Genomic DNA, 72,089 nt, shown 5'->3' on the forward strand with positions numbered 1-72,089 from the left:
AACTTGTTGTGCTTCGTTCTTATGTGAGGGTGTTTGTGGGGCAAAGATGGACGGATTAGGGGCAGATATTCACCGGGAAAAACACAACACCAAAACCCGCTTCACTCCACTTTATTTTTACTGAATTAAAATTATTGGTCGTGATCGGTGAATAGCTTAAAGCTGATTATGTTACCTGATTTTGACTATCTGATTGTATTAACTGATTTGACTAACTTATTATATTAGTTGATTGTATAAAAGTGTTTGGTAAATAGTTGATAGCTTAAAGTTCGTTGAGTAGATGAAATGACCAATAAGCTAATTGTGGGTAGATAGCTTTGATAAGATTTAAAATTAAATGGGGGCATAAGTGTCATTTCACCATAAATTAATGAATAAACTAATTGAAAAGCATCTAAAAGGAGCTTTTTTAAAAGGAATAAGCTCTTCTAATAAGCTTCCCACCAAACACCTTGAATTAGCTTATTTAATAGTTAATAAGCTAATATTGGTCAAATAAGCTAATATTGGTCAAATTAGCTAATTTTGCTCAAATAAGTTGTTTACCAAACACAACCATGACCATGTTTGAGGGAAAGCTGAAAGCTGAAGTTGATTAAGTTAGCTGATCTTGACTAGCTGATTTTATTAGCTGAGTTGACCAACTTATTGTATCAGCTGATTGTATAAAAGTGTTTGGTAAGTAGCTGATTACTTAAAAATGTTTGAGTATGCAAAATGACCAATAAGGACGTTAGCATATTTAACTAGGGGTACTTATTTCAAAAATGATATATGTATTTATTGTTAAACAAATTTACATGGTAGGTATAATTAAGCATATAATTTTATCAATGATATTGTGAGATAATTTTTTTACATAATTCTGTTTAGAAGTTTTTTTTTTTTTTTTTTAATGGTAAGAAAAAAGAAAACATTAGGAAACCCTTCTCACGAGGGGAATTCCTAATGCGAATTCTGTTTATGAAGTTGTGAGATCATTTTAATATGAACAATTGGAAGTATAATTTTATACTAAGTATAAAGTTACAATACTTAGGAAAGATAAATGCACAACATCAATAAAATCGAAAAGAATTATTACAAGCTAAACCTTGTAATGTTACAATGCAAACAATCTTTTGATATTGGAAAATTTTATGTCTATAAATTAAAAAACTCCATGCCTAAGAAATATGTCGTCGTCTAGATTGCCTATTTGCCATCAAACTAGTAGTAATTTAATTTAAATTTTTGTTAGATGAAATAATTTTTTGGGAGGAGATAAGGATTGCTAAAATTTGGATTAAAATAGATAATATTTTTAACAAAAAAAAATGACCAATATAATAAAATATACTTAAAAAAACATTAATCAAAATAAAGAAATTAAGAAAAAAAAAAGTTAAAGGAAAAGAAATTGATAAAATTAACCTTGAGAAGTTGAGAACCAAATCTTCTATGGAGTATGTGGATGGCTGAGGTAAGAAGCAAGAATTTGCTTTGCTTGGTTGGGGTTTACAAGGGGGTAAAATTGTAATTTAAATTCACCTAAACAAATAAGCTCTTTGAATATGTTGTTTTGTCCAATGTTTTGTTAAAAAGCTTATTGAGGTTAATAAGCTCTTTCAATAAGCTTACTACCAAACACTTGTATTAGCTTATTTGACTAGTCAATCAGCTAAAGTTAGTCAAATGAGCTAATATACCCCCAATAAGTTGTTCACCAAACAGGGCCCATAATTCTTTTTTATTAGAGAAATGAGTTAGTAGGCTTATTATTGCAAATCAAGTTCCACCAAAGTTTCCTTAAAAAAAAACAGTTCCACCAAAGTTAAAAAAAACATAAGCTAGAGAAGTAATGTCACCAATCTCACCATAAAGAAGCCAAAGAGGAGATACTACTTTTACTGAACAGAAATTATTTTTACTGAATTAAAAATATTTTTGCTAAACTAAAATATTTTTGCTAAATTGAAATTATTTTTACCGAATTATTTTTGCTGAACTTAAATTATATTTATTAAGGGAGCTCAGGTTAATAAAGATTATCATTCAGTTTCTCTCCTCTCACAACTTTATGCATTGATGTTTTTGCCACTTTACTATTTTACTTCTATCATTTAAAAATAAAAGAAAATGATTAAGTTGTGAGAGGAGATATATTCACATATTTATCTCAAAGATAAACTTCAAGCTAAGTCTTGAATTTACCATTTTTATTGAACCGAAATTAATTTTACTGAACTAAAATTACTTTTGCTTAACAGAAATTATTTATACAGATTCGCTTCTTTAGAGTTACTGATTTTTACTGAATTGAAATTATTAATACTGAATGTTATTTCTATTAATGACCTCTTGAATAGATAAGGATTCTCGGACTATGGCTTGCATCCCAGCGTGATACTTATTTACATTTATTTATATTAATAGTTCAATTATAAATTACACTAGCTTATTAGAATATTGTATATGATTTTTACATTGGTGTAAAATTGTAACGGATAACACACCCTTTATAAAAAGAAGACATTATTCATACATTTTTTGTTATCCCCTTCTCAATTTTCACCCCATTTTTTTTTTCTTACTCCTCCATTTTTCCTGCCCACCATGTTCCTTACCGACACCCTCTACACTTCTTTACCTTTGAAAAAGATTTATGAGAAATTAAAAAAATACTTAGTTTTAATTACGGACCTAGTGGTTTATAATGGCAATGATGATTTTCATCATTATACAAGTAAAGCTTGAATTTTTCCGAAAGAGGAAATTAATGCATGTGATCTTCATAATACTTCAATTTTATTTATTATTTTCATCTTCTTGGTAGATTATAAGTACATTTTGTTAAAAAAAAATGTTCCTTTTGTTTTATTATTACTGTATGCTATTAATATTATTATTATTGTTATTATTATTGTCGTTGTTATTGTCGGTGATGTAGCAATAGTAGTAGTTATTGTTCTTATTATCGTTGTTGTTGTTGTTGTTGTTGTTGTTGTATTTGCTTAACGTAATTATTATGATTAATTATATGTAACTCATAATAATTACCCAAGGGGAGAAGCAAAATATGATTAAACGAAAAATTTGCCCCTACTCAGATCAAGTCAAAGCTCCTATTGAACAAGAGAAAGCAAAAGATATAGTTCTCTTGAGGCATCACTTACATATATAACAGTTAGAAACTGAATACATAATGCTTAAAATTTCCAATGAATTGTGGGATAGCATCAAAAGAAAGTATGATTACTATAAAAGGGTACTCCTCCTTCAGCATCCACAGCTTGATTGTGCAAACGTGAGATTTAAATTTAGGATTTTAAATCTGTCAATAATTATTAACCAAAATAATTTCAATTTACGAAGATATAGTAGCCGCCTCCCCTCCTTTTTTTAAATCTCTCTCTCTCTCTCTCTCTCTGAAAAACCCTTAAAACAAAATTTTATTCTAGGTGCTACCACCAACCTTTTGGTTGATGGTATGCACCTACATCTCTTGTTTTCTTCTAGTTTTATTTTATATGCTCATAATAAATCTCCTTTCTCTCTCTATTAAGAGTTTTTCTACCTAATTTCTACTTCCTAATATTTCTAAGTACTCATACAACGGGTTTAATTTCTCTCTTTGTGAGAGTTATGTTTATTCTTTTAACTTTGTAAGAAAAATTGATTTATTGATGAAGATTTGTGCAATGTCGAGATGGAGGTTAATTCTATATCTACAACAAATTGTATCAAATATTGTTCGATTTCATAATTGTCATTTGCAATAGATCTAAAGACCCCCTCATGGAAGGTTGTATCAAACAGCAATGTAAAAAGTTTTTATGTCAAATTAGAGTATTTTTTAAACAACAATTGTAGTTTTGCCCAATTAGAGTATTATTTAATCAAATTTCTATTGTATTTACAATTTTGATTTATATTACAGATATCGTATGACTCATCTATGAATGAATTAATTTACTTTAAAAAAAAACCATGATAACCCTGGAAATTTGGAATGTTTATCAAGTAATTATATACTTTCATCCTAACTTTTGTAAACTTATGCCCATTTTGGAAATTTTTATTTCTCATAGAGGAGAGAGAAAGATAAGGCCAAGGTTCACCATTATTGGATGGAGAAGGTGACAGGCTAAAGTCGTATCACCTAATCAAAAATATTACCTAAGTCCTCTAACTAATGTAGATAGGAAAGTCGGGTCGAATCCACAGGGAAACAAGTCTTTATATTCCTAATTAATTATTATAATCTAAGTTATTAAGTAACAAATTATTATTAGGGAAATTCTCAACGGTAACCCCTAACTTTTGCTACGCGCCAATGGTAACCTCCCCTTTTTTACATTATACAAAATGACCTTAGTTAAAAATTCATCTCACTTACAACCTTATTTCATTAAATATTAACTATGGTTAGATTTATATTTAAAAAAAAAATCAAGAAATAAATTCAACCACCAAAAACCAGCCACCACCTGCACAACCACCACCTCCCTTCCCGACGACAATCCCATATTCTTCCGATCGCCGGCGACGCTACCCAGGCTCCCTGACCGCCGGTGACGCTGCGCCAGGTCCACCTCGACCACCTCCAAGTCAGATTCCCAAACCCCCGCCCACGACCCACCCTCTCTCTCTCCTTCTCACCGTCACCACCACTAGACCACCGAACTCAAAACCACCAATCAGCCGCGCACCACCACACGAAACACCGCACCTCCCTCGATCATAAGCCCACGCACTTACCGCCAGCAGCCCTGCAACAAACCATTATCACCACCAGCCTAGCCACGCAACATCTACCCTTCGCAACCACATTCATCGCCCAACCCACCAATCAGCCACCTTGCTAACCATAGTGCAGCCCGCAACAACCATCTTACACACCATCTTACAATTTGTGGCTAATAAATTCGAACAATGTAGAATGGAATTGGAAGAACCCTAGAAATTGGGAAAAACCTAAGAATTGACAATTGCTTGATTAAAGGTTCGAAAAACACATTGTGATTGAAAATAGAGGGCAATCGAACGAATTAAAACACTCATTGCTCAATTGCGAACTTAATTTGATCGAAAATGGTGGTTGCGGTGGGAAGAGGAAAGAGATGGAGGGTCGACGGGGTTTGGGTTCTGGGTAATGGTGGGGTTGGGGTACGTCGTCGACGGGGTTTGGGTTCTGGGTAATGGTGGGGCTGGGGTAGCGTCGCCGGCGGGGGGGGGGGGGGGGGGGGAACGGGGAACCCTGGACGCTGGCAGGAGGTGGTAAACTGGTGGTGGGGCTAGCTGGGTTGGTGTTTTCCTTTTTATTTTATTTTTTCAAGTTTTTTTTTTTCAAAGCTAACCATAGTTAGTTTTTTTTTAATTAATTAACTCTCATTAATGTCATAAGTGAGATGGAATTTTTAACTAAGGTCATTTTGTATAATTAAAAAAAGGAGAGGTCACCATTGGGGCGTAGCAAAAATTGGGGGTTACCGTTGAGAAATTCCCTTATTATTATGGTAAAAGGAATCTAAACTAAGGAGAGTAGAAGTAGGGAAGATTAAGAGTAGAGAAAATCAATGAATAAAAGACCTAGGGCATAGGTTCACCAATAAATAATATTCCAGGGTAAAACATAATAATCAATCATCAATGCATCAATTAATCGGATCATAAAGTGCTTTCGCTACGTATTACAATCACAGAATTAATCTACCAGTTTAAATCTCATCTCTCGAATCTTGACTTAACCCACTTATAAATTAATCTGCCTATTGAAAATAGGTCTAAATATCAATTCTCATTTCTCTAATCAATATTGCTAAACTCATACATAATAAACCTGCACAAGTCTAGTTGCATAGCATTAAATCAATCAATAGAAAATTAATCAAGCATTGACAATCAACAATAATAAATTAACCCTTCATATTAATTATGGATCCCCACAAACCCTAGAAAGAAATCTACTCACGTATAATTAAATCTAAACTAATCAAAGCAATTAAAAAAGTCATGATGAAATAAAGAAATAAAATTACTGAAATTAATAGAGAAGAAATCGTTACCAAAGTTAACGGAAATAATGAGTTGAATCAAGAACAAGAGTAAAGTGTAAAGAGAAACTAAGAGAGAGAAAATAAACTAAGTAGAGAGAGAAAGTCTAAGAGCAGAGGTAACTAAAACTAAATCACTAAATCTTACTTATACAAAGCCTCTAACAATTCCTAATTAGAAACTAAGTGATCGTCGAAGATGCCTCCTCGGATCACGCGCCCGATTGGGCTCGCCTTTTTCTCGCACCATGCTTCTGGGAAACCGCACCTGATCGAGCTAATGCTTGCCCGATCGAGCCCGGCTATACTTGGAAACTTGGACTTCGATTGGGCTTTATTTCTTAGCCCATTTCGGATTTCCACTTTGGGGCTTTAATCACTCGGTACGGTCCAACGCTCGTATTTCATGTGTCGAGCCTTTAATCACCGGCTTGATGACTCTAACCAGCCTTGGGCTACAAAAAGTGGTCGTGCTCCTCCAATACTCGTATTCACTCCATAAAATCCCGGGAAAATACTCCAAAAGTGCAATTCCCTACAAAACTCAACCAAAACTACGGAAACACTAGAAAACGCTTATTATTAATAAAAGTAGCTCTAAAGAACCAAAAACACTATCAATTATGACCAAGGGACGGGGGTAAAATACTATATAAAATAGACATATCAAACTCCCCCAAGCCGAACCTTTGCTTGTCCCTAAGCAAAGAGTTCATCCATGAATACATAAAACATGCCTCACTCCAAAAGTCAAAATCAAGAACAAACAATTCAAGGAAAATCTAACAAACATGCTTCAACATCAACCAATCTCATTTATCCAATCACTCATCCTCCCCAACAATTGTCAAGTAGAGCAAACGACATGAGCATATAGAACTCAAGACTAGTGCTCACACACTCAACTCTCATTTATGTGGCGAGTAAAAGATGTACTCGATCGCTCTCCATCCCAACCCCTTTATGTGAACAATGCCCTCCCAACTCACACTCTTGCGTGTTTAAAAAGACATACACTCAACCTAGTAATCGACTCGGAATATGTCAAGTCATTCCTTGCATTGATAGGCAACACTTTCACATCTACACAACTCTATGCACAAGGTCGGAAGGTCTTTAAAGCTTGTAACATAAGGCTAGTGTAAAGGGTAGAAAAATATTTTGGAAAATGTGAGAGAAAAACAATGCTTAAAGGGAGCCAAATCCTAATAAATAAAACCAAGGTCAAAAATAAATTATAACCAAACACCTCCAACATACTCATCTCCACCAAAAATTCACCAAATACAACTCCAAACATAATAATTAGGAAAAATTGCCCGGAATAATCCCACCTTTTGGCCGTCCGCCCAAAATAATCCCACCTCTGGATTATTTTTAAATAATCCGACCTTTAATAACAATCTTCTTTAAATGGTCCCAGGTGACTTGTAACCGGTTGAGTAGGTATTTTTTTTTTAGAGTTTAATTTACACTTGTCGTCACTTGATTTGTTTAAAAATAAAAATAAAAAGAGAAAAATTAATTAAAAAAAAAGAAACACCACCACCACCTACCTTAGCCACGCCACATCAGCCACCACCACCAACCAAACCCAAACCCAAAACCTGGAACTACCATCTCAGACAAACCTGAAACCACCACCACCTGACTAGAGCTGGGGTGGGGTTGTTTGATGTCGGCGCTGGGGTGGGTTCTGGTGGCCGGAGCCGCGGAGGTGGGGACTCAGGGGCGGTGTTGGGGTGGGTTTTTTTTTATTTTATTTTTTTCTTTAAAAAATATTAATTTTAATATTAATTTTTTGTTAAAAATTTATTTTATTTTATTTTTATTTTTTAGACCAATCATAGGCCGCCACGTGTCAAGTAACATGTTATAACAAGTTACATGACCGGTTGAGACCATTGGTGGCGAATCGGATATAAAGGTCAGATTATTTAAAAATAATCCAAAGGTGGGATTATTTTGGGCGGACGGCCAAAAGGTGGGATCATTCCGGGCAATTTTTCCTAATAATTAAATCCCAATACTTACAATTTTACTCATAAAATATAACAATGTAACACTTGAGTGAATAAACAAACTTTAAACTTTCGAACTTGAATTTTTTTCTTGTTGAAACTCATTTCTTTTTAATTTGATCAACCTTCACTTTAGAACATCTGAACACTAAACACTTTTTTCTTGTTTTGCTCTTTTTTTTTTTCTTTTTTTTCCTTTTGAAGTTCACTTCTTTTTTGGTTGAACTTCTTTTCTTTTCTTTTTTTTTTTCATTCTCTATCATGCTTTATTTTTTTTTTTAAGGAATTCAACTTTCAAAATCATCAAAAATAAACCACAATCAAGAACAAATACAACTTCTCATAACCACCCAAATTGTGCAAATAATAAACACACCACAAACTCCCTCACCTCACTCACTAATAGCTCCCCCAAGCCAAGTTTGGTACTAGTAACCAATGGGGCTAAATCGGCTTGTAATGTGGCTAATAAACAACAAAAAGTCAAGGCAACAATATGGGTATCAAGAAGGGAACAAATGTATCTAATTTCATCTTAAGGCCACCTAAAAGAACAACGTCTTCGTCCTCCACATGTGCATAATAGTGATCCATGAAACACTACTCATAGTTGCAAACCAATACTCAAATTCATTGACATACCACGAATTAACACACATTCCTAACTGACAGGGTAAAGTCGTATCCCCTAATCAAAAGTAATACCTAAGTCCTCTAACTAAAGTAGATAGGGAAGTAGGGTCGAATCCACAGGGAAACTGGTCTTTCTACTCCTAATTAATTAATTATAATCTAAATTATTAAAGTATCCAATTTGTTGTGTTTAATATGAAAATATATTACGGAGATTAAGTTTAGGGAGAAAATCGATAATAAGAAGGCCTAGGGTCACAGGTTCACCAATAATTAATATTTCGGGATAAAACATAACAATCAATTAATCAGCATTGCACAGATAACATGATTAACAGGCTCTCGCAATTTATTAACCAACATAGATCTAACAGGCTCTCGCAATTTACTAGATCTAAGTCCCTATTGAAAATAGCCCTTAATATTAAATTAACATCTGCTCGATTCATCAATTCAATATTGCTAAACATTCACAATCAAATTACATCTGCTCGATTCATAACCCAATTGCAAAGAATTAAAACAATTCAATAAGAAATTATCATGCAATATCAATAATCAATAATAACAAATTATCCCTTCATATTAATTATGGATCCCCATAAACCCTAGAATTAAACTACTCGGACATAATTAAAATTAAACTAATCAAAGCAATTAAAGGAGACATGATTAAGATTAAAGCAAAGAAAATATGTAAATAAGGAGAAAAGAGATAGTACTAAAAGAAAGAAATATAAAATTGCATAAATCAAAAGTTTAGAGAGAGAAACAAGGGAGAAAGTAATACTAAGAGTTTAATTAAGAGGAGAGAGAGAAAAGTTAGAGAGAGAAAGAGAAAAGAAAACTAACTAAAACTAATTAAAAAAACTAAACTAAACTAAAGCTACCAACCTCCCCCCAACCTACGTACTACTACCCCTTTTATAAATAAAAGTCAAAGGACTTTTATTCCCACTCAAACTCCTCACCAAACAAATTCCTTCAGCAAATGAAGACGTGTTCAGCGAAGTAAGGCCCAAGGATTTGTAGGCCCAATATCTTAAATAGCCTAAGTGAATCGCTGATTATATCTTCCCGATCGGGCCATGCCTCCCCCGATCGGGCCCGGTCAGTTGGGCTGCGAATTGGGCTTCGAAGCTCTACTATCCTTTTGTTCTTGGACTTGGTCTTTTAGAGTTCATTAGCCCAAATTCATTCACTTGTTTGGTCCGTAATAATAACTTGTAAAATCTTGGACCTCTTCACATATCGAGCCCTTAATCATCGAACCAAATTTAATTAGCTCGACCTTGGGCTTAAAATATACAGTCATAAAATACGATCCGACTCTAATATTTTCGTAGTGGCTCAATAAGCTCGGAAATTGTCATAAATCTGAAAATTCCTACAAAATAATACCAACTCTACAAAAACACTAGAAAACGTATATTAGTAATAAAAATAGCTCCGTAGAGCTCAAATAAGCACAAATATGACCATGGGACGGGGAATAAAATATATATAAAATAGACTTATCAAACTCCCCAAGCCAAACCTTTGCTTGTCCCTAAGCAAAGCAATGAATAATTAAATCAATACTTCACCCCAAATACAATTAAAATCAATAAATTTAATTCAAGGTAAATCTGACAAACATGTATCAAAGTCAACCAATTAAATCCATCCAACTACCAATCTTCCCTAACAATTGTCAATTAGAGCAAACCACAAGAGCATATAGAATTCAAGACTAATGCTCACACACTCAACTCTCATTTATGTGGCGAGTAAAAGGTGTACTCGATCGCTCTCCAACCAACCCCTTTATATGTGAACAATGCCCTCCCAACTCACAACACTCGTGTGTTTAAAGAGATAAGCACTCAACCTAGTAGTCGACTCGGAATATGTCAAGTCATAACTTGCATTGATAAACGACACTTTCACATCTACACAACTCTATGCACAAGGTCAAAAGGTCTTTTAAAGCTTGTAATGTAAGGCTAGGGTGAAAGGGTAGGATAAATTTGGGAATATGTGAGAGAAAAGCTATGCTAAAAGGGAGCCATATCCTAATAAACCCATGACCAAATATAATGATCATACACATCTCCAACAAAACTAACTCCAACACGAATCCACCAAATATACTTCAATCATAAAACCAAACCCAATACTTACAAAATTCACTCATATAAATATGATAATATAAGCTAGAGTGAATAAACAAACTTTGAACTCAAACTCAATTATTTACAATGAAACTCAATTTTTTTTCTTTTCTTTTGATAAACCTTCACTTAGACAATTTGAACATCAAACTTTTTTTTTTCTTTTCGCTCTTTTTCTTTTTTCAATTTTTTTTTCATTAGAAGTTCACTTTCTTTTTTTTTTCAACCAATTTCTCACTTTTTTTTCCTTGAACTTCTCTCTTTTTTTTTTTTTTTCATCACACTTTTTTTTTCCAAGAATATACAACTTTTGAACTCATCAAAACAAAAATATGATCAAGAACAAATTACTTCTCTAAACCCACCCAAATTGTGCAAATAATGTGCACACTACAAACTCCCTCACCTCACTCACTAATAGCTCCCCCAAGCCAAGCTTGGGACTAGTAACCAATGGGGCAAACATGGCTTGTAATGTGGCTAAAAACAATAAAAGGGCACAAGCATCAACATGGGTAGCAAGAAGGGAACAAATGTATCTAAATAAATCTGAAGGCTACTTAAAAGAACAAATGCCTTCGTCCTCCACATGTGCATAATAGTGAGTCATGAAACACTACTCATAGTTGCAAACCAATACTCAAATTCATTGGCATACCAGGAACTAACACGCATTCCTAACCAAATCAACTAGTCAAACACTATATCCACAAGTAATTGGACAAAATTGACGCATGTTAAGGTTCCAAGGCAATCAAACATCAAATCATGATCAACTAATCCACAATATTTATCATCAATAACCAAGAATCAAAACAATTTCGAAAAATTTCATCAAGGGGCACAGGGAAGCATGATTCATAATTCATTGGAATAAAACTAACCTAAGAAAGCAATAAAATCTATACTAAGCACACCAAAAGAAAACAAAAATAAATAAATAAATAAAAAGAGAGAGTAAAAGATATACCATGTGAACACGAGAACCTCCCCCCAAGCTAAATTGGACAATGTCCTCATTGTCTTAAAGGGAAGCTAGTAGTCAAGGTGACTACTCATCATCATCACCACATCAATGTCACCAAAGCCTCGAGGATTGCAATGCATCTCTTTGGAACAAATTTGGGCAAGAATGAAACAAAGTGTTAGTGGGAAAAAGTCTAAATTTGAGTCAGGTGCACTATTCTGATCATAACTTTTTATCTATAAATCATAATGCAATGATTCCAATTTCATTGGAAAGTAGACTTGAAGAGCTTTCCAACGATAGGTCACACGCCAAAATCGGATAAGAAACGCAAAAGTTATGGCCTGTTGAAATTGACGAATTTTGCTGACACGTACGCGCGCCCGATCGGGCGAGCTCTGCCCGATCGAGCCCGTGCTGCTGATTTGACGGGCTGATCGCTGTTACTCTCTGCCCAAATATCTTTTGTACTAGTTCGTCTTCTTCTTTTTCGCTCTCTTGATCAAAACCTGCACAAAAAGGTACTCCCACAAGCATAAGATACACTCTCCTTACCTCTCTATAACAAAACAAAAAGAAAACACACAAAAATAAAAGACTAAAAAAAAAAAAAACTAAATAAATAAAAAGCAACAAAATACGGGTTGCCTCCCGCAAAGCGCTAGTTTATCAAGGTCCTGCTCGACCATACTCCTTCTCTCAATCGGAAGAATTCAACGCCTTGAGTAACTTATCAAACACTCCTGCAAACATTTCATTAGGCACTACATAGGGCTTAATAGCAAGCACATTAATCCCTACAAAGAAAAGGTTAGGAGCACATAAAGAGAACTCAAGGTAGAAGTTAAAATCAAAAGAAAGAGATGAAAATACACCACAACCTTCTACTTCCTCCGTTAAAAATTTAGAATTAACAGAACGTACATGGAGGTAGTCATTGTCTTTATCATCTAATAATGATTTGAATATTTTACCCTCACAAATAACCTCATCATCAACAAAGGAATTTTCTACCACCGTTTCTACAACTAATGATTTTTCAATCACTAATTTGTCAACCAGTGAATTTTCAACCACCAAGTCTATAACGGGTTCTTCATCCTCAATAACATTCGTATTATTATAGTGTCCATAGACTTTTTCATCAAGAGCCTTCCAATAACTTTCATTAGAAACTAATCGTTTTCGAATATGATCATATGTTAATGGAAAGACTCTAAATCATCAGGAGCACGCACAAAAAACTCACTATAAGGGCATTCAGGATTTTCATGACAAAGACGTTGACAACAACAGTAGTCAGGTGCTGCATAAAAATCATATAATTCTTGTAGTGTAAGCATGGGCATTTTCAACTCATGAGGAATAAGAAAATAAATAAATAGATAAATAAAAAATAATCTAGACTCTAATAACAACTAGAAATAAAAATAAAACCGTTTCCCCGACAACGACGTCAAATTTTTGACAGGGTAAAGTCGTATCCCCTAATCAAAAGTAATACCTAAGTCCTCTAACTAAAGTAGATAGGGAAGTAGGGTCGAATCCACAGGGAAACTGGTCTTTCTACTCCTAATTAATTAATTATAATCTAAATTATTAAAGTATCCAATTTGTTGTGTTTAATATGAAAATATATTACGGAGATTAAGTTTAGGGAGAAAATCGATAATAAGAAGGCCTAGGGTCACAGGTTCACCAATAATTAATATTCCGGGATAAAACATAACAATCAATTAATCAGCATTGCACAGATAACATGATTAACAGGCTCTCGCAATTTATTAACCAACATAGATCTAACAGGCTCTCGCAATTTACTAGATCTAAGTCCCTATTGAAAATAGCCCTTAATATTAAATTAACATCTGCTCGATTCATCAATTCAATATTGCTAAACATTCACAATCAAATTACATCTGCTCGATTCATAACCCAATTGCAAAGAATTAAAACAATTCAATAAGAAATTATCATGCAATATCAATAATCAATAATAACAAATTATCCCTTCATATTAATTATGGATCCCCATAAACCCTAGAATTAAACTACTCGGACATAATTAAAATTAAACTAATCAAAGCAATTAAAGGAGACATGATTAAGATTAAAGCAAAGAAAATATGTAAATAAGGAGAAAAGAGATAGTACTAAAAGAAAGAAATATAAAATTGCATAAATCAAAAGTTTAGAGAGAGAAACAAGGGAGAAAGTAATACTAAGAGTTTAATTAAGAGGAGAGAGAGAAAAGTTAGAGAGAGAAAGAGAAAAGAAAACTAACTAAAACTAATTAAAAAAACTAAACTAAACTAAAGCTACCAACCTCCCCCCAACCTACGTACTACTACCCCTTTTATAAATAAAAGTCAAAGGACTTTTATTCCCACTCAAACTCCTCACCAAACAAATTCCTTCAGCAAATGAAGACGTGTTCAGCGAAGTAAGGCCCAAGGATTTGTAGGCCCAATATCTTAAATAGCCTAAGTGAATCGCTGATTATATCTTCCCGATCGGGCCATGCCTCCCCCGATCGGGCCCGGTCAGTTGGGCTGCGAATTGGGCTTCGAAGCTCTACTATCCTTTTGTTCTTGGACTTGGTCTTTTAGAGTTCATTAGCCCAAATTCATTCACTTGTTTGGTCCGTAATAATAACTTGTAAAATCTTGGACCTCTTCACATATCGAGCCCTTAATCATCGAACCAAATTTAATTAGCTCGACCTTGGGCTTAAAATATACAGTCATAAAATACGATCCGACTCTAATATTTTCGTAGTGGCTCAATAAGCTCGGAAATTGTCATAAATCTGAAAATTCCTACAAAATAATACCAACTCTACAAAAACACTAGAAAACGTATATTAGTAATAAAAATAGCTCCGTAGAGCTCAAATAAGCACAAATATGACCATGGGACGGGGAATAAAATATATATATAATAGACTTATCACTAACCAAATCAACTAGTCAAACACTATATTCAAAAGCAGTTGGACAAAATTGCTAAAAACTATTCAAGAAGGCAATGCTTAGCTTCAATGAAGGAGTGAAGCTCACATAACATTTGCGATTAACCATGCCCTATATCTCTCTCTTTTTCCTAGATTTGTTGTTTAATTTGGCATCAAAGTCGCCAAAATGATGGTGTCAGCATCGATGTCGGTGTTGGAAATGTTGTTGTTGATGGAGACAGAGAAGATGAAAGTTGGTAGAGATCGAAGGAAGAAGTGACCTCCGACCATACGAAACATTAATGGAAGTGAATTCGAAGCTAGGACTTGGGAGGACAAAAATATATGAGTCAGAGGAAGAAGAAGAACATCTTATTTGATGAAAATGAAGCCTAACAATAGAAGTATTGTTTTAATTCAGCAACATAATTTTCGATGTAAAATATATATACAAAAGTGCGATTCTGAGATTCAAAATTTGTTTCACAATGATTAACTGGATCTTTTTCAGAAGAATTGCCCCTACAAGTACAATTTGACTCAAAATGCACCAACTTAAGAATTTCAAAATTATGAAATTGAAACTAACCATGTTTATCATGTGTCCTTATCATATAAACTTAGGGGTTGTTTGGTTCGCACAAGGTAAACAGAATGGAGTGAACAATGTGAAAGAGAATGGAATGAAAAACCATTCCATTTGCTATGTTGTTTGTTTAAAAAAAAATAAAAAAAAGAATCCAACCACCATTTTAAACACCACACCACCACCCCCACCACCACCACTACAAACACAACACCTTCCCTTTATCACTTTACCAGCCACCCCATAGCCCAGCCACCCCACCACCCCTTTCGCCGCTCCTCCCCCACCCCTCGTCGCCCATCTCTCTCTCCTCCACCGCCTTTCGCCACTACAAAACCCTAACCTCCTCAACATCAACCACCTTAACTCTCTCAAAACCCTCAGCATATCGCTTCTCACGAACTTCTACCTTCTCAACATGCTCTGCAACCTCTCTCCTTTGCAATTCCAACAACTCACACCACTCCTTAATTTGCTTCTCTCTCAGCTCCACATCTTCGATCCTCTATTTCAGCAAATTCTCTTCAATCGCTAGGTTCTTCTGCCAATTATCAACTTCTTTCTTGAAATTTTGAAGCCGGGAGGTGGGGGAGGGGCGGTGAAGGGCGTGGTGGGGTGGCTCAACTATGGGGTTTCTGGAAAAGTGAGAAAGAGAAGGTGTACTGGTTGTGTGGTGGGGGAATATTTTCGAGGGAGAAGGGGTTTATTGGGGGCATCGGTGGGCGGCTGGGTGGTGATGGTAAGTTAGAATGGTGGTGGTTTGTGCAGTGGTGAATTGGTGGGCAGGGAAAGGGAATGCAAAAGGCTAGGCGGGATGGGGAATCAATTTGGAATAAAAATAGGTAAACTCAAAAATAAAAATGGGGACAGGGAATGACAAAAATGCACAAACAAACAAGAACAAAGGGAATGATACTTGTTCATTCCCTTTCCCTTTGATAATTAACCCAACCAAACAGCACCTAAGTGAAACTGTGTTATATTTAAAGTTAATTGGAAAAGTGCCATACACATTCATCAACTTTGTGAGCACCCTTTATTAGTAGTAAGGATCTCAGAAAATAGTACTTGTATTTTTCAATCTTCTTTGTAACAAAGACGCTAAAGTTGGCTTTGTTATAATGGTTATTTTCAATAAAAGGCTATCGTAATGTACAACATTGTGGGCAAATATAGTCGGTGAAATTACTACCCATAAGAGAAAGTTATAATGTCTAACAATTAGATATTAAAAAAATACCTAACAACCTTTAGTACTACTAGGAGTCATAATAATACGACTGAGATTTTTTCAAAGAACTACTAAGAGTAGTGGAAGCATATATAGTACTTCCTCCGTCTCTTGTGTGTTTGGATAAAAAAATTGGAAAGAAAAGAAGGGGAGGGAGGTGAAGGGGAGGGAAGAAAGAGTAGTTTTCCTTCCAAATCTCTCCATTGTTGGAGGGATTAATTTCTTTCAATTTAATCCCTCCATTTCTCTTCCCTCAAATTCTCTTCCTTCTTTATCTGTTATCCAAATGAAAGATACCCCATCCCCCTATTTCCTTTCTCTTCCTTTCCCTCCATTTCCTTTTATCCAAACACACCGGATATTTACTCTATGCCCCCATACTCATATTGTGCTTATTAAGTTTTAGTTGGGTAGAATTAGTAAGGCCCCGTTCTTTAGAGCTGCTTTGCTCTGCTGAAATCTGCTCTGCTCGGCTCTGCTCTGTTTCAATCTGCTCTGCTCTGCTTTGCTCGCTTCAATCTGCTCTGCTCTGCCTTGCTCTGCTTAAAAATAGTACTTAAAAATAGCTGCTTCAATCTGCTCTGCTCTGCTCTGCTTCAATCTGCTTTTGCTCTACTGAAATCTGTTTTGCTCTGCTCTGCTCTGCCCAGAAGCTCAAAAGAACAGGGCCTAAGAGTGAAAAAAATTATAAAACCTGAATCAATTTTGTGAGTAGAAGAAGTACTACTGGGAATGTCTAGTTAACTATTATACCTCTTAGTACTCTCAAATTTGACCTTAAATTGCCAGTGTATGTCTAACACTATGTTTGGATAACAAAAGTGAAGGGAAAGTAAAGGGAAGGAAAAAGAGGGAAGGGAAAGGGAGGTAAGAGGAGGGAGAAGGTGACCTTCCATTTTCTTCCCAAATCTCTCCAACAATGGAGGGATTTGGTTTATTAAGGGAAGGAAAATGGATCCTTCCGATTCCCTCCCCTTCCATCCTTGCATTAGATATCCAAACAAAGGATAATGCATCTCTCCTTTTCTCTTCTCTTCCTTTTCCTCCATTTCTCTCTATCCAAACATAGTGTAACTGTTAGATGTTAGGACAACCTCCTAGTCATAACTCAAGGAGGGGCTCATCAAAAGTCTTATTCAAACAGCTCTGCCAAGTTCAAACACTCAAATACCAAAAACATGAATACACGATGCAGCAATGTACGTTCCAAATCTCCAATAAGCATAACCTATGCTGAGGAGACCTCTTGTTTTACTTGAAATTCCTGTAAACATCTATTACAAAGTGAAAGCAAAATTTTCATACAAGCACAGAGATTACTCTGTCAATGCAGTTGTGTCAATACGTTGGGCTGACTTCATCAAAATTCTGAGCATTGCATATTAAATCATCCAAGGCACTTATGTAAATAGCCTACATACTATGGAAACTTAAAAAGGAGAATAACGACAAATACTACAATCACAGGAGCAACTTGATACAAAAATGGCTAACATCCTGGTATGAACACTCTGGTATGAAATCAGAAAAGGCTCAGAGGTGTTAATGAAGTGCAATCTCAAGCATTTGCAACCAACTGCTCATGATCTGAATGCGAGCTTCCATATCCAGAACCTCCACCATCTGACTCACCATCCTTGGGATCTGATATTGCCTCAGGAGTCGATGACCTACCATACAACCGTCTTCTGAATTCCTTTCGAGCAGTCTTTTCATCTAGTTTCATTTCCTTGAAGCTTTGCTCAAACTTCGCTTCATCTTCCGGGGAGAAGAAAGAAACCTCCTCTTTCCCAAGCTCTTCGTACATCTTCTCAATTTTGGCTTTCCAGAGGAGGCCCATCTCCGTGTCCATTTTATGATATGGCGTCTTCAATAAGTACTCATCAATCCCCCCAGCTTTGTCAATGCAGCGTAGAGCATGTGTGGTCACATGTACACGAATGTGGCGGTCCAAAATGTAGCTGAAGAGTCGTTTTTCTTGCACGTTAGGCTTCCAAGTTCTCCGTGACCTATTATTCCAAAAATAAAACATTAATTATGATCATACAGTCAGAGTGCTCGCACAATGTAAACAAAGAAGAAATACCGTAAACTACAAATATTCTGAACATATCTTGAACATGATTTGTATGTTCCTTTAGCAAAAAAAACATTTAGAAATGAATGTATCTGAAGCAATGAGTAAAGAGAAGCTGGGAAAAGAAAAAAAAAACAATTCTCAATCAAGGCACAAGTATAACATGTCTGTCCTTTACTTATAAAATTCTTGAAAAAAAAAAAAAAAAAAAAAAAAAAAAGTTACCAGTCTATTAAATGAAACTAAACTCATTAACAATAGGTTATCTCAAGCAGATAAACTAACCAATACAATTAGATATTTCCTTAAGGTTCCGATCTGAGGTGGCCAAAATATTATGGCATACTAACAATAGATTATCTCAGGCAGATAAACTACCCCTTCAATTAGATAGTTTCCTAAGGTTCCGATCTGAGGTGGCCAAAATATTATGGCATATTATTTCAACTTTGATGCTTTGAGGTTTGGCATAAACCCAGCATGCTGCCCTTTGTTTTCCTTAATTTCAATATACTGACCTGAATTTTTTCACTTAAGTGCCCTGCAGTTAATTCAATTAAAAGCTCCATTTCAGCAACTCTCTTTCTTGCAGGTTCTTCTTTCAATTGTTAATGTTTCTCCATTTTAAAGCAATATTAAAGTTGTGTTTTTTTACTTTGATCTGTGATGTAATAGTTGAGGTTTTTGCCCTTTCGATATTACGACATAAACAAAGAGAAAATAAATGAGAGAAAACCGACTTTTGAGGTTTTTCCCCTTTTATCATAATAAATGGATCTCCTAACAGGGTTGACAACATGGCACTAAAGTGGAATAGAGAATGCAACATCAGGACAACAAATGGATCTCATGAGAAACACAGGGAACCACTAAAGAGAAAGTCAACACTCAGGGAACCAAAAGTTGAAATTATACTAACATGTATAGAACCCAGTCAAGGATGATATACAACAACTAGTCTTAGTCCCAAAATGATTTGTAGTCGGCTAACATAAATCGTCATAAGGAAACGGCTGAAAAGGAAAGAGCATAACAAGAAAATCGATTGAATAAAAGTTAAGAAAGAAAAAAAAACATGTAAAGTGAGAAACAGAGAACTCTTTTTTATTCTTGGTACTATTTTTTTATTCTTGGTACTCTTCTAAAACTATCTTAAATTTTACTTGGATGTTCTTTCTTTTCTCACTCTATACACCTTTTTTTCAACTAGTCCTTTTTTTTGTTTGTCGAATGGAAGGCTTTGGTGTTGTTGCTGCTGTTGTAAAGTGAGAAACAGAAAGAGTATAAAATTAATTTTTTTTGAGAGTTTTAGAGAGTGGTAAGGGGATAGAAAGTCGGGGGGATAACATTAGAGAAAAAACATAAAGGTTGGAGATAAACACATAAAGGTTTGAGGAAAAAAAAAAAAAAAAAAGCCAAAATACCCAATTACCCACACAAATCCCCTATACAGCCCACCAGACTTTACCCATACCTCAGAACACTCCATTAAGTAAAATTATTCAAATAGACACAAGAATTCTAGCCATTTGATCTCATTGAACTCTGTAATGATAGCTCACTGTAGCAAGACTGATGAGCTTTACAAAGTTTAAATTGGCAAATTTTCTAAGGCAATCTTGCCAAATGCTAGCATGCACATCATCAAAAGAAATTTTATGCATTGTCTTAATAAAATTTCAAAAAAAAAAATAAAAATTTTAAAAATATATATATAATAAAAAGTTAGTCATATGCCTTGAAAACTAGCTTGTATAACACTACTCTACTTGTACACTATAATAAAAGTTAAAACCAAAAATAAAAAAATAAAAAAAAATAATAAAAAAATAAAAAATAACTCAGTACGATTTTTTTCCCCCCCTGGAAAATTAGTCAAGAATAAGCCAAACTTTGCGTGGTTCACTTAAATTAAGTCAACAAATTGATAAACTAAGAATAAGATGATATTTAAGGGGTATTTTCTCTAAAGATGTTTAAATGACCTTCAACCTACCAAACATGTCATTTTTTATAAGTTATGAAAAAAAAAATTATTATTTTTAAAAGAAAAACCCACCCTTACAAACCCACCCTGCTAACCCCTGCAGGCCAGCGCACGGATCACATCCCCCACCCCGATTCCTTTCTTTCTCTACCTCCCACAGTCCCATCGCCAGCCTTCCCCACAGCGTTGACCCCACCGTCCCTTGCTGCTGATCGAGACCAACTCACACTGAAACCCACCTCGAATCCCCACCCTAACAACTGAAAAATCACCATATTTACTCGAAACCCACCTCTAACCATCAAAGCCACCCCTAACCACTGAAAACCCACGCAATACCCGCTGGAAAAAAGTAAAAATAGAATATAAAAGTAAAAACCACCCTACACTTAAATTTGTAATAAAAAAATAGAAAGAGGGGAGTAGAGATGGCAGTGGGAAGGAAGATAGAGAAAGTGATTGGCACTTTGGCAGTGGGTGGGGCTAATCAGCGGTGGCAGGCAAACGAGGGACAAGTGATGTGGTCGGCTGTTCTACTGGGGAGGGGGAATTTTTAGTTAAAAAAAAAAAATTTATATTAAAAAATTATATAGAAAAAATTAATTTTCTCAAAATTTTTAAATTAATTTACCAATAATATTATGACACATGGCATGCTAAAGTTAAACAACCGGTTACCCCCTAAACTAATAGGTCATGACTCATCTTAAGAAAAAATATCCTATAAAGGTTGACTTATTTTGAGCTAGCCACACAAAGGTTGGCTTATTTTTGACAAATATTCTTAATTTCATGGTAACCTTTGCATATGCTCCATTTGATAACCCAAAAAAAAAATAAAAAAATCAAAAATTCCCAATAAAACCAATTAACTTTCAGCTTGATAATATATTTAAAAGTATAAAAGACCTTGATATATAAACAGCCACCACACCATCATCACCAACACACAATTCCCAGCCCACATTCTCCTTGAAGGCTTGCACTTGGACAGGATGCTTCTCCCCTGGCAGCACAACCCCCCCCCCCCCCCCCCCTTTTTTCCTGGCAGGGTCACTTCTTCCTCACAACCCCCTTCCCCAAAACTAATAACTTGCTCTTTCATTCAAGTTCTCTTTTCTAAGTTTTTTTAATATCTGATTCGGCATTAAATACAAGTCTCGTACTCTCGTCTTTTATGGATTTTCATTGTTGAAATGAAGTTTTTTCCCAATCACTTTTCAGTTTATTTTGACTGTTGCCACACCTTTACTATGGCCTATGTGGTGTCATTTGGACTTTTTAGGCATTTCTGGGGGATTTTGGAATAAATTTGAGTATTTTTTACGCTTTTTGGGCTTTTTTTTTAGTAGAGTGGGTCTTAATTTTTTACATCTGAACAAGAGGATTTCATAATTTAATGACACCAATCAATTCCATGAATGAATCAATCACCCATAAAGGGAGCATTGAGTCTTTTGCCTAAATTATCATTAAAGTGCATTAAATCTCTTGCTATGCTGCCGGTTAAGAGGGCTACGGAAAGAAGGTAGTTTGGCCGGCAGGCAAAAGAGTGAAGGAACGGGCAGCAGTAGCAGAGGTAAGAAGGATAAGGGTAAAGATGGGAACGGGCAGTGCCGGCGCGCAGGCGGCACGGGCCCGGCACGTCGGCACACTTGCGGGCCGTGGGCCGTGCCGTGAACAAAAAATTGAAATCCGGCACGGGCACGGCGGGCGGCGCGGTCGTCGACCCACGACCCGTGGCACGGCCCATGCCCAATTATATAAACTTATTTAATTAAGTTTATTTATATAAACTTATTTATATAAGCTTATTTAATTAAATAAACTTATTTAATTAATAAATAAATAAGTTTATTAATATAAACTTATTTAACTAAGTTTATTTATATTAACTTATTTAATTATGTTTATTTATTCACTTATTTAATTAAGTTTATATAAACTTAAACATAAATTATTTATATAAACTTAATAAAATTACAAAAAAAAATTAACATTAACATAAACATAAACATAAATTAATAACATTATTTATATAAACTTAAGTTGTTCATAAAAATATAAATGCACCGATTTTTTTTTTTATACACAATATATTTAATTAAAAATAAATAAATAAATAAAAACTTAAGGGTTGGCCTGCAGCCCGGCGGGCCGTGCCGTGGGCTGGGGTGTGCCAAAATTTGGCACGACACGGCACGACCCGACACAAGCCCCACCCAGGCATGGCACAGCACGGCACGATGCCCACCTTTAGATAAGGGTGTAGAATAACAAGGGGTTATTTGGTACCGTAAAAAGAATATTACACTTTGTCCACCATATAGAAAGTGTAAATTAGAGGATCACGATGTAGAAAAATAAATTAAGTGGTTATTTTTTGACATTATTTCATCATTAGTAATTACCAAGCTCTTACAAAAATATTCCCGTGATAATTGTTTGAACCATCTCCAATCTAAACTAAACTCAATTCAAGTGGGTATAGAATGTGGGTGTAGAATGTGCTACATTCAAATCCTGAATTCACTAGTATAATATATCTCCATTGACATTCCATAATATTAGGTATACATGCACACAAAAGTCAAGTTGTGGCCATAAATCTCTCTCACACATTGACAAAATTTGTATACCATTAGTTTCGCATTGGTAAATACTTCCATGTTTCAAAAATTAAAATTGTTCAGCAATATATTTGTGAAAATTTAATAGCCAAAGCTCAACCTCAAAAGATGTTGATACTTCATATAGCTGAAAAGATATGAAAAGTATTCTTTAAAAATGAGTATCTTTGTGGACCTTTTGCAATGGTGCCTATGACAAGAATATTTGGATAATTAATTTGTTGCCAAATGATTAACTAAGGTTCCCAGTAATAACACAAGTTTTGTCCTGAAACCTGCATCCCAATTTCTTTCAAATCTCCAAAGGAACAAGAGCATTATGCATGTGCCTATTCTATGAACTTCTGTAGCAGTCTCTACATATACTCAGCACAGGTCCACAAATCAGTAAAGATATGCATAAAAAAAATAGACACTATGACTCAACTGTAAACTGTAAAGAAGAAATGATCATATCTAAAATTTCTGAAATTATTCGAACTTATTTTGTCTGAAACTGAAATTAATTTATGTGTGTGCGATTTTGTCCAAAACTATCTTGATGAAGTTATTATGTCTAATCTTATACGTACTTATATTGAATAAACTTGTGATAATTTATTTGCCTGAAATAAATTAACATTAGTTAAAATAAGATGAAACCAACAAATCCTAAGCCATGCAAGATTTTTCAGCTATTAAGGTAATTCGTTTCCTAGTAAAGTTAAATGTCAACCACATGAAATATACACCATCAACCAAACTTTGAGTGATGTAACATGCAAAACCTTAACACCCAATTACTTTTCTTTTACCTCCGGTACCCAAATGGGTACACAGCACTCTAACTTAGGTATAGAAACATTTCAATTTGGACAAAAGCAATGCGATTTTTTGTAAGCTGAAGAGCAACACTACACTTATCTGCATAGTGAGGGCAACATAGCAGACACTAAATAGAGCAACATAACACACAGTAACAAAGAAGTGATAGCTAGGCATTTCCATTGTCCGACATGCAAAAAACACGAAGTCGAATAACAAACCACAATCATAATACGCAAATTTGAAGCAGGGGACAGAAATCATACTTATTGCCTCCATCTTCACTAACTTGGTTGCCATACTGAATATGGCGACCAGCAAAAAGCCCTCGCTTAGCACGACCCATGACCACCTTATTATTCGGTATGTTCTTACTTAGAGCTTCTTTAACACCCCTCGTTATGTTATCTTCACCAACTTTCTTCAGTATCTTTTTCATTGTTTCCTTTGATCGAAACGCCATTTTTCTCTCACAAATCAGTCTGAGGTTCAAGAAAATGACCACAACAAATTATTACATTAAAGGGTTGTGCAATACATTAGCAACCAAATTTGATTAGAAAAATCACATAATTTTAGGGATATTTGATTCAATAATCAAATTTTCTTTTCTTTTGGTTATGATGGTTTCAAAATCATAGAATTTAAAACCAATAGTTCAGAATTTCGAACCCTAAACTTAATTAAATTAGATAAGATCAAAGATAAACCCTAGATTGTGAAATTGATATGATGATAACAAAAACAAACAACTAACCTCAGAAGCTCTGCTTCAATGGACGATGCAAGTATTAGCTTCAATGGAGAACGTTGAGAGAGAGAGAGGTAGGATTGGAGTAGCGCGGCTCAGCCCAGCAATTTGCTGTGGTGAATTTGCCCAGCAAAGGGGTAAAATGGTAGATTCGAATGGCTTGAAACTTTAATTATTTAATTATTACTGTATATATATTATTATATATATATATATTTTTGGTACCCCCTCTGTGTTTTTTTAAGTGTTACAGACCTTACAGTTTAATATATATATATATATATATATATATATATATATATATATATATATATGGTACCCCCTCTGTGTTTTTTTAAGTGTTACAGACCTTACAGTTTAACCGGCACATAGTTTTAGGCAATTTAGTTGACTTAAATAAAATAAGAGGTAAGTGGGGTGGTTGGGGTATTAAAAAAGTTGTAAAAAAAAAGATAGTAGGGTTAATAGTTTATTGAAAAGTAATGAATGTGAGAGGAAAAATATAATATAAAAGTAGTAGTAGGTTTGGATGAGGACCATGAAAGGAGAGTGATATAATATTTTATTGTAGCTTTTTACCAAAAAAGGAAGTGTAACACTTAAAAAAACACGGCCGGAAATGGGAAGTATAACACTTAAAAAACACGGAGGAAGTAAGAATAAGGCCCATCCTAGAGGATGCAAGAGAAATCCCTCCTATAACGTGTTTGGTGAGATTCGACATCTGGCCTCATGCTTAAAAGTAGGAGAACTAGCCAACTACTCTAGATTCAAATGGCTTGAAACTTATGTTGTATGTATTAGAACTGTGCTATAAGTGTATATATATATACAACAATACTAATATAAACCTGGCAATAGTGGCCCCGACCCAAATGACCCGAAATCGACCAAAAAACATTAACCCAAAAACTACCCTACCCAACCCATATCGGACCTGAAATTAAAAGTTAACCTGATCTTGACCCGACCCGAAGTTGACCCAATACCCAAAATGACCCGACCCAAAGTGCTTGATTCGAATAGACTCAATACCCGAAATATTCCGAACTAAAATTACCCTATAAATGAACTAAAAATGTCTAGTGCCAAATATGACTTCATCTCCAACTGTAGTCAAGCTCATAAACCGAATTGATAGTTCTTTTTTATAACAATGACATATAAAATTATTGATTTGAACTTGATCCACAAATGGAACAACCTAAACATGACCTAACCCGAACATAACCCAAACATACTTGACCTGGAAATAGTCTGACTTGAACTCGACCCAATACCCAACTTGAGTCATACTCGAAACTCGAATGGACCCGACCCAAAAATCCAAATTGACCTGACCCATAACCGGCCCGAATGTTAGCTGACCTAATGACCCAACTCGAAATGCGTACCCCACCCGAATGACCCATTTTCCAGGTCTACCAATATGTAACATGTTCTCCCCGTTTTTCTTTTTACATCTCGTTACTCTTTAATTCCCGCTTTTCATATTCTCTTCTCTTTAGCTTCTTCAACACTTGAACTACTCTGGAGACGAACAATCTTGTTTTGCGCATAGATTGTCGGGGAAATAGATAGTTGAGCAAAGATTGTTTGAGCAAAGATCGTTTGTAGTTTAGCAACAAAAATGGAAGGTAGAGATGAGTCTTTGTTAGGTTTCATTGTTAAATATGTGTAATAGTTGTTAGAATTGCATGTGATTTGCTTATTTACTAGTGAAGCTGCATTTTTCAAATTATGAAGTGTTGCATGTGTTTAGATAGTTATCTAGTGGATAATTGTGCACCTGGAACTTAACTTTGTAGTAAATTTTGATTTTTATTTACTTCAAATTGCTTTAATATTAATTTATGCATTTAAAAGTTAGGGTTTTCGACGAATATCAAATTATGAAGTAATATAGGTTTTAATTTCAAATTTTGAAGTAATGTAGGTGCTTTAGGCGAAAAGTGTATGAATTTTTGGATAGTTAGTTTTGTTACGTCAGGTTATTGTATGACCATTTGAATTTATACAGAGTTGTTTGATTGTATTATTATGAATATTAGGGGTAGGGGAATTATTGCATAACATCATATATATTTATTTATATCAATTTCAAATTGATAAAGTTTCATTTTTTGTTATGAAATTTGAAAGTGGTAAATTTTTTTTATAAATGAGTGTATTATTACTGCTGATGTTTCTGGTAAGGGATTGGTGGGAGAGGTGATAGAGATAGGCAAGGTGGGAGAGTTGGTAGAGGTAGAGAGGTGGTGCTATAAAAAGGGAGAGTAGAGTTATAGCTCAGGCAGAGTATTACACTGAATTTGATGATGATACAATGACTGAAAAAACGATACACTTTTTAATTTTAAATTAGAAGTGAAACATGCTTCTAAATCTTATAGTGCCGATGATTTTTTTATACATATGAGTGTCAAGCTCCCTAATTAGTGTAGATTTACCGTTTATTATTCACATGGTATCAAAAACCAGCATGACCAGTGGCGGATCTTGGGCCAAAAAGTTTGGGGGGCAAGGTTTGATCCTCCAACCTTTTACTAAAAAATAACAATACTTAACCACTATGCCATAACTTTTTAATTGTAACTGTTAGACATTATATAAATTTTAACCAATAACTTAGAAAAATTAAGGGGGGCCGGGCCCCAGCCCCCCACAATGAAGGTCCGCCCCTAAGCGTGACATAAAGGTTACGGGTTTAAATCTCATCCACCCCACCTTTCAAAGTGGAATATTAAGTGCAAGGTATGAGAAGGGCTCATACAACCTGCAACCACACATCAAGCCCAATAGTTCTCGTGTAAGGGGCATGATAATGTATAAAACATATTCATGTGCTTCAACCATTAGCTTAATTTATAAGATATGTATACATAGTATGAATTTTTAATTCTCGCATAATATCATACTAGGTGTTTTATGTATATTTTGAAAAGATATGTCAATCTCTAGTTCCCTCTAGGTTTTCTCCTTGGGAGGGTTTTTTGGTTTCCTCCAGGGTTTTCCCTTGGGAGGGTTTTTCTATTCTTCATTGCTAAATTTTTCTGCTTTTTTGAAGGTTTTCCTTCACTCGTTTCCTTTTCTCTTTCTCTTTCTCTTTCATCTTTTTTCTTCTGATCTCAATTGTAAATATTTGTAGGGGCTTCCACTGGTGTTTTTACCGGTGGTAAGCCCCAAAAAACTTTTTAATTGCTTTCAATGAATGGATCCCATCTTTATGATGGTGTTTATTCAATTAGGGTTATTTTCTTTGTTTGTTTGTGTGCTAAAGTTTGAAGATTTAGGGTTTCATCGTTTCCGAAAGTATCTAGAAGGCCATATGTATTGCTTCGGGTGAAGTTTTTTAAAAAGGCGATTGTTGATCGAATCTGTGATGTTAATAGTTCTAAAGTGATTTGTACTTGTGTTGGAATTTTAGATTTTCAAGGAATTGTTTGTAAATGCCGTTGGCTATCTTTCATTAATGAAATCCTTTTTCTTCTCGTCCAAAAAAAAAAAAAAAAAAAAAAAGTGTACTTTGAAAAGTAAAGTAGTATCAAGATAGGAAGATTATGAGAATTAGATTAGAAGAGTTGGAAGGAAAGGGAGAGAAGAGAGAAGAAGGAATCATCATCCCTTATTTAAATACCTTTTGATCAGAAGCAAGGGCAACTTTGCTATCAAAACAAATTATTATTCTTAAATTAGTCGCAGTATTCATTCCAAGTTTAACAAGAGAAGGGGGAAAATTCGGAGGAATGGAAGGGGAGGGAGAAAGTAAGGTTACATTTTCCCTCAAAATATTTCCAGCAATAAATCTTTCCATTTCCCTTCTCTTCCCTCCTATCAAAAGATATCCAAAGGGAGGATGAATCTCTTCTTTCTTCTCTTCCTTTTCCTCCAATTCTCCCAATCCAAAAAATAGTGATTTTTGTCTTTCATACAGATTTTGATTCTCCACAAAAAAAAATCAGATCTAAAATCTTGATGAATTTAGTCAGCATTACCTGTAAAAAGATTTGTATACGAAAACAGGAAACTGAAACAATTAGAGGCAACAGACAATTAAATTGCATGGGTAGCACCCTACCGAAAGTCAATAGCACCTGATCCGGGGGAAACCTTTGAGCACCACAGAGCAGCAATAAGCAATAGGAAAAACTACATCTACACCAAAGATAGGCAGAGCCATTGATTGCTTGAAAACGCACGGAAGCTAGTATTTACATTCCATTAAATGAAACTTCATATCCTTTACAATTACCGCCCAACATAAATAGGAAAGCAAACCCCAAGGTACAAAAAAATAGGGGTAAGCCTGGCCTATCCACATCAAATAGCAACAAATAAAGCATAGGGCCAATATGGGGCGAATTCCTACCAAGCACTATACCCAGGTATAATTGATCATCACGTTACAAGATCGGAGCAGCAGCTGAAAGCCAAAGTCCTCTCAGATGGTCTTTGAGTCTGGACCTCTGTTTCTGCAAACCTAACTCTCCTTCATTCTTGTGTATATTTTCTTTGCATCTGTGCTACAAAACTGTACAAGTTAGCCTAACCTGCTATGTACAAACTACAACCGCCTGCTTGCTCTAACACCGTTGCTTTGTCGGCCACTTTGATTCCTCCGCCCTCCAGTCCAATCTTCATTATCATCTTCATCTTCATCCTCCATACTTATCATTCGGCTTGCTTTACCTCCTCTTTTGGAGGTTGGGCGTTTCCTTTTAATAATGTTTGCTGTGTAGATTGAGTAGTCAACAGTATCTTCCTTCAGTGCATTCTTGAAGTCCTATTAGTAACGAAAGGAAGGAACAAACAAATAGATCAAGGGATCAGTGAATCCACATACAATGTCCCTAAAATCTTAAAATGTTTATGCATACCCTTTGAAGTGAAAGGGTACTGAAAAATACGTAGAGTATTTTTCCATACTGGTTACTCATCTTTGTACAATATATTTTCCCATTTAGAATATTCTGGTTCTCATTATCTTTCCAATCTTATATCTATATACTGTTGGAAAAGGAAGCAAGGAAAGGAAGATATGCAGTTACAAACTTACAACCTACAACTCAAGTATTTGGCCAAGGGGGAAGGGGGGTTGTTGCTGTACATGTAATAGTACCTGATATCTCTGGGTCAACTCTTCAGACGTAGAAGGCATATTAACGTTTATGACACCAATGCTAAAAGGAATATTCTGTCTGGAAAGGGCCTCTCCAGATTTGGGAGGATCAGCAGGTGAAAATGCCTATTAAAAAAATTGCACTCTCAGGTTAAACGACAACTAAATATTGATTTAAGCAGAGCACAAAATAATTTATATTATAGTAGTCTTACTTGGCATCGAACATCATCCAAATTGTACATAATCTTCAAGTGCCTCTTCAACTTTAAGAGAAGCTCAAGTGCTGTAGCTGCAAGACAGACAGCCTGCACAAACACCAATTATCAGGTGTAAGACTACTTTGATCTACCACAGAATTATTGTAAATTGTTTCTTAAATTCAACCTGTATTCTCTGCTGATCATCTTCTGCCAGGACACAAGGTCCAGTAGGTCTTGTGTGCACAGTTTCTTCATTCCCCGTAGAATGAAAATGCCCATCTTCAGGAACCTCAACTTGTCCATTTAACTCAAAAGATACAGAAGATGCAGAGAGAGACCCAACAGGTAACTCTTGCAAAACACTCCCATTTTCTGTCAGGACCTTTTGGGAACTTCGCTGGGAGAATTGGGATTCAGCTTTTAGACTTGCTTCCAGTGTCCCAGATCTAACTTGATTCACTCTGTTTATGGTGTAAATCAAGTAAAGGGGCTCATCAGGGGTTGTGAAAGGGAGCAAAGCAAGGATTTCCGTACAGTACCTAGACAATGTTAGATGCAATATGAGTTAACAAACCACAGAGTAAAATTAAAGCTCACAAAGTATAGCAGGAGGATAGCCTACATCAAGAAAGGGACAACTGTTTCACTCCAGATTGGATTATCAAACTTGCGAATAACCGAAGACATGAACTTATTTCTAGAAACGCGGTTTCCCCGTATAAGCTTGTATATACGAGAAACTCCTATTCTCGCATTTACAAATGATGCATCCTCATGTTTTCCCTTATTTTCAGCAACATTGAATTGGATTTTAGAACTTGAATTAACAGAATTCGCATTCATTGATCGTATAAAATTAAATGACAACTGCAGTCCATCACCAAGGCGGCTCTCAAAGAAAGCTGGATACCTGAAATGATTCATCAGATAGTGAGCAGGAGCAAAGAATAATAAAATTGTAAAATACAAAGTTCCAGAATAGTACTTCTCATTCATATTCATTAGCAGATGGTGTGCCAACTTTGAGTTCACCTCCAAAGGATCTGTTTCCAGAGCAATGAGGTACGGAACACAAGTAATTGGGTGTACAAGACCTTGGCGCAGAGCAACTTCCACAATCTGCACAGAGCAAAATACAAAATCAAGCAATAAATCATGCACTGCAGGCACATTAAAAATAGCAGACTTGCAGTCAGTATTGCCTTTTAACAGTAGGCACATAAAATGTGATTGCGAATCTCATAACCAGAACAAAAACTCAAGCGGCAAATAAACACATTGATGTTTAAATCTAACATCGACCACAAATTGCTTGAAACAAATGGCAGTATAATTTGTTATGTTCAAACCTATCACTATCATTATAATTTTGCTACAGAAATATCATGTAAAAATAGATTAACAACAACATAACAACAAAATCTTAATCCAAAAATGATTTGGGGTCGGCTAATATGAATGATCATAAGGAACCGTCCAAAAATACAATGCCAAAAACAGAAACAAATTTATCTAATGCAAAAAACACTACAACGTTATTTGGTGGAGTCCAGTTAATCATCATATTACAATCCGACAGATGAATAACGAGGGTGTGAAAAATATATAGCCAACATTGCCCCATTGAATGACCAGTTTAACGCAAAAAAACAAAAAAAAAGTTTGGAAAATAAGAGCGATAATATATCAGTCTATCACAAACTATTTATTTACAAATACCAAACATATCTACTCACACGCTTGATTGCTCGAACGAAGGATAACTTTGCAACAGCTACAGCACTACCTTCTTTGAATTTAAACTACCCCTAGTCCAAGGTAAAGTGAAGTCTCTGCTAAGAAGCCATCCGTGAAGAACTAGTGAAGGTAACTTTTTACATATACCAGTTCCACATGTCTAAGAAACAATCCCTCCAGTGCATGAATTGAATTTGTTAAGAAAAATGTAAGAAGGGTTTGTTGCGGAATTGAAAATTATAGAAAAGAGAAAGTGGGTGAACTTTTTATTTAACAGTAAATGATGCAAGGGGAAGAAAAAAAAAATTTTAAAAATGTGGGGAGGGTGGAGATAGACACAATAAAAAAAAAAAAAATAAATAAGTATAGAAGAGTTCCATATTTGGAGCGTTGCTGTGTTACATAAAATAAACAGCATATTAAGTAGAGTTGCTCTTTAAAAAAAAAAAAAGGGGAGTACTAAATGCAGGACAAGTTTTACCTAAATGCAGAATAAGTTATTTTTTAAAAACAGATTATATTCCAATTTTGTCCTAGTTTTAACTTAATCCTTTACACTTTTTGTAAATAATTAAAATTAAATCTTGTACCTTTCTAACCATATAATCCTCCCAACTGTTTAATTTACAACCATATTCTAATGTACTCATTATTGTATCCTATTTAATAATAAATACTATACAAATTAATAGACAATAATAAAGTGTCTAACATCATTTTTTTGAGGTTTGAAAATTAAGTGATGTAATAGATGAACAATCAAACAAAATAAAATTTCCATCTTATATGGCTAAGATTTTTGAAGGTCTCTAGCACCCCCTTATAACGATTTCCGGGGGTCTCAAGTACCCCCCGGCTATGATTTCCGGGGGTCTCAAGTACCCCCCCGGCTAAGATTTCCGGGGGTCTTAAGTACCCCCCGGCTAAGATTTTCGGGGGTCTCTAGTACCCCCCGCCTAAGATTTCCGGGGGTCTCTAGTACCCCTGAAAAATATAGCCGGAAACGAAAAAAAAAACCTAAGACCGGATGGTCTATGAGCAATGAACGACTTCTTCATCTGTAGGGCTCAAATTGAAGAATTTTAAGGGAAATTGTGAAATGATCTGAATTGCAAAAAAAAAAAAAAAAAATAAATAAAAAAAAAAAATAATAATAAAAAAAAAAATTGGTGATTAAAATGAAAAAAATCGGCGAGTAAAATGAATTGCAAAAAAAACGAAAAGCCTGGCGAAATGGCAAATCAATTTTTTCATTTTGGAAAAGGGTATTTAAGTCATTTTATTATTTTCATATCATTTATTAATTTCTGCATTTAGGTTATTTTGTACTGCATTTAGTACTTGCGAAAAAAAAATTAAAAAATAAAAAGTATTTCCATTAAGCATTAACATCCTCTTACTGCATTCTACAATCTACAGCACATGAGATACTAAGATCTAAACTTTGGAATGTTATAATTATATATTTCCATACACTGCATTGCCAAGCAAAGGTGGTAAATGCCAATATTCTTGATATTATGATAGAATACATAAGCAGGCAAATTAACAAGGAAATAAAAAAGCGATACTATATACACACACACATGCACAGTAGTATTCACACTGTCACAGTTCTCTCTTTTTACTCACTATTTGGTTTGCAATTTAGAAATTAATCAAAGTGAAATTGTGATTTTCTATGTCACATTACTGGAGTAAACCATTGCAACAACAATATATTTCCTTCTGCTACCTCTTTCAATATAGTTAATTAGGAAACGATTAAAACTCTTGACAGGAATAGTTACCTTCAGGCCAGATTGGAATTCAAATTCAAATTCAAATCATGACATAGAGTTGGCACAAGTAAAATTGAAACTAGACCATGATTGTGAAAACTTGACAGGAATAGTTACCTTCAGACCAGATTGACGAATTTGTTCATTTGTGTCCAAGCATCTTTCCAATATATGGTTCCAATAAAGTTGCAATATTCCACCACAAATGTTTGTATCACCAGCACCTGCAGCAACAGGCACCACAGAACCACCATCGTGGGAGCAGTCAACCACATTATCTTCAACTGTATCTGAGCCCAACTGACTTTCAGCATCAAGGAGATAATCATACATATTCTGCAGAGCTTGCAGCTGGCGATCATATCATATTAGAAAGGGACGAAGCATAACCTTTAGTCCTTTACCAAAGAGATTAGGAGGAACAGGTAGGCAAAGAAACAAGCCCTTACCTTCAGACGAGCATCACAGCTGGAAGACAGCGTTGCAGCTAAAATTTTTCCAGTATCCTTCTCCAACATGCATTCAGGTCTAGCAATCAAAATAAATCCCAGTGCCTGGAAAGTGCACCCTCTCTATGAGATTATGAACATACTTATTAAAAAATTTCCTATAGTCAATATGAGAAGAAAGACCCTTACCTGCAGAGCTCTGACCTTTATACCAAAATCATCAGCTAGAAGATACTTCTTAAATAAACTGATACTGCTGCCAACATCAACACCTTCAGTAGATTCCCTTAACAGGGTGCTACCATAGCGAATCAGAAGCCCAAGACAAAACAGTGACCTGCCAACCTGCTACATAATTTGAAAAGGTAAATTTGATTCAGAAGCAGTAAGGTTATATATTATATCCTACCATCTAAGAAAAACAAGCAAAAGAAAAGAACATGAAAAACTGAAAATAGACACTGCATGCATCGTAGGAAAAGGTAGAAACTACAAATACGTAGCATAACCAAAGCTGCATAATACATAATATATTTATATTCCAAGTCAATGCATTACATTTAAAACAGTGGATCCAATTATAATATTCCTTTAATATAAAGCTAGCTTGCATTTCTTCATAAGACAATTGTTTCACTTGGCTTTTAAATTTCCTAATTTGACCTTTTAAAGTATGCAAATTTTGCAATATAATACATTACTACCTAATCCCCTTTGCTTCACAATAAATTGCGACGGGGAAATAAAAAGTGAGTAAATGGTGAGAAACCACAAATAACTATGTACTCAACTTAGAAAAACCTTGTAAATTACCAACAATAATGGTTTAAAATGCCACTACAGTCACGAATACGATAACGATTGTGGTATCGGAGATGATGCATAAACTGGATCGCAATTATGTAACATGAAAGTGATTTAAAATTCTTTTTTTGAAATTATAGTAACAAAAATCTAGTATAATCTTGAATATATTAAGAGTTTTTAAGACCATTATTGGAGTAATGACTAATGAGTTCAGAAAAGTTGCATAATTGTCTAAATAGCTAGGCATCACATGTGGTTGGGCCAAATATCAACCACGAACCCACGATTGTTTTAAAGACCAATACGATGTCAAATAAATCCGTGCGGTAGATTTGAAAACTGATACAACTCGGCAAATAATACATTGGGGCCGATTTTTTAGTTTTACACCATGCCCACAATACGAGCATAGAAACGTACCCTTTGTTTGGATCAAAGGAAATGGAGGGAAAGGAAGCGAAGGGAAATGGAGTATCTTTCATTTTGATAACAAATGAAGAAAGAAGGGAATAGGATGGGTAACAGATGGAGGTTTTAAATTGTAAGAAATTAATCTCTTCAACAATTGAGGGATTAGGAGGGAAAACTCATCATTCTTCCATCCCCTCCCTTTCCCTTCCCTCCCCTTCCTCTCCCTCCCCTTCTTTTCATTTCCTTTTCTATACAAACTAGTAACATGCAAACCTTAATCCTACTTCCTTGAAAAGTATAATAACTAAGATAGTGGGGGAAAAAAAAAGGTGAAAGCAATCACAAACAATGTGAATAAAAAATTTGTAATAGGGGTATCTTATGAATTAGCCGTGTAAAAGGGACGTAGAATTTCCTTAAGAGAAAAGATAGCAACAGTACAACATTGGTGACACTTCCTTAAAATAGTTGTTGAATATTTAGATAATAAAAGAAATATATGGAAATTTCATATGAATACAAAAGAAACACATTGGTATTATATATGATAACCATAATAGCTAAAATACCTTAAGATGAATTCATAATAAGGGTATTCAAAACACCACAAATGGACTCGTATGTGAGTACAAATGTGTGGTACACTATGATGAATTTTGGATAGTGAAATTATCGAAATGAAGAAAGATTTTGATCATTAGCTTGAATAATTGTGGATCAAATAACAATACGAATAACTCCCTTTGTCCCTATTTAGTTGACAGTTGTCATAAAGTTTTAGGCATATAATTTGACTTTGGTTTTTTTTTTTTGGGTGAATTGATTTTGGTATTTTTGCATGAAAAGTACTTTATTATGTGAAAGTTAGTAGTGGAGTAACTTGTTAGTGTGTTGTGGGACCATTAGTTTTGTTGGTGGGAGTGAGAGATCATTTTTTACTTATTTTCATAAAAGTTGGGAAAAAAGTGGGACTCATACAAGTGAAAGAAACAATGTAAAATTAATGGGACCATTCCTTTTTAGGAAGGAAATAAAAGTGTGTCAACAATAGGGCAACCCTATAAAGAAAGTGTGTCAAATGAATATAGGCGGAAGGAGTATGTGATATGAATATCTTTTTTCCAATCCAACTACACCTTAAAAAACAAAATAAAAATTGGGTAGCAAATACTTCAAAGATGTTTGCCAAGATTCAATAATTATGCATTCAAACAGATTTAGCACTCAAAAAAATATTATAGCAAATTCAAAAATTAGACACCATTTCCTTAAGAGTTCATTGATTCAATAGAGATATTCAAACATTGTAATTGGGAAACAAAATACTAATCCTTTGTTTAGATTGAAGGAAATGGAGGGAATGTAAAATATCTTTCGTTTAGATAACAAATGAGGAAAGAAGGGAATTGGAAGGAAGAGAAATAAAGGGATTGAAATGTAAGAATTGGTCTCTACAACAATAGAGAGATTCGGAAGGAAGACTCATCATTCTTCCCTCCCTCCCTTTCCATTCCCTCTTCTTTTCATCCTACGTTCTTTATCCAAACACACTATAAGTAATCCTTCTACAATATGCAAGCTAACATTGTGCTGAATATCTAGATGATCCTCACCTATTCCCTCACTAGAAAGGAATATCATAGTTAATTAAGAAGAATATGAAGGAATAAGAAGGAACCAAATCTAGGTGGAGGAGTAAATATGACGGAATTGATAACTATCAAGGTGAGAATCGCAAATTACAAGCTTGCTAACATTCAAGAGGTTGGTGTTCTCCCAATCAATAATTCTACTTCAGCTTTTCTCACTAACCCTCAATATACTACCCACCCACTTTTCTTCCCTCACAAATACCTGACTTGCTCTTTACTCCAACGCTCTAACTAGAATAACTAGATTATTCCTCTTGTTAGTAAATCTGAACAATATTTCCTTTATTGCCATTTACCTTTCTTCTAGTCATAAGGTTGATTCTATATACATTGTCGCCATTTGAACACATTGACCTATTTTAAAGGAATAACATAATAATTGTAGTAGCGGCCATAAGAATTATCTTTAGGAAAAATATAATTTGAAAGATTTTTTAAGGAGAACAAATAGTGGATATAGTTTAAAACATATGATGATAAAAGGTACAATTTTGTGGCCACTTCTATATTATTAAAAATATAAAGGATATTGTAGTAAAAAAAAAAAAATTAAGAAAGCATTTCTATTATAGTCCTGTAGTTCAAAATCTTCTAATAAAGAAAGTGTAACAAAAGATGGATCAAAAGATTTTGGCACATTTAGAAAAGAATAATATTAGGATAAATTTTAAGATTTCTACACAATTTAAATTTTAGAAAATTTTATAGTTAAAAATATCAAGGAGAATAACAGATGATCAATTATGCCGGGAAGAATAAGATTCTAGTCAAATGAACAGAAAACTTCCAAAAAGTAAAAGTTGAAATAAAAAATATAAACAAGAGAGATCTGTTAGTGTAGAGTTATAGATTGCTAACAAACATACCTAATTCTTAGTAGTTGTTTCTTTTATTGTGGTAACAAAGTAGGTAGCATCACTTATGTGTAGTAAAAATAATGAAAGAATAAGAGTTAAGAACTACACTAAAGTAGTTGGAGGGATTTAAAATTGATTTATATTAAGATAATCAATGATCACAGATAACTTACACAATACATGCTCATTCACTAAACAAGTGTAGCCTCAAGGCCAAAGGTGTTTTTTTCTATTAAAGAAGACTTCTAAAGCGATATAGGACTCAAGTTTACCAAAATAAGTATGAACAGATCACCTAACCCAACCCTAATCCCAGGCAGTTAAAAAATGAGCTTAAACCAACTAAAGTGAAAAATAAATAATAGTGATAGCAATGAATATGATTAATTGAACTGCATTGAATTGAAAAAATGAAGAGCTGACAATTAAGTAATAGTAAAAAGTTCAATTAACAACAATAACACTAGTAATAACAATTATGAAGCCGAAAAATAATTACTTGAAAGAAAAACTACAAAATAAGTCCAAATGAACAGGATCCAAGTCCATTCCAGCCCATCCAATTTACACATCACCAAGCAATTGTCATCATTTAGACAAAGATGACATGTATGAGAAACTTTAACATATATGATACAAACATTCCCAGTAATCTGATAGCAATTATAATAAATGCATCTTTTGTTCAGATTTCTAATACTCAAAGCTTGTAATCTTGTTAATACTCAGTTAGCTATAACTTACATCAATTGAAAACAAATGAACAACGAAATTTTGATATTTTACTACTCATTGTGCACACACATAAATTCCAAAACAGACAAACTTTAGACAAGCGTTTTAGGGAAATTAGTTAACTTCTGCTCAATTAAAGTAGCATTAGAGATGGTGAGACAACCCTAACAAAATTGGCAGGAGCAAACCTGTTTGTTATCAACACCAAGGGCATCCAAACGCTTTTCGAACACCTGAATCAGAAACTGAATCAACCTAGCTCCCTTTCCACCAGCAATTTTATTCAAAGAGCAAAGACACCTACAGCAGATGGGGATGTAATTTCATCAAATGGGGTTGTGCAAATAATAAATGCACGAGAAAATAAATGATCCCTGCCCCTCACAAGCAAAGGGATTATTTCATAGCCCATTCTCTGAAGACCCAAACGGTTACAGGTAGTTTTACGGGTCAATAAGATTTTTATCACCTTTAGACTTTACTCTCTAAAGTCAAACTTAGATTATACAACAAACAACAAAAATAAAACAGAAACCATAAAATGCTCCTTCCAAGATAGATTTCACTCTCTATAGTCAAACTAAAATGCATCACAATAGTACAAAATAAACCAACAAACCTTATAGTACTTCAACGAAAATTCGAAATCACCAGACCAGGTATCAGAGAAAGCAAAGTATTTTTAAAAATAACTCCTTTTAATGGGTAATGATGTACCTTAAACTGCCTCATGTATCTCGGACATTTCACTTTTAAATATTTTGAAACACAGAAGCCTGATTATTTATTTATTTTCAGAGATCACCAAAACCTACTACATACTCCCTTGATTCTATATTTTTCTAACCACTCTATTTCATAAAACCTGCCACTTTGTGCTATTACTTGTATGTATAAGATATTAATGCAACAGTATCAGTTTTGAAAGCAACTCCTTAATATATGTGCATATCATTGAAAGACAATTATATGCAAGAAGGAATAAATGACTTGTCAAGTTGTCATAGATTGTCGATATTTGCTATTTTTTCATAATCATCAACTACAAAGACCCAGCAATCACAGTTACAATGGCAACAAAGGATACAAGACTGAATAGCTGAATAATAAACAAGCAGTAAGTATGTTTACTTGATGCAAGCATGTACAACTGTCAAAAAGGAATGACGAACAATCATCTGCTTCAGATCCTGCTCGAGTTCTTCAACAACACTTTGAGGCAACTTCCGCAGTAAAGGAAGAACAGCATCAATTATAAATATAACACTTTCCAAAAGCTGGGCCATAACTCGATTATCAACCTTATACAAGAACCAAAAAAATCATCAGACAAGGAATGATGTAACTTCAGCATCACCCCCCCCCCCAAAAACCTCTCCTCCAAAGGAAAAAGGCTGTGAAACAGCACAGAAAAAAATATGTTAAGCTGAATTAGCTCTACAATTTCTATAAATTATTTTACTTCCTAACACTATGCAATAGAGGACGTTGAAACAAAATACGAAGGTGAGAACTTGACAGTATGACATGCAGAAGGTTGCAAGAGGATATGGGATACAATAATCTGAACTTTCAGTGAAAATTACTTAGATACCAGTATAGTTATATATCACTAAGAAAATGCAGGGAAAAAAAATTTAATACTCACTACATCGCTCTTTACTTCTAATTTTTGACAGGGTAAATAAGTCCACACCCTTTTATCAAGGGAATAGCAAAAACAGCACCTTTCAGTAACAGTGTAACACCTAACCCTGCCTTTTTAGAGCATTAAGGGAGCAATTGGTTCAAGAAAGGGAAAGATATTTAACAAAGAAAAAATTGGGGAAGGAAAGGTTAGATGTCAAGTTTGTCTTGTTGTTTATTTTACATCTAAGGAAGGAAATCACTCAATATTCCACCATTCCCATCCCTTAACTCTTCCACAACAACTCTTGCCCAGGAGAGCATAGATAGTATGATGAGATGAGCAAATGATCTCAAACTCTTCACAACCACTTCTAACATCATGTAGTTTATACCTAAACTGGTTTTCCAAAACAGATCATAATGACTCCCAAGCCGAGTATAGATCTAAGCTACAGGTTAGAGTCTGTCCCACAAGTATATTTTTAAAGACCATTTAAAGGAACAAGCCCTTTATACCCAGCTCTCAGCAACTATTTTATAGCTTAATCATCTGAAATTAGAACCACACAAAATCAAAAAAAAAAAAAAAAAAAAAAAGTTGGGTTCAACACATTCATCAACATTTTCTATCTAAATTATAAATACAAGATATAAAATGAAACAGGTCTTCTAAGTATTCTCATCACAAAAGCGATCTAAAAGAAAAAACACCAAATGAAAGTAAAAAATACACAACAAACACTCAGAGGGATAGAATAGTGATTAGTGAATAGCATATGCAAATTACCTGATTCTTCAGATATGGCTGCAGTGTGACAACAAACTGGGAAGGATTGGAGGCAGGTGCACAGAGTGACGGATCCACGACACAAAAGGCATGCAAAACCGTCACATAAGGAAGTATCCGCAACTCCCCTTCTTCAGAGTTCATTTCCTCTACCTGTTAAAAAATGTTCATATCACACAAATGATACCAAGTTTACTCATAAAATATGCAGCAAGAATACCTGTAAAATTCTTTCAAGTGAAAATTTGCACATCATTTCACAACGCTTGCGCACTGTCGCCAGTAATACAGGATTAACCCCGGTTCCCTTCGACTGAGGCAAGAAATCAAGAGCCAAATTGCGTTTGATAATAGTGACAAGGGGTTGATGATTAGGCATCTTCCTTAACATGTCAACTATCTGTTCGGTTTTTCTAGCCACCTCTAACGGCACAGAACTATCATCTCCAAAGTACTGTCTCCCAGCAGGTTCTTCAAACCAGAATTCATAAAATGTTTTGCACACAAGATCCTGTTATCAAGATAAATGTGTTGCATATTATATACAGCCTAGAAAACAAGATCAGCACAGCAACACGTAGAATTTTCAGAGAACAAATAACGATATTTATGCAAAGTTCTCAAGTCACACATGCAACGGCATTATAACAATCTTCTGATATAGGAGTCTAGATAACTACAAATCCACAGAGACCTATCAAAGTTTGGCAAATGCCTAAGTACAAGGTGCAACATAGAGCAGGCTTAGTGGCTCAAACAACACATGACATCCTATATAGCTCCAACATAAGCTGAAGTAAGCTACATGCCTAATATATTGGAATGCAAGACAAGCTCTTTAGGATCAACCCTTCTGCTTTGCTCAAAGATGACTAGATCCAGCCTGCTTACCTGCCAGTGGTGATTATTCAGTTTAACACCACTCAACTAGGAAAAGATTCACCCTTCCATTTTCTTTTCCATTCATTTGTGTTATCCATGTCAAAGACTTGACATTTCATAATGGCCTATGGGCCAACACAAGCAAAATTGGCATAAAGCAGCTAGGTTTTTCACTTGGACAGAACCTGTTTCAGCACTAATAAACAAGTTTGACTAACGTATTTTTCTTTCCTTCCAAAAACATTCTCTCCTATGCCTCCTGCCAAGTTTAATTTATTGTCTCCTTCTTCCACAATATACCACTTATACGGCTCATTGGATGCTCATCCTATTAAAATCACCCCCACCCTAAAAATTAAATTGTTAACACTAGGGGAAAAAAGAACCAAAGAAAAAGCACAGGAGATGCAGCTGTTGCATGAAAGCTTCAGCCAACTACTGAGAGACAAGCACCCCCCCCCCCCCCCCCTTCGGCTTCCTGCATCCATCCACGGTTATTTCAGATTTTCTTTCTACCACTATTTTCATGTGCCAAATCCCCAGATTCAATTGTTTCAGCCAAGAAATCTCATTTCCTTCTCAATCTCCATTTTTTTCTTTTTCATTTAAAATGTCTACTGTGCAACCCATTATTGCCAAGTAATGCAAGCCCATAAACCAGGTTAAGTCTCAGCACAAGATAAAAATAGGAACACGCAGTGTGAAGCTTTTTAAAAGAGAAAGGTGTGGTGTTTGAATATTAGGCATATGAGCAGATTGAACATTACCTAATCATACAAACCTGTTTTCTTTTTTTTCTTGGGGGGGTGGAGGTGTGTGTGCGTTGGGGTGGAGAAAGACAAGCCTGTTTTCTTTTATTTTGGCATAGTTCCTATCTGCTTTAATTACGTCTAGATATGTACTCACATCCACTGTAATTGTTTCATTGAATCTCCATTTAATACACTTCACTGAGGGGTCTTCTTGAATCTTGGCAGTTTATCCAGTTCCAGATTATGACTAGTGAGTTCAATTACCACAATAATATTTTTATAAAAAAAATTGAAGATTTACATTTAACACGCTTGGATGATGGATAAAAGCTTAAAAATCATAAATCATAGTATAGCCTGTACCTGAATACCTGATTCTTCATCACTTATACGGGAAATGATTTCAATGCAAGCAGGTGCAGATTCCACAAACTCAACATTTGATGTACACATATCTCGGATAATTTTGATCGCTCGTTTCCGAACACTTACCCCAGTATCCTTAATTCTCTCCGCAACCTTTTCAAAATACTATGATACATAACACACAATAAGAAACTGCACCAATACAATCACTCAAACATAAAGGATATGTAGGAGAACTCATACATACTTGCAACCCAACATCTGGATGAGATGCGATATGCCTTCCAACAAGTTCCAAAGCAGCCTCTCTAACAGATATTGCAGAATCACAGAACCTTCCTTCAACGGCAAGTTGAACACGCTTATCACGCAAGACATCAGGATCAGCCTCTACAATTATACTAACCTGTTTAGTTGGCAGCAAAAAAGAGTGGTCAGCTACTCAGTAGATGTCCAAAATCCACCAAAGAAAGAAATCAGGACAAAAATCAATATTAAAGGAGACAGATACAAAATAAGATGGATATCAAATTCACTTACAGCACGCAATGCCTTAGCCCTAATTACAGGTGAATTGTCTCGTAGACTAACCTGAAATGAGTTTCCAAGTTAAAAAGGAATAATTCATTCAACAAAAGATAACTGCAAAATATGATAACACTAACCAAAAGCATGCCAAGAATAGTATCAAATCCTCTAGAAAATGAATTATTCTGTCCAAGACACAAAGTTATCTTTTTAATGGAATCTCTGGTTAACATCGATGACAAGGCCCCTGAATCGCGAATGACTGCTTTGGATTTTAATCTGGCAAGGCGATAGCTGAACTGCTGCTGATTTTTTGGATCATCTTTGTACCAGAGGCAGAGATACAACCTGCAAACATAAAGTTGCTATATAAGGCACAACAGATTTTGCACCACATCATCAAAACATCACTACATTATTTTTTTATAACAAAGACTTATGCACTTATCTACTATTCACAAACAGTGAATATTAAAGCTGCAATAGACAGTTACAACAACAGGGGAAAATCACATTTTAACTAGAAGAAGCAAATCAGCTTGGTTCTTCTGATGATACTATCCAATATACTTGGAGTTGAGTACAGAACCTAAGTACAAAAATGAAAAAAGACTAAATGACAAGTATCATAGGATCAGATTAAGCAGATACATACCAACGGGCATAAAGATGAAGATCATCAGATGAGCCCATGTCCTCAAGGTAATTAAGAAGCATCTGTTGAACAATCTCCATCTTTGAAGCAGACTCGTCAGGCAAATTTTCTGATCTATTATGATTGTTTTTGCTATCATCCTTGATCTGAGATTTGCAGTATGATTGTAACACTATAAGTTGCTTTTTACAGAGACAGCAAGGGCACTGCCAACCACGTGTAGAGATGTCATGTTCTCTGACCCCCACACAATCAGGATGAAATGGTCTCTGACAGCCTTGACATATCACTAGAGCTTTTTCGACTACTCCATCTAAGCAAACAGAGCATGTATCTGTCTGTTCATTCTCATTTACACTTTCCCTACCTAACAGCTCCTGAACTATCCAAAAGTTATCACTATGGCAAAGAACAGACTCATGCTTTAACCGTGCAGCAATTGTACCAAGAATATCAATCGCCAATGAGCGTATAGAAATATCTTTTGATTTTGGACCAGCATTCTGAAGCAACAAGACACAGAGAACCTGCAAGCAACAATCTTTAGATGTGGAAAATTTTAAAAGGCAATAAGCACCAATAGTGGAACTCTTACTTCTAAAATGAGGGAAGCAGCAGGGTACTCTGGGAGATTCAATGTAGTTAGCAGATCAACCACAATATTCTCCATTATCACCTTCACTTCGGATGCCTCTTGACTTTTACTTGTAAGCCGCTCAAGTACATGTGTCCAAAATGAAACGCATGCCTCTGTGGCCGCCTCATTGCATTGAACCAGGTAGTTTGTTTCAATAGTAGTTTCAAAGATGGCACTGGTACTTGATGTTTGCCTCAATGCTTCAGGAAGATTAGCACTATGGAGAACTAGCTGAAGCAGTAAAGCAGTAATCATTTGAATCTGCTTCTGCTCTTCATCAGGTAAATGATATGCTCTGGCAGCTCTTTTTGAGAATGGAAGCTTCCATAGAAGTTGAATAACTTCATCAACAACATAGCTTCTATGCTGAGTGTATGAATAGAATACCTGCAATCCCAATGACAGAAAAAGTTAGATCTGTGGACAGAACCATTGCAAAATTAAGGAAGCTCTAGGTAAATGGAAAGTCAAAATGTATTGTTTCAATACCCCACTGATCAGGCTCATAGCCTTCATTTGCAAGAGTTGAATATTGTCAACCAAAAATGTTGACAAACACGTTTTCACAAGCTGCAAGATACAGCTGTCTGAGAGGCGTTCAACTAGCAAGAGGTCCTTCAGAAGACCAAGGATAGTACAAAGCTTTTGAAACACAGTGTTCACTGCAGCTGGAATCCTAGGAGTCAACAAACACATACAGCATGTCATTGTTTCTTGGAGACAAAGAAGAATATCTAAAGACCAGTACACAATTCAACAGGAAGCTTAAAGCAGAGAGGAAAAATAACAATAATAACAGAATAATAAAAATAAAGTATAAATTAACACTTTACAGCTGCATTGAATTGGGTGTAATCACTTAGAAGAAATCAATGACCATAAAAAGTTGCAGAAACAAACTCACCTGTTAGCCATAGTTCTTTTCACTTTTACACTTTTAGTTATACGCCGTTTTTTGCTTGCAGAACCAAACTCAGCCTCGACATCTGGATCATCTTCCCCTGGAAAGCTAGTCTCTTAGTATGATTATCTAAAAGCACATGCCTAAATTTGAGATATAAAAGTAACACAAATAAATGTGGATCCATAAAAGTGGGTTGTAATTGCCATAATTTTACAAAACAGATGTTGACACCGAAAAACGGAAAAAAAAAAAAAAAAAAAAAGGTCCAGCCCTCATCTTTTCTAAGCCACCTACCTTCAGCAACTCTGTTATCACCAGGTCTATGCAAAGCGCGATATGATGGATCATAAGCTGACATCACGTCCATGACCTGACGTCTGGTGAACTCGAGGATTCTCTCAATAATCTAATAGTAAGAAGATCACCACTTAAATTAGGTAGAAACAGCTATTCTTACAGTAATTGACAAATAACAGATCAGGGTAAAAAGGAAAGCAAGCAATTTACTACACTTTTGAAATGAAATAAAATTGGAAGAAAACATACCTCTTCCTTATATAGTTGCTTCGGCATGTCATTAAAAGCCATTACAGCCAGAGCAGCATGAATAGACTCCAAAGCACAGAGAATCGATGAAACATCAGAATCTGACTGAAAAAAATTTCACAGAAGTAATAGGATGTCAGAAAACACAGGACATAACTCACCAAAAATTCTTATAGCCAAGAGAATATACCCCCTTTACCCCCTTCCCCCTCACAACAAGTGGATGAGAGAAAAGCATTAAATATTAACGTACATTTTCACATTCATCAATTGATAGGCCTTCAGCGCGATGAATCTGATGGTCTAAAACCGTTAATAGTCTCACAAGAAAATCAACAGGAACTCGATGTACCAATTTTTCTTCTCTGATAGACAATATCTCCTTCACGACCATACGAATGTCAGAGGTGGGTAACATTAACCACTCTGATTCATCTCGCTCTTCACCAGGAATCTCAGCCCTACTACAAAAGTCCTCCAAAAAATCACAGAATCGCCCGATCATAGCATCTGACAAGTTTGATCAACATTAGTATTAATATAAAAAGTTTATAGAATGGAACACCAAGATGCCAATTCCAATTATTGGTAAACTATACTAACCTCTTTGTTCACTGAAATCTGGCAAAGCAGATGATGACACTCCCTGGGTTCCTTTCTTCTTAGCTCTTGTTTTTTTAGATGATGAAGGTGCATCCTGAAATTCAGCTTGCAATTAAGACATAAAAGGGTCTTGTACATAATGTTTAAAAATTAAAAGACAAAAAAATGAAAGGATCGCATACATCAACAACATGAGCATGATGGTGCATGTGTCTTTCTTCACGGTCTCCATCAACTTGACAGGATACATGCTCATTCTTCTCATGAATGTTGCGATCAGACTCCATATTAGAGATTCGCTCTTCAAGAGGACCTGAGAAACTTGAACGAGACGATAAACAATAAGGGACAAATCTTCACCACTTTCATCCAAGATCACAGGAGACTAGTCATGGGAGTAAAAGGTAGAAAAATCTATCCAACTGTCTAATCCCTTGGAAGACAACTAAAGTCTAATATGCGATTTTCTTGGCCCATTGGCTAATAAGCCAGCAATTCCATGCAATGTCCTTTTATGAGCTAATAAACCTCCTTACATAATGCGATGAAGGGAGACAGCCCCAAACAACATTATCACCAGGAATGCCTCACACAAAATCCACAGCAGCACACATTGATATTAATAAATTGTTCCAGTTTAAAGGTGTGATGTTCCTCACTAAAATCCTCCTCCAATCACTCAAAATTGGTTTCCCCGCCTTTTTTTTTTAACTCTTTCTACATAGTTTTCTTTTGAGTCATACTATCATACATCATAACCACTTCATTTACCCTGCAGCTAAGGCTGTATGAGGAACAGTGTCCATGATTTCTTACCAACCTAATTTGTTGGGCACTCCATTCTATCCCACCCTCGAATATATCTATCAAGCTAATATAATTCACACTCCACAAGTTCAAATGGCTGCATAGATTGTAAACTCGATTCCTCATTTGACATTTTAAACCAAATAATGAAACATCCAATAAGCCACCAATTCATATGTATATTCTCAAGCCCGTTGATAGAAAAAAGATCACGAAAGTAAACTAGAAGTGAGATACATCAGCACCGGATCCACAATGCCTGAATTAATCTTATCAGTTTTACAAATCAAAATAATAAAATAGATAAATATCAGCAGCCAAGAATTTTGAAAACTGTTGATTCATAATCAGCATTTGTCTCTCATTGGATTTTATCACAGCCAAACATTGACGAATATAATTCAAAAAGTTGTTGATGTATATTCGGCATTTGTCTCTCATTCGGTTTATATTATTCATAAAGCTGAAACGACTCCAGTGAATTGCCATATGAAACTACGCTTACCTGGAAGTGTACACTCGAAGGCGTCACGATTGCATCGTAAAACCTCCTCACAAAGATCCATAGGCGCCATTGTAGAACCAGAACCTGAACTCGCATCATTTTTTAGAATCCTGACGAATAAAACACAATGTAAGACTAACAGCAGCAGCAAATTAATTCAAATTTTCAAATTAAAACTCCAATCACTCGCACAAAAAATCACCTCAATTCAAATCCAAATTCAAAGCCAAACTCAAATTCAACAACAAAAAAACATATAGAGAGAGAAATTAAGCACATACAAGTAGGAAACATCAGTATGAAGCAAGAGATCAGCGATTTTCGGCGCTTGAGCAAGGATTTCACGGCGGTTTAACGGCCGCGAGAGATGATCATCGAATAGCCGAAGCTGCTCATCGGAAGCGCCGCAAAACGGCGGAAGAGACGGCAGAGGTAAGCAAGGCGCAACCTCGGAGTGTAGAGTGTTGGAGAGAGTGACGCCTCTTTGAGTCCAATCGCTGAAATTGGTGCTCATTTTTCAATGAATTATAGCAATTGAAGTGAAATTTGGTTGGAATTTGATCATCAATTGATGAAATTCAATGAAATTGGGGTTTCAATTTCTGGAGAATTAGGGCTTGAGAGGAGAGAGAAAGAGAGAGAGAGGTTGAAGAAATTGGGAAATTTTGAAAGATTAAGCCCTAGAGAGAGAAAGTGAGGTAGAGAGAGAAAGTAATTGAGATTACACAAATTACAAATGGCGGGGAAAATGTGAAAAATAAAATTAAGTGGGTTGATTTTTGTGGGTTTACTGTAAAATTGAGTCCACTATATCACTAATCAGTAACTTAACCGTAGTTTGAATGTTTGATTTGAAGAAGAGGTCAGCTAGTTCAAGAAAAAAGTCTGACTTAACTTGCCTTGTTGCCCATGCGAAGAAGCTTGTATGGTACGATTGGAGATGTGACTTTATTTGGGAAGTAATAGATTGCTTGAGTTAGAGGTACTTTGTATTCCCACAATCCCACCTATGTTTTCCAGCTTATGTCGAATGACCCCTGTCTCTGTGCTTCTTTAACTAGTATTTTTTTCCGTTGAAATTGCAACTTGGCTAGCATATGACATCGAGTCTTAAGGCTAACAAAAGTTTCTCGATAGAAATCCTAAATGAGAATTTGTTTGGTTGGAAAATCAGTCAATCACCCAAAACCAAAAAAATGGAAAATATTTCATAATGGTATTACTTTGGTTTAATGATGGACTAAATTCTCCCCAAATAATCCTTTATGCTCCAAGTATAGGCTGAAACTCAAAGCTACCTATGTCACACATATTATCTCTCCAAAAATATTCGACGATAAAATTTAAACAATTTCCCCGGTTTGGATCAAAACTGAAAATGGACCAAAGAAATGTCAACAAACCTTTCAGGGAGCATTTATTTCACAAAGTGGTATGGAATCGAGATTAAATCTAGGGTGGTATGGAATCGAGATTGGAACTATGTGGTATGGGTTGGAAATTGATTCTTAATACATTGTGTTTGATTGTTGACCTACCTTTAAACCCAATCCAATGGACAAATCCTTGTGCAAACCTTTCACACAAAGCTCAAAGCTACCCATGGCGAACCAAAATCGACTCAAAACACTATGCACCATGCTTGTACCCATCGTGGTACACGTGAAACATCAACGTGGAACTAAATAAACATTTCGACAAGAAAACCAGGCATCGTTGGGAAACTAGCTCACATACACTGGTGCCAGCATGTTGCAATGGTTTCTTGTGGCCCATGGTCTCCTTATGTATTCGCCTATATTTATGACCCTTCTTCCATCTGAGCGGCTGAGCATAAAAATTACTCAATGCCATTTATTACCGTTATTAAACAATAAAACAACGACATTAGCACAAAACCTCCTAAAAACTCCCTATCAAGTATTATTCAAGGCGGTTTGAAATCGATTCAAGCACTAGGCGATCCATTCCATTAATCCTAAGTTGTAATACATGTTATACATTAGTCCCGAGACATTTCAAGGTCAATTCGAGGTTTAACCCTATACATACGGTAATAAAAGGCCAATTATGAGGGTACTCGTAGTTAAATAATTCCATTTTAAAAATAAAATCTTCTTCCTTTTTAATTCTTTAATTCTATTCAACTGCGGAGTATTATTTTTATCGAGTATACTATTGACGATTCTCAATGTAGAGATTCAACTTAATTTTTTATGTATAGTATAATTGTATATAATTAATTGTATGATTGTATTAATTATTATATTGTGTATGTTTATCTAAATTAATTGCTTTGTCTCCATATTTTATGATGTTAATTAAGATCGAAAAATCAAGTAATCACATTAACACAATATAATTATGGACATATTTAGGTACTCTTTTTGTGTGATCACTTCATCACAAAATACCATAATTTTAGAGCTTAATATTGTACGTGCGTGTTGTTCAAAATTCATTTCCACATGTCAATGTAAAACTCGAGTTGAACGGTCACATGTGCCATATTTTGTGTAGATAATTTGACCCCCTCATCTATAAACAGATAATATAAATTTACACCTGTTATGAAATATTTGTGGATGCTCATAATATTTATGTACTATTTGGAATATTCTATATTTCTATGCATCTCTTCTTTCTTAATCTCTCATATATTCTCTCTCTATTTTATAATACGTTATCAGCCCAATATTTTTTTAAAAAAAAAAATTAATGATGTCACATTTTGCTAATGCATGGAAAGGAAGGACAAATATCATAAAAGAGATAAAGAAAAAAGAAATTTTGATGCATGTTGTTAAATTCATCTTAGCGTGCGGTTGCATAATGTCTTTTTTTAAGATAATTTTATCAAACATGTTTCTTATAATTAAAAATGGTGAAGAAGTTGTAAAGGTAAAAGGGTAGATAGCAAGAAATACATTAAGTTTTTTAACACAAAGGAAGCATATATTACTTGGGCAAAGCCCTAATAGTTACAACCTAAACAATCAAAGCAGTGCGTAAAGCAAAATGCACTCTTTGAAACCCAAAGTAACCATTGTCTTAAGAAACCATTATTACAGAAATTGTTCAAAAACTGGGTCAGATTAAAGTAGTAGGCAAAGAGACTAAGGAGCATGTCGATCCTGCAGGCCTTTGAGATCTTCCTCATACGCAGCAACAGCACTAGTAGGAACAGCATAATGAGGGGTATGACCAAGACTCATAGTCATAGCATATCTTGCCAAATAATGAGCTAAAGAATTCAGCTCTCTTGGCACAGTGTTAAAAACTATAACCATTGTGCTATACTTGAGGATTCTTGCAACATCAATAATGACTGCAGCCAGTTCATTATGCATTTGATCTCCTTCCCTGTTAAGTAGGTTTCTGATGTTTTGAGCATCAGTTTCCACTTCCAAGTACTGAAGGGGAATAGCTTGGGCGAAGTTGAGGCCTTCTCTAAGAGCATACAGTTCAGCTCCTAATGCATTAGGGGCATTGTATTTGCTGGAGTAGCCAAAAAACCATTCACCTTTCTCATTTCTGAAGACTCCTCCACCTCCACCTTCATCTTTGGAAACCCATGCACCATCAGTGTTGAGCTTCATCCAACCTTGTCTAGGGGGGCGCCAGCATGGAGTTTTAACAACAAAGGGACCAGCACCATCTGAACCCTTGCCCTTGTAGCCTTTGGTTCCTGTAAAACAAATGAATTGATCTGGTAATCTATAATGAATCTGTTAAAAACAGAATTGCAATTATAACTCTCATCATTGAAGATAATTCCATTTCTCATCTTCCAAATTTGCCACAGGCCCATAATAAAAATTGATTTTCACTTTGGAGTTTGACTGAAATTGTATGAAAGCCAGTCATTCCAAGGGGAATTCATAAAAATTGAGTAATTGAAGGCTGGAGGTGGTTTGAGTTTCTGGAGAATCATCTTCCAGAGTATGCTGGAAGAACAACAATCTCTAAAAAGATGGATAAAAGATTCTTCAGAGGAAGAGCATCTAATGCAAATGGGGTTAAAACCAGGAAATTTTGTAGCTAAAAGAGAAGCAGATGGAAGAATGGAGTGAATGCAATTCCACATGAACATCTTGTACTTAAAAGGGACCTTTATCTTCCAAAAGGATTTCCAGCCAAATGAAAAAGGAAGGGGATATGGAACAGGTTGTTTCTGAGCAAAGTATGCTGTTTTGATAGTGAAAGCACCAGAATCATGGTATTTCCATCTAAGACAATCAGGGGAGAGGGCAGGCTCATTGATAGTGATAGGGGTGCTTAAAATGAGAGTACAAATATGAGCAGGTAAAAGGTGTCTAATGCTATCTATACACCATTTTCCATCCCTAATAATATTATATACTCTCCAGTGGCATTTAGATTGAGGTACATCTCTAGACATAACTTTGTATAGAGGCATCTCCCCAACCCAATGATGAAACCATAAAGATGTATCTTCACCATTGCCAATCCTAATGATAATACCTTTGAACAACAGATCTCTTCCCTTCAAAATGTCCCTCCACATTGAAGATTGGGATGAATTAGGGATACAATCCTAAAGATTAGTTCTTCTGGCATACTTATCTTTTAAAATTTTGACCCATAATTTATCAGGTTTAGTGAGATAAATCCATCCCAACTTAGCCATGAATGAAACATTCCACTCTTTTAAAGATCTCAATCCCAACCCTCCCATAGAAGTAGGAATAGTGATATTGTCCCACTTTGTTCTAGGAGTGTATCTTAGGGAATCTGTTCTATTCCACAAGAATCTCTTACAGTGTTTTTCCATATCATTAAGAATGGAAACAGGTAAGAGACTATGCTGCATAGCATGGATAGGGTAAGAACTCAACACAGATTTAATTAAGGTGCATCTACCGGCCATGTTTAGCAATTTTGCTTGCCACCCCTTAATTTTGTCAAGAGTTTTTGAAACCATATCCCAGTAGTCCCCTTTTTTCAATTTGTTAGGGCTAATGTTGACTCCTAAATATTTCCCAAAAGAGAAGCTGGCTTTGAAATTGGATTGGGTCACAAGAGGAATTCTAACATTGTAATCCATTTTGGAAGGGAAGATAATACTAGACTTGAGATCATTTACTCTAAGTCCTGAACAAATCCCAAATTCTTCCAAGATACCAAGCATGGTTTGCAAATTTTGAGAATTAGCTGCCCCAAATAGGAAAACATCATCAGCATAAAACAGATGGGAAAGACTATGATTCTTAGACATTTTCAAAGGTTTCCACTCTCCTTTTCTAACACTATCTTCAATGAGCAAAGAGAGTCTCTCCATACATAAAACAAAAAGGTAAGAAGAAAGGGGATCCCCTTGTCTTATACCCCTAGAAGGAAAGAAACCAGAAGATATCTCCCCATTCCAAAGCACTGAGATGTGAGGGGTAGAAACACAATGCATGATAAGCTTAATGATTGAAGGAGGGAAGTCAAAACAGGTAAGGGTATCAGCAATAAAAGACCATTCCAAACAATCATAAGCTTTTGCAAGATCAAGCTTTAAGGCCATAATATTCTTCCCTTTCCTAGACTTATGGAAAAGATGAGCTACTTCTTTTATTAGGATAATGTTGTCACCCATGCATCTGTCTTTAATGAAACTTGATTGAAAGGGGTTAATGACTCTGTGTAGAATGTCCCTAAGTCTAGAGGAGATGATTTTGGTGACCAGCTTATAGATTGTGTTACACAAACCAATGGGCCTAAAATCAGACATAGACAAAGGGTGATCTTTCTTTGGGATGAGACAAATATATGAGTGGTTCACATCATCAGGAATATTAGAATCAAAGAAAATCCTAGCAACAAAATCATGAAGAATTGAAGGCCCTAAATCCTCCCAGTATTGTTGATAAAATAGAGGCTGAATCCCATCAGGCCCAGGGCTCTTAATAGGATCCATCCTAAACAGATTTGACTTGATTTCATCTATGAAAGGAATTGCAGCTAGCATTTGTTTCTCACTAGAAGATAAGACTGAAATATTATTGTGAGGTAAAGAAGAGGCAGGATTGGATATAGAGCTTGAGAAAAGGGAAATAAAATGATTTCTAGCCAAATCCTTTAAAGTACTTTAATCAGTAACTAGATTACCAGAAAGATCATGGAGGGCAACAATTTTACCTCTACTTTTTTTAACTTTAGCAAGAATGTGAAAATATTTGGTATTGTAATCCCCAAATTTTCTCCAATTGATACCAGCTTTTTGAGCCCAAATAATTCTCTCTTTTTTATAAATTGCATTCAAGTCATGGATAAGATCATACTCCAAATTAACAAGAAATCTAGAGTATTTCTTTGAGAGGGCTATTTGAATACCATTCAATCTTGCTAAAATTACTTTTTTATGTTTATCTAGACTTCCAAAGACATTAGAATTCCAATTGGAAATATTAGAAAGAAAAGATCTTCTACCCTCAAGAAAAGGTAAAATAATATCCTCCTTTCTCCAGTGGGAAACAAAATTTTTTTTGAATTAAGCATGTTGCATCCACACTTCCTTACATCTAAAAGTAAAAGGGCCCTTAGCAGGAGAATCACATAAACTAATAAAATTGGATTATGATCAGAATATGTACGAACAAGATTTGTAACTTTTACCTGAGGAAAAATCTCCACAAATGCAGCATTAGCAATAGCTCTATCCAAGCGTTCTCTGATTAAACGCCTCCCTTCTCTTGCATTTTCCCAAGTGTAGGGATTACCAGCAGAGCCAAGATCCATAAGACCAGCTTCATTAACAAAATTGTTAAAATCCCTGCACTGGGAAGATCTGAAAGTCCTTCCCCCTTGTTTCTCTCCTTGTGAAGTAACCTCATTCATATCCCCAACCATCAGCCAAGGAGTAGCAGGGGGTGGAAGATGAGCTTGCATGCTATGCAGAGGATGTACTTGGTGCATGTACACCAGTAATCAGAACTTCAGGTTGATGATTATGAAATTTGAAAAGGGAGTGAAACTTGTGCTCATCCTCAGTATAAAATACTAAGTCTAAAGTGCCCTTCCAAAACACACAAATTCCACCCCTTAAACCACGAGCAGGGATAACTCTATGATTTGTAAATCCTAGCTGTTTTCTAAGATCAGAGGCTTTACCAGCATCACATTTAGTTTCAAGAAGAATCAAAATATCAGGTTTATGAGTCTTAATCAAGTCCCATGCATGCGAAAGAAACTCATCATTGTTAACTCCTCTAACATTCCAGACTATCATTTTCATTTTTAAATCAGGAAGTGGTTTAACAGGAGATAAACGAGGAACATCACCTTGCTGATGGTTTGGGTGTAGGAAGTATTCCTCCCAATCCCTCCAATGATCCCAATACCCCAGTCCGTGGACATCCTCCATCTTGATCGGGGATATGTAACTCCTCAGAGCAATCTGGGGACGAGGATCCTGCAAGCACAAAATCTGAGCTTGTATCCCTAGAACTTCCCCTTGGGTTTGATAAATCGCCATACGGCAGAAATACATTAAGCTTGTGTACTAATTATGGAGTAATTGGCAACCGTTTGTTCTTCAAACTATATTGAGAAACACTTTGTGTGCAAGTTGAATCAATGTTGTAAGAAAACAAAAAAAATATTATGAACAAAAGAATTATGACATCTTCAAGGATAGGCAAGGCAACACTGAGAATTGCTTCGAAAATGTAATGTTTGAGATTGCTTCCAGTCATGTTGCATGGATATAATCATTCAAGTCATTCCATGAAGCACAACACTTAATTTTCTTTTGCTGGGGATATTGAAACCTTGGATCTTTTGGAATCGTTGGTTGCTTTGTTGACCTGAAAATCCCGAGATGAGCAACTGTAATTAGATGCTAATCTTTCAAAGTAAAAAGATACTAACAAACTCAATCTGTATTCAAGGTAAATATTACCCCGTACCTCCTGGGGACGAAAGGCCTGTCAAAGTAAGGCATGGGCTGAGCTTTCGGGACAAGTTCCTTTCTTAATCTTCTTATTTCTTCCTCCTCTTCTAACTGTTAGAGCAAAAGAGAAGTTTCTGACTTAATTTACAGTGATCATATTGATACTGATTATGTTCAGTTTATCAGTTATTTTGTAGTGTACCTTCTGTTGCCTCTCTCTATCCAGTTTGTATTGCTCTATCAACGTCAATTTTTCAGAAATCTGGTAATTGAATCACAATCACATTAGCAACATATGTGATGCAAACTATGATCACCAAAAGTACTAAAAAGAAATGAATTCAATAATCACTAAACATACCTGGTGGTCAAACTCTGCCCGTTCCACAGCCCTTACATCACTGTGCAGCTTCAGGTCGATTGGCCTTGTTATATCTTTAATTGGTGGCTTTATCAGACACTACATATGAACGTACACGTCAAGTTAGCATTTGCTGAATTATTCAAGTATAATCATCTATTAGACAGAGCAATTATAAACAGTGTTTAATAGGACTCACTTCTGGTTCATCAGTTGTCCATGGAAGGCCTTGTGCAATAGGTATCCGCTGTTTCTCCTCTTCAATCATCATTTCTTGTAATTTTTTGACAAACTCCTCCTCCTTCAGTTTTCCTCTTTGCTGAAATTATAGGTGGAGGAAGCAGATGTAATATTTACAACACACACACGTAAAGACGGAAAGAAAAGGCATTGGTAAAGGGAAGGGAAGGGTATTAGACATGACTAACCTACATAGAACTAATAATAATATAAAAGTTTTGCAGTACCCAAGTAACTTATTAAAATGAAAAATTACTTAATCATCTGCATTAATATACACTTATAACAGATACATTTCATACATATCCTATATTCCCATGTATATACAAAGGGGGATGAGACTTGCAGGTTGCAGCTAGATACATCTCTTCTGTGATTGGCAAGCAAAAGCAGAAAAACAAATGTGTGTTCTTATAATCTGGCCTTTTGCACACACTTTATCGCCTATACTGAATTAGAGTTTACCACTTGTCACCTAGATAGTACAGCCACCATTTATATTACCTCTCATATGGAACAAAGAGTCAAAAAGGACACAAAAACAATATTGTAATGATAGAACTTGCTAATCACTCACTTTAAATGGATGAATATTGACTTCTACAATGTTCGGAGAAGACATTAAAAGTGGCATGTAATATCAAATATAAGCACTAGATCTCTTCTGAATTAAGAACTTTAGCGATATTAATCAGAGTATAGATATTAGATACTATCTAGGAAAGTTAATCTTTCCAGTTGAAACCAAAGCCCACAGTCACCATGTCAACAATCACAAGAATTTGTCTGGAAAAATACAAATAGCAAAAACTAAAAATTCGTCCTTACAGCTTTATCATTCTCTGAATTTTACTAATAAAATTCCAGCAGAACATATATTATTGTATAGAAAAACTATCTATCTATTCTAAGTTCCAAATCTTCCAATGCTATGGCTAATGGCGGCTTGCACTAACAGAACTATAACAAAGAGAGTTCAATCTAGAAATCCAGCTTAGAATTCACAACTAGGAATTTGCCCCATGTATAATAGAGTAACATTCATTCATATTTCTCAATTACGTGCCCTATAACTCATCATCAGAAGGCAATATTCATAATAGCTTTGTGTCCCTCTTCAAATAATAAAAAATTGGTACTCGGAGAATAAATATGACAGCTTAGAGCAGAACGTGACGACATTTTGACTTATTGTATCCTACTAGCAGGCACGTTGTAAAAAGAATCCACTTTTAGAAATTCTGCATTAAAAAGGGTCAAATATATACTCCATTAATAATGGAGACACATCCTTTGATAAAAAAAAATACTTGTTTGCATCATTGAAAGCTAACATCAAGTCCTTTCCCCCTCGAAATGCCATATCGATAAATGCCACAAAGAGACACTAAATGCCACAAAGAGACACTAAGGATCACCAATTCACCCCAGAATATCAATCCAAAAATGCAAAGCAGACTTTCAATGTTTATCAGTTCTTCTAACATAAAAAAACCTGATGAAATTGTTCCCTACCCAGGGTTGTAAACATAGAAGACTAATCTTTTCGATACTAATACACGAGTATGACCACCCGCAGGAAGGAATTCCTCATCCTAATATAGTTCATGACTAGTTCTTTTCAATCAATGAATAAAAGTTCATGACAAAATCATTCATCATCCTAACACACATCAGTAATTCAATAGCAAAAAAAAAAAACACATAGCAACTATGCAGTGATTATACCTCAGTCCTCAGCCTAAATGGTCTCTGGGATGTGACTCTATGCTGTTGCTTCTTCTTCCACTTGCTTCCACCAACAGTCCCAGAAGAAAATGAGCCCTGAAAAACATAATATTCCAAAATATAAGCCTCAACATACAACAACATACATCCTAAAACATACAAGCATAACACAAAGCCTAAAACACTATGCTTACACTTCTTCTTCTTCGACTTCCAATAGAACTTCTGCTCGAAACACTACAATTAAAACCGAATTAAGACACATCCAAACCTGAAAACAACCACTCAAACACACACAATTGAATAACAATGTACCTTCCCCTGCTACTATCCAATGAAGAAGTAACATGAGCATCCATCCCCAAGCTTTCAGCATTGAAGAACAATTCACCAGGACAAAAAGCAGACGACGATTCCTGTGTTTCGGGTGCTCTAGGAGGCTGCTGCAAACCCGGCAACGCCCATTTAATCCCTTTTTTTGTATCCTCCTCCTCATCCTCTACATTCACATCATCTTTGTTATCCTCCGATTTCTTAGGCAATGTCAAAAGCTTCTCAAATGCCTTCACTAGATGCAAAACCCTCCCTGAACCCGGCTCCGGAACACTAGCCCTTGCCTCCTGCAACAATATATCCCGCCTTCGTTTCGTAGTCGAACTACCCACCCCTTTCGGAGAATCAGCCGCCTCCGGTTCGCAATCACCCACATCATCTAAACCCCCAAATTCTAATTTCTCACTACTGGGTTTATCAAATTCTTCATACTCTTCAACCCCACCATCATTTTCATCCCTACTCTTGAAAAATTCTTCCTGAGAAACCCTCAAATTCTCATAAGCAACACACAAACACTTCCCATTAACCCTATCTTTACACTTACAATTCCGATTCAATTCTTGCTTCTTCACATTATTCTTCTTCGCAACCACAAATTTCCTCTCCCTAATCTTCTTCTTGGGTGATACAAAAGAAGAAATCGGGTTTTTACTCGCAGATTTCTGGGATTTCGCAGATTTAATCGAAGGAGATGATTTCAAATTAGGGTTAGAATTCTCTTGATTCTTTGCGGCATTTGATCGAACACTTTGTGGGTCTTTTGTTGGAGTCGCCATTTTTGCTTCCTTCAACTGAAATTTCTCGAGAAAGTAGGAGAGAGAGAGAGAGAAAAATGGAGAATTTGGAAGCGTTGATTGTGAGAAAAGTGAAGAAGATGGAAAATAAGATGAACGTTGGAGACGGAGGTCCGTAACGGCTAGTTTTTTGGAGCCTGTTGTAGGAGGGAGCGATTAAGATGGGGGGCACAATGGCACATATGATTTGTTAAAAAATTTGAAGTTTTGTTGATTAGTTTTTGCTAGCCGTTAAATGTGGAATATAGTATATTAGTATATCAAGATTGTTAATCACACCCAATTTATAAGGAAACTAATCAACAAAATTGAAAAAATAAATAAACATTATTAAATTTCACAATTTGTTTTTCAAATTAAATGAAAAACTTTAATATAAATTCACTAGGTTTTTTTTTGAAAGAATATTAATTAGCTAGGCTTTGTAATAAAAAATTTCACAATTAGTGGATATTTTTGTAATTTTGACAATTAGGTGTTGTAATTAAAAATTTGACAACTAGTTTAACCAATTTAATTAGTTTTATTTTTATTTTTTTGACAACCAATTTAACTAGTTGATTGTATTAAGTGTTTTGATTATCTTTGTAGGCACGAAAATTTTATTAAGTGTCGTTGCATATTACTCAGGTCAAAGTCAAACAGTTGACTGGTATATATTGACTAAATAATTAATCAGGGTTACTTTAGCCTATGTTGTTTATTTTAATTAGACTCATATAATTAATGATAAAGTTCAACAAATTGGATTTAATTTAATTTAAATGGGTCATTCATAAAATGAGGTGAAAATGGTTATGAGGCCCATTTAGTGGCCATTTTGAAACCCTAGCTTGGAAGAGATCTATAGATAGAGCTCTCATCTCTCATTTCATAGTCATGAAAATATAGAGAAAAATCTCTCTATAGAAAAACCTCTCTAGACCTAAAACCCTCTCTACAAAGTTTCCAGGAAACTTAAAAGCTTCTCTAAAAACCCATCTGCAGCCTAGAATAAGAACAAAAAGCACCGGATCAGGCGTGTCGTTCCATTTTAGAAGACAAATCTTGATCGAGATCAAGCCTCATTGGCCCTTTATCAAGGAATTCGAGCCAGAGTTTCGACAACATCAAAGCGAGGCATCAAAAGACTTCCAATAGTGTGGAGATTGAATTAGCGGATTATATTAAAGATTGTACTCAACATTGTTATATTAATAAAAATTACGTTTTGTTGCATTTATTTTGCAGACTCAAAATTTTTGTTTACTATCTTATTATGTTGAAATTTTGTCAAGAACCTTTTTTAAATTACACATTTTTGTGAAAAAACACATTTTAAAAAAGTAGTAAAATATATATGTGACATCACCTTTGGTTGGATTCAAACGATTGATTATGTTTTTGGGCGTTGACTCATAGCGTGTTAGTCACAAGACTATCGTAAATAATAATACATTTTTTTTAATGAATCTCATTTTAAACATTTAGTTTTAGTCATAGGCCACCATAATTGTTTCTACCAAAAACCATGTGTAGTCGAATGTCCATGTGAGGCTAGAAGTCCTTAGAATAATATCAATAACATGAAACATAATACCTTAGAAAAATTGAGAATTTCGAAATGTGATGCAAAATCGAATCTTTCTGCCATTTTATGAAAAGTTGAAAGCTAAGCTACACTCTTCAAGTTTACTCTGAATAAAAAACTAAGACATTTAGAATGAAATAAACTTAGGTGAAGAATGCGCCATGCAAAGCCGTTGTGCGACTACCACTTGGGTTTGCAGAGTCTCCCTAGTAGAGTCGCCAAACTATAAGATCGACCGGAAAAATTGCAATCTCAACTCCTCGACTCTACCTACAAGGTGTGTGGAGCTTTGAAGAAAACATTGTTCGTATGTTTTTGTAGGGTGTGCATGTGGCATCGTATGTCATGGCTTGTATTTGGAACAATCGTACCCTATTTAAATAGCTAGCCATCCGAGGGTTATAATTAAAATGCCTTCAGAATAGTCATACTTCGGTTCTTAAACTTGCATGGCTCACACTTGAAAGGTGCAACCTTGATTTTTGAGAATCGCCAACAAGTATTTTATTTGAGAAAATCCAAGTTAATAAAATGGAAAGTACAACGTCCTATACCCCTCCCCCCATTAGAAGTTATGGTTAAATATAAAACCCTATAGCTCCCCCATATGTTCATACTCAAGGTATATACGTTCCAAGAGTTTTGGTGTGTAATCTCTTTCACTTTACATTATTTACATATTATTAGACTTGGTGATGACTCTCAAACCATTATACAATCAATCAAAATGATTAATCAAATAATCAAACATATCAATTTAATTCTTGAATAATTAGCGACCACATAATATTTAATGTTGAACCCTTTTTAAAGTACCTCGGTGTCAAAGACACCGACCTTAAAGGCATAATGCACCACAATTCCTATCCCTCGATGTTAGAAACACCTTAAGTGCACGACGATACCAAAAATATAATTTATTCCTAGTATACAAAGACACTTAAATAGCTCCTTTCTCATGCTTTTTCGCGTCAATAAAAATTAAATGAACTATAATAAAATTCCTTTTTAATATTCCAAACCAAATTAAATAAACCTTCAAACATGCCAATAAAAATATGGTTCAATGACAATATTCCAATATCACCAATTCCGATAAATAATTTATTTCAACCAACCATACTTCATAAATATTTCACCAAAACCATTCTCAATTTAATCAATCCAATTTAAGTCACCAATCTCATTTCAATTCAACCATTCCAACCAATTCCTAGCATGACACTAACTTGGAAGAAATTAAATAAAACCTAGCATGTTTCTACACGCTTAAAAAATTTCCGAGTATGCGTACGTACCTCAAATAAGCCCTTTAAGTAGCCGAATACCCTACAACAATTCCCGAACCAAGTCTCCTACATAAAGGGACAATAATACTATATTAATTCCGAACCAAGTCTCCTACATAAAGGGACAAGTTCTAGCAATTTAAACTCACTTAAAACAACTTATAATAATCTGAAAATTATCTTAAAACCCTTAATTAAACTCTTCTTTAATTTATGGGTAATTATACCCTTTTTATAAAAAAACAAAAATAATACTTTAGGCAAAAACCCTTCAAAACTTCAGTAAAATATCACTTTTATGCTTAATTAATCCATAGAATCACGTAGATATATAAAATACATTAAAAATACGGGGTATTACATCTTCTCTTTCCCCCATCGCACGCCCCAATCCGACCGCCACCACCCCGATCCCACCCTAAACCACCTCGAAAAACCAACCCCACCCTGAATCGGCCACCGTCCCCTATTTTCCGCCCCCAAACCCTAAGCCCCACCCAAAACCACTTAGAAACCGTTAAACAACCTAGATACCGTATTGGGTGGTTGGTTTTCTAGGTGGTTTTGGGTGGGTTTTAGGGTTTGGGAGACCGGAAATAGGGGAGGGGGCCTTTTTTGGGGTGGTTCAAGGTGGGAGTGGTGGGTCGGGGGGAAAATGGGAGGAGAGGATATTTGTTGCGGGGTGGGGGGGGGGGGGGGAAGGGGGAAAGATGAGGGGGCAAGGGTCACTGACGGGGGGTGGGAGAGTACCATCGGCCGGGAGTGGGTGAGCTGGGTACGACCGAAAATGGGTGGGGAGGTTGCCGCAGGGGTTGGGGGGCTGGTGGCTGGGTGGAGTTGGGGAAGGGGTTTTGGTATTTTTTATTTATTATTTTTGTAATAATTTAATTATTAAAAAAAATTAGAAAACTAACTATGGTCAAGGATTTTTATTAAATTAGATATTATATTTGGTAATCAATAACACAATGTTACTATGATAATTGTTTTTTTTTTGTTATTTTTTTTTTCCAATTTACCAAAGAGAAAAAGAGAAAATTGGGTGTTACCAAAGAGAATTTCCTTTAAAATTACCATAAAGTTCTGTAAAGTTACCTTTAAATTGACCGTCTTACAATAAAATTATTGTAAGCCCGTCTTATACTAGAGTTATTGTTTTTACTAATTCGTCTAAAACTCTAAAAAATGAAGCAAGTACTCCCTTCGTTTTTAAATACTTGCTTCACTTTTCATTTTCGGCTGTTATTTAATACTTACTCCATTTCCTAATTTAGAAGACTTTTACAATACTAGGGTGTTCTACGCGCGCTTCGCGCGCATGCTAGTTGGAATTATAGGTTGTAATCCTTGTCTTGAGATGTCGCAATGTGATGGTTTTTTTTTTCAAAAAGGTAATGAGTTTAAAAATTAATTTATGTTCGGGTGCTTGTTACATGTTCTTGAAGTAGTGTTTTTTTTTTTGACACGAAGCAAAAGAGTAGTATTAAAATTAACAAGAGTTCACCTTATCAGCTAGGACAAGGAGAAGAACAGAGAACTCACACTCCTCCATCCAAATTTTCTCCTCATTATAAGATAGAGAGAGCTTTGCAATGGAGTCAGCAACCTTATTACATCATCTAGGAAAGAAAGAAAAAACATAAGAGTCAAGCTTGCTAACAACATTAAGAGTGTCAAGCATGATCATCTCCACGGGGGTTCTTTCATGTGATTGTGATTCAAGGAGCTTCAATAAGGGAAGACAATCAGTCGTAATTTCCAACTTTCTGAAACCTGCATCAAACGCATAGCTTATCCCAAACAGAGCAGTTTCAGCTTCGGCCTTAAGAACACTACATTGTCTTGCTAGGGGCTTGCTGCCAGACATTAAAACATCAACCCACTGATCACGTACAACCATACCAAAACCCACCTTTCCATCTTTGCTCACAGCCGCATCAATATTTAGCTTGAAAATGTCAGGATCAGGTGGTATCCAAGACTGTTCAGAGGGAGCATCACTTGCTGTTAATTAAAGGGCCACTTTCTCTGAGTTGAGCTGCTTCAAATTCGCCAAATGTTGAGAGTTTTTCTGCAAAATTAAAGATCAATAAAGTCAACACCTTAACTAAAGGAAACAAATGCCATTATAATTACAAGCTACTAAAAGACATAATTTGCCAAAAAAATATTATTACTCAAATATATATAATCCCATAAACGATTTGTTCCTTGTATTCTCACTTTCAAACCATCATATTCAACAGAGTAAGAAAGTTTCAAAGGTTAGATTAGAGTTAAGAAAAATATAGAAAATTATCACTTCAATCAATGCCTCGATTTTTTACACCCATTGATAAAACAAAGAGCTAAAACTCTAAGAGCTCACTCAATTTGTCAATCATAAGGTTGAAGGTTACATAGGATATCATTGTCTTAGTATAGAATGGGTCATTACTACTTCTAAATACAAATGTCAAAGGTAAAATTTTCACAATCAATTACAATTGTAACAATTAAAACTCTACCAGAGGTTATTGATTTCCCAGTGCATCCCTTTCGCCCGAGGCTTCACCATCCTTAGCAGACCCCCTTGTATCGCCCTATTAAAATTCACAACCACCAAACTCAAAGAAAGCAATATTAACTATCAAATCATTTCATGGATATAGATACCCAGATGAATCAAAAGGGCGAAAAATCCTCAATAGTTCGATTTTTCAATCAAATTTGAGAGAATTAATTGAGAAAAGTAACCAGAAAAACATAGCACAAAAAGGATTCGTGGATTTCAACGAAAATTAAAGCTATATCCCAGATTGTCCAAAGATATGGGTGATTATAAAAAGGATAAACATTTTACCTCAAGAAGTTGGTTTAATGGTGGAGATTAAGCTCAAAACACGCTGTACGCCTTCAATGGACAATAAACCCTAGAAATAGCCCAAATTAATCAATAGTTCAATAATTCACATTGGAAGAACCCTAAATTGAGTATACTGTAAAATTAAATAGAAAATTAATATGAAGTTTTGATTTTAATGGGGACGAAATTAGGGATTGAAATGGGGTAAACTTGCCAACAAATTCGCTGACTATATTTGCTAAATCATTACCCCATTGCAATGAAAAAGTTTGCTAATAAATCATTATAGAAGAGGAATTGTGCTTGCATTTCCTAATGGGGTAAACTTGCAAAATTTACGAACCCCAGAGCCATAATTGCTAAATCATTCAAGAAAAAATTCTTAACCTTTCTGCTTCTCAACCAGCAAACAAAAAATAACAGCGAAATTGAGTATTAGATCTAACCCTAAAAGGGTAGCAAATATTACAACTGAAATGAAGAAAAGAGGAATTACCTTGATTCGAAGAGGACAAATAAGGTGGGTTGATGATTTATTTGAGGGTAAATGATCACATCCGCCACCATTTCAACACCACCAAAAAAATTGCCAAACAAAAACCCTAACCCTAAATCACCACAGATCGAAAATTTAAGTTAATTTCGGAATTAAGAAACCAAAAGAATTTTAAAACCCTATACCTAAAAGAAATTAATGTGAAATAAAAAAATTCACTCTATCCATCTTACCTTAGCTTCAATGGTGGATATTCAATGGAAAAATCGGAGTAAGCTTCAATGGAAGACTGAAAGTGGAAGGAAAATAGAAGAGGAAAGAGAAAGAGAGTAGGAGGAGAGAGAACGGGGAGTATGCTTCAATGGAATCAAACAAGAAAATTGAGAGACTGAGAGTAAATCAGGGAAAAAGAAAAATGAGGAGAAAGACTGAAAAGTATGGAGGAGAGAGACCACCCATGTGCACATGTAAATAATTAGAGGGTAAAATAGTCCAGCCATTGTAGATAAGGAATTTTTAGGCTAAAATACATGGGTAATTTCGCCTTGGCACTGTTCATAAGCATTCCAACCTTTGAGCAATTCTAATTTGTGCTCCCTCGCTTTTATAGGGTAGGGATATAATTCATTTCTTTCAACTAGTGGATCAAACATAAATCATGCTCCCTTCATTTTTTTTTTTTTTTTTTTACACAGAATTTTAGGAGTGTAATATTATATTGTGAGTGGGTGAATAGTTTATTATAGTGAGAGTAAGATAGGGACCATGTAAGAGAATGTATGTGAGGAAGAGTATATATTTTACTCCCTCCGTTCCCATTTGCTTATTAAGTTTTCATTTTGGGTACCGGTGTTCCTATTTAATCATTACATTTAGGATTTTTCTATTTTACTCCCTCCGTTTTTAAATTGCTCCACTTTTCTTTTCCGATCGTTTTTAAATACTTGCTCCATTTCCTTTTTTGGAAAGCTTTTACAATATTTAATTAATTTCTCTCACCTAGTGGACCCAACATATATTCTTCCTCCTCCAATTATCTCCACTACTTTTACTTTATACAATTTTTTATTCTTCCGCCCACCCCACTACCACCAAATTTTATTACTTTCTTCAATTTCTCCTAAAACTCCGCGTATGGAGAAATTAAATGAAGCAAGTATTTAAAAACGAAGGGAGTAAGACATAAAATTTGGACTACTTTACCCTTGATTTTTTTTATCATCTCATATTGCCCTCAATTTTACATGTGATAGTGTACTTTTTCCAATTTTATATTAGATGGGTACTAATTTCAATGTTCATTATTACTTTCTCTCTCCTCACTCTTCTTCAACCTTTTCTTTTTCATTATTTTTTGGTAGTAATAGTCTCCTTTACCATCTCCCAATGAATTATGATGGCAAAAATGATTCATTGTACTCATTTAATTAATTTTCCTAAATAACCGCGCATAATTCTAAACGTAAAGAACAAAAGGGAACAAAGGGAGTATAATATAAGTGGGGACCATGTTGGAGAGAGAAATGATAAAGTTATTTAAGTGGGGTTTAAAGTAGGAGAGAGAAATAATAAAATATAGTATAAAGTTACTAAATAAGGAAGTAATGCATTTATAAAAACACCCTTAAAAAGGAAGTGATGCATTTAAAAAAAAACGGAAGGAGTATTTTATTAATTTCATAATCTCATCCAATCCTCTCAAATACTTTTGTTTTTTACAATATTTTATTCTTCCATCTACCCCGTTACCTTCATATTTTCTCCAATTTCTCCTAAAATTTTGCAGATGGAGAAATGTAGCAAGTATTAAAAAACCGAGGAAAGAGTATTATAATAAAATATGGAGGGAGTATTCCGATAGTTTATGTACGTGCAATAGAAAAATGACGCGTAATGGTTGCCGCTACAGTTTCAATCAAAAATGCTGAAACCAAAGTAAAGGTGTCCCCACTATCCTCCTACCAGTGGGTAGATCTGTTCTCTCTTTCTTGCATTTCATTCTTCTCATCAATTTTGCATATAAATACTCACTTCTTCACCCCGCCCTTCTTACCTTTCTTCCTTTTCTCCCGCATCTCTTTCTCTAGTCAACTATACTCTCTTATTACAGGTATTTTCTCTTCTTCTTTGATCTATAACTTTTGTTTTCTTGCTCATTTTCCATTTTAAATGTACTTTTTTAATCTTAAGCTTCATGGGTTTTCTCTATTTTGGAGTATTTTGTTTGAGTTTGGTTTTGAATTTGATTTGATCTGTTTCTGTTTTATTGCTTGTTGTTATTATTTGTTTGATTTAGTGCTTTGGATCTAGTATTGATTCATGCATTGGATGTATTATGGTGTTGCAATTTTAAGCATGCTGACATCTTATTTAGATCTGTCATATGATACGATTTTGAATGATTTGATTAATGAAATTCTGTTTTTAATCACAAATAAGGTAATTACAGTTGATTTGCTAATTGGGTTTCATTTGTTTTAAAGTAAATGTTAGATCTTGAATGTTATGTTGGAAATCTTAAGAGTTCAGAAAAATAGGTGTTTGTTTGATTGATTTGTTTCCTTATACTATGGTGCTTTCATTGGATCACACTTCAATTTTCAATGTTTAAAGCATGGCATTGATCGGGATCAACCGACATTGACTTATGGATTTGATCCATTCATCCATTCTGTATCAATCACAATAGTATGGAATGTTGTTGGTGTTTCATGGAATAAAGTATATGCTATTAATTATTAGTGTCTGTTAATTAATGTATTAGGTGAGATTTGTTTGATTATGTTGGTATATGACCGTTTGAGTCAGACGGTTTAGAGATCTGGTTGATCATTACTCTCTACCTGTTAAAATCAATAAATAAATCGGATCTAGACGTGTTTATTATGTGAAAGTGTGAAACACGTAGTGATCATTGATTATTATTACTGATGAAAAGAAAGTCAAGTAAATCTGGAATTTAAGATTGTATTTTTTTCAAGTCGGGTGTTTTCTGTATTGTCGAAGATTGGTTTGCCCTTTACATTCTGTCATTTTCATGCATGATCAATTTGTTCTGTTTTATTGCAGATAGTAAAAATGGTGAAGATTTGCTGTATTGGGGCTGGTTATGTGGGAGGCCCTACTATGGCCGTGATAGCACTAAAGTGCCCAAAGATCGAAGTTGTAGTGGTTGATATCTCTGTGTCTCGGATCACTGCATGGAATAGTGACCAGCTTCCAATCTATGAGCCTGGTCTAGAAGATGTAGTTAAGGAATGCCGTGGGAGGAACCTTTTCTTCAGCACTGATGTTGAAAAGCATGTTGCTGAGGCCGACATTGTTTTTGTCTCTGTAAATACCCCGACCAAAACCACAGGTCTTGGAGCAGGCAAAGCTGCTGATTTGACCTACTGGGAGAGTGCTGCCCGTATGATTGCTGATGTTTCAAAGTCTGACAAAATCGTTGTTGAGAAATCAACTGTGCCTGTGAAAACTGCTGAGGCAATCGAAAAGATTCTGACACACAACAGCAAAGGAATCAAATACCAGATCCTCTCAAATCCCGAGTTCCTTGCTGAAGGTACTGCTATTCAGGACCTTTTTAACCCTGACAGGGTTCTCATTGGTGGTCGGGAAACCCCAGAGGGCCTGAAGGCAGTCCAGTCATTAAAGGAAGTGTATGCTCAATGGGTTCCTGAGGACCAGATCTTGACCACTAATCTTTGGTCTGCTGAGCTCTCAAAGCTTGCTGCCAACGCCTTCTTAGCACAGAGGATTTCATCTGTGAATGCAATGTCAGCACTCTGTGAGGCAACCGGAGCAGATGTTACCGAAGTAGCATATGCTGTTGGTAAGGACACTAGGATTGGGTCCAAGTTTTTGAACGCTAGTGTTGGTTTTGGTGGGTCTTGCTTCCAGAAAGACATTCTGAACTTGGTATACATCTGTGAGTGCAACGGCCTCCCTGAGGTGGCTGAGTACTGGAAACAGGTCATCAAGGTCAATGATTACCAGAAGACCCGTTTTGTGAACAGGGTTGTTGCCTCCATGTTCAACACTGTTTCAAACAAAAAGATTGCTGTTCTTGGATTTGCATTCAAGAAGGATACAGGTGATACTAGGGAGACACCCGCCATTGATGTGTGCAAGGGGTTGTTGGGAGACAAGGCGAGGTTGAGCATCTATGACCCACAAGTTACAGAGGACCAGATTCAGCGGGATCTTACCATGAAAAAGTTCGACTGGGACCACCCCATTCACCTCCAGCCCACAAGTCCGACAACTGTGAAGCAAGTCAGCGTGGTTTGGGATGCTTATGAGGCCACAAAAGATGCTCATGCTGTCTGCATTCTGACAGAATGGGATGAATTCAAGAAACTTGATTACAAGAGGATTTTTGACAACATGCAGAAGCCAGCTTTTGTGTTCGATGGAAGGAACATCGTGAATGCTGATGAGCTGAGGCAGATTGGGTTCATCGTGTACTCGATTGGTAAGCCTTTGGATCCCTGGCTGAAGGACATGCCTGCTGTGGCTTAGGTTTTGGTTAAGAGGTCTTTTCTGGGGTGCAGATTTGAGAGTTCATATCAGGATTCAATTTAGTTTCATTCATTCATATCTAGTGCTCTTCTAAGCTGTTGTACTTTTAATTTTCTTTTTTATATTGTTCGCCGTGCCCCAAAATATGTTCATTTACCAGGAACACAACCAGCTTTGCAGACTTGGTTGCGTTCCTATATTTTACCTTGAATTGTATTTTTGATGCTGCAGCCTTTTGATAGAAATATGTATCTCCAATTTATGGACTTTCTTGTAACTTGTATTGAGTTAAAAAATAATTAGATGTTCACACTTGTTTTTATAGCTGAAGATTGTTGGAATTATACATGTTGATTCCATGAAAAACATTAGACAAATCAAGAACTTTCCTGGAACAACTTTGATCGCCATACTCAAGTCAAAGACTTATCCTCCTTCGGTTGTGCCTTGGTTTGGTACCCACTGTCTTAGAAGCGATATACGCCACCACCGGTATAGGTATCCTAGTGACGCATGCCGTTAAGCTTTATACAACGACTTTTGCAATCCGTGTACCTGAATTCAAAGGTTGAAATTGCTCGAGAACTGTTCAGATTTCAAAGGATAGGTTTGTGTTAAATGTGTTTAGGGTTTTTCGAAAAAATAAATATTTTATTGAAGAGGATCTTGTTTGTATTTATAAAGTTCCAATACAAGAAACCAATAAATCCAAACAACTTAATAGTTTATGTTGTGCCCAATTAGGCCCAATTGAGAGCCACTCTAAACAATATCTACACACACGGTCATGTAGAAGAGGGTACACGATCGTGTAGACATATGGTCGTCTGCAAAACCACACAACCGTGTAAAGTAAGGTACACGACCATGTAGCGGATATTTGTACAACAATGAGTTTTCAACTAAGGAGTTACTCTCACCTGCTCGATCGTACAAACCCGATTAAGTCTGAGATAAAACCTTTTCAGTTGCATTACTAACTACAACAACCCCCACTAATGCAAACGGACTAGAGATCATGAAATCAGAATAGTAAATGAAAGTCTTAGTACTTAAATGCTAGTATCCAGAGAGTTGAACTAACACATTAGTGCATAAGGTTTTCAACACTTCCCTAGTGAGTATCCTAAGATTTGAACTCCTAGAAGAGGAAGGGACATTGCAAATACATACCTTGGCTTTGGAGCTTAAGCTAGCAATTCCGCAAATTTGGCTACTCCTTGGAAACTAATGAGTACTTCAAGAGAACCATGCTTGTTCTTCCTAGAAGAGCGCCACTCTTCATACTCACGCAAGTGTTGCTGTGTGAACTTACTTCACACACTCTACCAAATCCGAGAACTATTCATGCAAATATGTGCAACTCACAATATTTTGCAAATACAAGGACTATTCATGCATCGGAGTTTCAACATTAAGAACAATTTAGTTCATCATCTTTCAACATTTTCGATGCACCTATCCTGCTCAGCGAGCCATGAACTAGGCCAGGCGTAGCATTAAGGGCTAATCCCAACCTCATCTCTTCGATATCTCTTAGTTACAGGTCACTTAAAAGTTAAGACCACCATCACTCCTTACTCTTGATTACCAGGATAGAGGTATTAAAAGTTATACTCAGCCTGTTTTCTTGAATCTACCTGTTCACAACCACACTCGAACAAAGTTGGAATCAACATACACAAACAGTGTATAACTAGGTTAGGTCCCGTGCCATGCACTTATTGTAATCCCCCGTATTTTTAAATATATTATTAATGAAATTATATTTTATTCATGATATTTATTTGTGTTTTTTCGGATTTAATTTCAAAAGTTTCAAATTA

The 72,089-nt window shown here is 35.4% G+C and overlaps 5 protein-coding genes and 1 long non-coding RNA gene across 9 annotated transcripts in view; 1 reads left to right on the forward strand and 5 right to left on the reverse strand.

Moving 5' to 3' along the window:
* LOC145595304 (uncharacterized) overlaps nt 1-53 on the reverse strand; it is a 19,969-nt gene extending 19,916 nt beyond the window's left edge. The window contains exon 1 of one of the 2 annotated variants that reach the window (XM_081651694.1): nt 1-53. This exon is cut by the window's left edge and continues 180 nt beyond it. The gene's annotated coding sequence lies outside the window, so the exon portion shown is untranslated. The other variant, XM_081651693.1, reaches the window with a different exon arrangement.
* A 17,968-nt stretch (nt 54-18,021) lies between these two features.
* On the reverse strand, nt 18,022-24,958 carry LOC145595305 (uncharacterized). Its single transcript, XM_081651695.1, has 3 exons — nt 24,838-24,958; nt 24,347-24,562; nt 18,022-18,591 (listed from the first exon to the last, which is right to left on the reverse strand). The coding sequence occupies exons 2-3, from the start codon at nt 24,541-24,543 to the stop codon at nt 18,141-18,143; spliced, it is 648 nt and encodes a 215-aa protein (XP_081507821.1). The 5' UTR covers nt 24,544-24,562; nt 24,838-24,958; the 3' UTR covers nt 18,022-18,140.
* A 3,968-nt stretch (nt 24,959-28,926) lies between these two features.
* Nucleotides 28,927-48,897, reverse strand: LOC145593599 (sister chromatid cohesion protein SCC2-like). Of its 2 annotated transcripts, XM_081649874.1 has the most exons (28): nt 48,465-48,897; nt 48,184-48,293; nt 47,054-47,184; nt 46,872-46,965; nt 46,522-46,778; nt 46,269-46,373; nt 46,017-46,128; nt 45,723-45,819; nt 45,308-45,494; nt 44,777-45,205; nt 44,182-44,708; nt 43,664-43,874; nt 43,539-43,589; nt 43,246-43,404; nt 42,996-43,163; nt 41,219-41,509; nt 40,999-41,151; nt 39,714-39,883; nt 38,771-38,882; nt 34,310-34,468; nt 34,121-34,225; nt 33,789-34,022; nt 31,139-31,272; nt 30,776-31,063; nt 30,338-30,692; nt 30,166-30,258; nt 29,951-30,076; nt 28,927-29,614 (listed from the first exon to the last, which is right to left on the reverse strand). In XM_081649874.1, the coding sequence occupies exons 1-28, from the start codon at nt 48,695-48,697 to the stop codon at nt 29,396-29,398; spliced, it is 5,310 nt and encodes a 1,769-aa protein (XP_081506000.1). In that variant the 5' UTR covers nt 48,698-48,897; the 3' UTR covers nt 28,927-29,395. The 2 variants fall into 2 exon arrangements, with proteins under 2 accessions (XP_081506000.1, XP_081506001.1); XM_081649875.1 differs by lacking the exon at nt 48,465-48,897 and having other exon boundaries at nt 47,054-47,192; nt 48,184-48,273.
* A 6,693-nt stretch (nt 48,898-55,590) lies between these two features.
* Nucleotides 55,591-59,702, reverse strand: LOC145595307 (microtubule-destabilizing protein 60-like). 2 transcript variants are annotated; one of them, XM_081651698.1, is made up of 8 exons: nt 58,728-59,702; nt 58,607-58,649; nt 58,413-58,508; nt 56,644-56,763; nt 56,445-56,543; nt 56,286-56,345; nt 56,100-56,194; nt 55,591-55,997 (listed from the first exon to the last, which is right to left on the reverse strand). In XM_081651698.1, the coding sequence occupies exons 1-8, from the start codon at nt 59,522-59,524 to the stop codon at nt 55,883-55,885; spliced, it is 1,425 nt and encodes a 474-aa protein (XP_081507824.1). In that variant the 5' UTR covers nt 59,525-59,702; the 3' UTR covers nt 55,591-55,882. The 2 variants fall into 2 exon arrangements, with proteins under 2 accessions (XP_081507824.1, XP_081507825.1); XM_081651699.1 differs by having other exon boundaries at nt 56,093-56,194.
* Nucleotides 59,703-63,839: 4,137 nt separating this feature from the next.
* Nucleotides 63,840-66,219, reverse strand: LOC145595308 (uncharacterized). The gene is made up of 5 exons (XR_014102932.1): nt 65,976-66,219; nt 65,743-65,854; nt 65,244-65,313; nt 64,909-64,983; nt 63,840-64,472 (listed from the first exon to the last, which is right to left on the reverse strand). It is a non-coding gene; the product is annotated as an uncharacterized LOC145595308 (long non-coding RNA).
* A 1,477-nt stretch (nt 66,220-67,696) lies between these two features.
* Nucleotides 67,697-70,587, forward strand: LOC145593600 (UDP-glucose 6-dehydrogenase 1). The gene is made up of 2 exons (XM_081649876.1): nt 67,697-67,852; nt 68,812-70,587. The coding sequence occupies exon 2, from the start codon at nt 68,821-68,823 to the stop codon at nt 70,261-70,263; it is 1,443 nt and encodes a 480-aa protein (XP_081506002.1). The 5' UTR covers nt 67,697-67,852; nt 68,812-68,820; the 3' UTR covers nt 70,264-70,587.
* The last annotated feature ends 1,502 nt before the right edge of the window (nt 70,588-72,089 follow it).

Source organism: Chenopodium album, chromosome 19, assembly GCF_948465745.1.
Source record: "Chenopodium album chromosome 19, dcCheAlbu1.1, whole genome shotgun sequence".
NCBI lineage: Eukaryota > Viridiplantae > Streptophyta > Magnoliopsida > Caryophyllales > Amaranthaceae > Chenopodium > Chenopodium album.

What these genes read in the sequence shown, in the direction of transcription:
- LOC145595305 (XM_081651695.1), bottom strand. Translation starts at nt 24,543, where the DNA reads ATGGCGTTTCGATCAAAGGAAACAATGAAAAAGATACTGAAGAAAGTT. An exon ending in AGTGAAGATGGAGGCAATAA is followed by an intron (nt 18,592 to 24,346) that starts GTATGATTTCTG and finishes TTGGAATAATAG; the next exon opens with GTCACGGAGAACTTGGAAGC.
- LOC145593599 (XM_081649874.1), bottom strand. Translation starts at nt 48,697, where the DNA reads ATGAGCACCAATTTCAGCGATTGGACTCAAAGAGGCGTCACTCTCTCC. An exon ending in CTGCTTCCCTCATTTTAGAA is followed by an intron (nt 44,709 to 44,776) that starts GTAAGAGTTCCA and finishes TGTTGCTTGCAG; the next exon opens with GTTCTCTGTGTCTTGTTGCT. An exon ending in TTCGTCAATCTGGTCTGAAG is followed by an intron (nt 31,273 to 33,788) that starts GTAACTATTCCT and finishes TGCTCTGTGCAG; the next exon opens with ATTGTGGAAGTTGCTCTGCG.
- LOC145595307 (XM_081651698.1), bottom strand. Translation starts at nt 59,524, where the DNA reads ATGGCGACTCCAACAAAAGACCCACAAAGTGTTCGATCAAATGCCGCA. An exon ending in ATAGAGAGAGGCAACAGAAG is followed by an intron (nt 56,195 to 56,285) that starts GTACACTACAAA and finishes TTGCTCTAACAG; the next exon opens with TTAGAAGAGGAGGAAGAAAT. An exon ending in AGGCCTTTCGTCCCCAGGAG is followed by an intron (nt 55,998 to 56,099) that starts GTACGGGGTAAT and finishes CGGGATTTTCAG; the next exon opens with GTCAACAAAGCAACCAACGA.
- LOC145593600 (XM_081649876.1), top strand. Translation starts at nt 68,821, where the DNA reads ATGGTGAAGATTTGCTGTATTGGGGCTGGTTATGTGGGAGGCCCTACT.